General features: G+C 33.9%; 1 protein-coding gene across 1 annotated transcript; it reads left to right on the forward strand.

Annotated features, from left to right (window-relative positions):
* Positions 1-22725: 22725 nt before the first annotated feature.
* LOC131039779 (uncharacterized) lies at positions 22726-23721 on the forward strand. Its single transcript, XM_057972614.2, has one exon. The coding sequence runs from the start codon at positions 22986-22988 to the stop codon at positions 23628-23630; it is 645 nt and encodes a 214-aa protein (XP_057828597.2). The 5' UTR covers positions 22726-22985; the 3' UTR covers positions 23631-23721.
* The last annotated feature ends 48368 nt before the right edge of the window (positions 23722-72089 follow it).

The following is a 72089-nucleotide window of genomic DNA, read 5'->3' on the forward strand; positions in this document are numbered from 1 at the left end:
ATATGTTTTTATATTGAATGGATAACTGAGAATTGGGAGAACTAGGTCTAATTCTGGCTGTCCATAAATAAAAAAATTAATTGACATGTAGGATGACCGTCAAATTTATTTGATGCCAACGTTGATTTATTTATTTATTTTAAATTATAAGTGCCGCTTTAATTTTTAACTCTGCAAGTTGCGCCGTCGCATCACAAGAGTAGTACGGATTCGGGTGGGCCCACGGTTGGGATTATCAACTCCGAAAGTTTCGTGATTTTATCGGATTCGTTGAATTTTGTGTGGAAAATCGATGGGTATCAAGGCATTATATTTTATTCAATATTTAAATCGGAAGGAAATGAAAGGCATCTGACCCTCACCTTTTAATGTTTTCGATTCCCCACGTCAGAATGTCACAGCTTTTCAGTTCCACCAGCAACATATATACATTGTATATATGCCTTGTGTCGTTCCAACACACTGTATCCTGCATGGCTTTGTATATATACACATTGTATATATGCTTTATTTCGTACTGAAAAGCATTACTATTGCCAAATCCTTCCTTTGCCATTATCAGGCTGTGTATATACACATCGTATATATACCTAGTTTCGTACTGAAAAGCAATCTTATTGCGGCATTTGCCTAATCCTACCTATCTTCGCAATTTTCAGGCTTTGTATATATACCTTATTTCGTTCTGAAAATCAATCCTTTTGCCAAATCCAACCTTTGCCATTTTCTTTGCGCTTCAATTTCTTGAGAATGTTATCTCTGTTACTGGGAGGGATGCTGAAGAAGCGAGGCCGTGAAGATGAGGGTTTGGCCGATTTAGCAGGGCCGGAATCCAAAATTTTATACCGGAAAACGGAGCAGCTTTTCCATTTACTGGAAGACATGGATTCTCTGGATAAAATCCAGGATGATGAGTGTTGTGCGAGCGAGGAGTTGGTTAGCTGCGTTATGAGAAATCTGGAGGAAGAAATCGGCTTAACGGCTTGCTCCATTTTTCCCGAGGGTTCCTCCGGTGAAGATTTGGTCACATCTGACATGACCAGCTGCTCCGGCAGCGAAGAAGGAGGTTTTGATCTGTGTCATCTACTGGGAGCTTCTGATGATGAGCTTGGCATTCCTCCGAGCTCTGTTGTTAATTTAGAGGAACAGGCAGCTTTTAGCCTGCCTTTTGAATTTGGGGAAAACCAGGAGATCAATGCCTCTCAAAATGGCGTGGATTACTTCCAAAATCTTGATGTTGCCTTGGATGTCAGAGATTTTGTGATTGTTGAGCAAGATTATCCGACGGCATGGAGACTAGAAAGTACCCGTGGGGTTTATTGACTGAGATAAAAACAAAACACGTTTATGTACAATGTATTTGACCGTATTTACTTATTAATTAACTGATCAGTTGTATTAATATTTATTTCTAATTAACTGATCATTTGTCAGTTAATTACAAGTAGGGGAAACGATCTAGTAGTTGAGCGCATCCTAATGAATGTGATAGCATTTGTTAATTTAATATTCACATTTGATGATTTAATGTCAATATTTTTGACAAGAGTGCACCAATAGTTGTGACTTTAAAGTTGTTATTGTAATGATGACTGCTCATAATTGAATGAAATGTATCCCTGAGCAATAAAAAGCAACGAATCATGTGATGCCACATCAACACACAATTATCAGTGTCACTTTTGCACAAGTATCGGTTTCACTTTTATTTTGGGCCGTTGTGGACACTTTGGCAAAAAGCAAGTTGATGTGGCATCATATTTGATAATGTGACCTTGAAACCTTAGTTATAAGTAGGAGACTTACAACGTAAGTTGCTATAAAAAATTGGGAGTGATTTGAAATTTTCACGTAAGGTTTTGAGAAGCGCAAAGTTAGGGTGCCCAACTACTAGATCTTCTCCCTTGAATGTAGAAGAATAATCAAAGAAAGGTTAAGTGAGACTAGAAAAGTTAGATGAAAGAGGGTTGCTCATCGCATGTAAGTAGAGTCAAAAGAAAAGGCATCAAATAGCTTGGCATAATAGAAACATAAGGAGCAAAACTTTCCAAGCAGGAGATATAGATAAAGATATTATGGTGTCATTGATTGATAACAAATTCAAGAAATTTGAAAATTTGATAGTTTGGATGATATAAAATTGAAGAAATTGTTATGTATTTGTTCGTAATGATTTGTTTCACTTTTATATCACTATGGGTTTAGTATTCTATTTCAATTTTATGCAAGATTGAAGCTACTACTTTTAGCTATTTTGTTATGTTATGAGCTACTACATTTGATTGTTGGTACCTTATGTTGATGTTTCTATTTGTTGTCTAGTTTGGAGTTATGTATCCATTTCAAGATTCTTTTTGGTTTGTGTCTATATTCATTTATTCTTAATCTAAAATAAAATTTACAAGAAAGAAAAAAGAGATCAAGTAGTAATACTTATTCGTAGTACTTCAGTAATGATTTCTAATTTGATTTGCCTTTTTGATCTAAACAAGTTTGGTACACATACTTTTGTAGCTTTATTAGTACCCTAGTTACAACATGTAGAAAAATAGACAATAATATGTTAACCTAATTTCTCATTAGACCCATTGTACTTTGTTTAATGATGCTTATTGTGATAGGCTTGTTTTCACATGCATGTCTATAACATTAATCTTGGGTAACAGCCATCAAAAGTAATCTAGTCAAAATTAGGTAGAGTGACATAGAGTCTTGTAATTACCAAACTTCTCATCACACTCCTATATGTGTGCTTTTATTGTATACTACCTTTCTTTATAAGAAGCTAACTCAATCAATTAGTGAATTAGCTAAATTAATGTTAAAACAAGAGGATAGTTTAGGCATTCACATTAAATCTAACCTCCAAATATTGGATAGAGCTATTATAGAATACAACTTTTCATGTTATAGTTCAAATTGCAGTGCATAATTGTTCAATACTTCATCTTTTCAATCATTAACCTCTTTCATTTGAAATAGGTACATAATGGGGCATCCTTTTTTTTGTTGTGGAACATGGTTTTCATTACTACTAATTTATAGAAACTAATTGGTGGTTGCTTATTTCCTTTGGTAGACCTATATATTGAGTGTATAAGATAGATATTTCATAGGTCGTGCATGTAAAGTATTGTTATGTAGTTAGAATCTTGTTGTGCTTGAGAAAATTGAGTGTCTTGAATTAGCGTAAACTAATTCTTAAAATTAATACGAGCTCAATTTCTCTCTAGTGTAGTTTTTTGTCAAAAGAGTATCCATATTAATATGGTGTAATGTGTTATCATTAATATATGTTTCTCTATGTTCTATTTGGTGATTTGATCACATGTACTAATTATTTAATCAAATTTGAGAACTATTTAGTTATAATGACATTATATTTGATTATCATATTCTCAATTTTTGATATCAAATCTATAAATTATTTAGAGGGAGATATTTCTTATAGTGTTAGGTTGTTGTGGAAATATTTTATTTAGCGGTAGAAGCCATGGTGGTTATATCTCCTTCAAAGATAGATAAATTCAATGACTTTAGCTATGATTTGTGAAAACTTAAAATCAAGGATCTCTTGGAAGAAATGGGTCCATGGAGAGTGATGATAGAAAAGGAAAACCTATGAAACTAGCACTTGAATACTTGAGAAAGTTGAATAAAAATTAATCTCCAAAATCATATTTTTTGGGGGAAACATTCACACACAATTTGTGGAAGAAGATATGTGAAATATATTAAACCAAGATTTTGGTAAATAAACTATATTTGAAAATAAAATTATATTCCTTGAAAATGAAGGAAAGTTCAAATTTGTCGTCAAGGATCTAAATTTATTTAATCTTGTTGTGAGTTTGTTGGACTTATTAACATTAAATTTGATAAAGAATAAATGATAGTCCAAAACCCTTTTAAAACACACAAACTGAAGTGTTGAAACTAAATGCACTGAAAAATGAAAAATAAAAATAAGAACTTAAATCATATATAAATGAATTCATAGTTATCGTCTTTCATTGAAAACCTTAAGATCAAGCATGTACTATAATGAATTTCTCATGAAAGGATGTAATTACAACTCAACAACATAACATTTTGGTATTTTGATAATGTAATTTGACAAAGTAATATTGCATAAAAGACTTGATCTATAAAAATAATAATCTAAAAATAACAAATTTATAGATTATTGAGAGATTAGATGAAGGTTGAGGTTAATTGAATTGGTTGTGGATTTGACTCAAAGAGATGACTTAAGTGATGGAAAATTATCCTTTTTTTTAGCTCCTGAGAGGGTAACAATGAATTTTAATAATTCGTTAATGGCCAATGAGAAGAAAAAGTTACTAATTAGAAGAATGAGTTAACTTATGAGGAGATAATTAGAAATTTTATTAATTTATTAGAAATAGATAATTAGATCGCATTAATTAACTAATAAAATATTATTTAATTAATAGATAATGTCAATAACGATATTTGTGATAACAATGATTAATACTATATAAGGGTAATTTAAAGATGATTAATTAATGATGATAAATAGAAATCAATGTTTGGAAGACTAATTTTAGTGTCTATATATTGCCCCTCTTTGAACAATATTCAAAGTGACATTGTTTAAAGAAAATAAAAGTAACCAAGAAGAAAAAATTATAAGAGATGAAGAAAGTAATGATATGCCCCAAATGGGTGGGAGAAAGCATGGAAATTTATAGAGGTAGGATGATTGAAGATGCCTCCTTGAGAGATTGTACAAAAACTACATGAGTGAGCTCTCAAAGAATATTTGTGAAGAAAATATCAAATGGTAGATGGAAAAGGATCGAAGAAAATGATAGATGCAAGGAATATGATTATGGATGAAATGATGATGAACTTATTATGATGATATCTTTTTTTACTTTAATTTAAGCAACCTTTATTATTATAGCAATGGATGTTATGAACCAATATATATAAAACTAAGGTGACAATGTATCCAATGCATGGAGTACTCTTAAGCAAACAATAAACAAGAGAATTCCCTAGCAAGTTCACAAGATGTTTAAATCTCTTAGTAGGTTTGTGATGAGAAAAATGATAGACATAAGGAGTTCCTTACACATTACAAGGTTCTTGACCTTAGTGGGTCCAATGAGAGAATAACCATCAATCATAACACATAAAATAAAAAACCTTTCCCCAATATATACCATTCAAAGTACACCATGATATAACATGATTGAGGTAGTCTTGAATAGGCATAATATGGGTTAAAATATAAGTAAAAAAAATCAAAATATAAAAAAGATAAACCACACATATAGACAATCATCTATTATTGGAGTGTGATCCGAAATGTTTAAAAAATAAATCTCTACGCAATCTAATCCAAAAACAATTACTTTACACTCTATAGATTGTGGAAACATAATATCATTAAGCAACTATTAATTAACAAACGACAGTGTTACTTCTTACAAGGTTGGGAAAGATTAAAAGAGAGATTTGGATCATGCGTATGGTTTAGGGAAGGATACATCTCATCTAAGACAAGTGATGGATTAAAGGTAAATTTCATGATAGACAAATGATTGGATTTAACTATTTGTTATTGAGGTTGATTTATATTTTTTATTTTTTTTCGGTTAAAGTGCATGTTCAAGTGTTTCGTTTGAAGGCTTGAAAGCTCATGACTTGATGTTTGATGTTTGTGCTTACATTTATTAGTGGATTTTTTAGAAACACATGAAACTTGTTTACAAGGAATGCATCATAGTCACTAAGTGAACCAAAAGGCATAAACGAAGGTGGGAGTAGTCACCTACCCCTAGTGTATAAAAAGGCAAAGAATGCAATAAGTACTACAATTATGAAGAGAAAACCATGAATTTTAATTCCATGATTCCAAGATAATTCTTTGTAACTTATACACAGGTTTCAATCAAGCAATGTAAGAATTAATCCACTTAGATATCTCTATACCACCAAATATTTGTATTTTCTTATTTAACTAATTCACCATTAGTTAGGTATAAAAAGAATGTTCAAGGGGTTGAGCTTAGTTGGTTAACATATTGAGTTCTCATTGTGGAGACCCAAGTTAAAACCCCAAAGGGACATCTAATATGGAATTAGAAGTTGTGACTCTTGGTCTTCCATGGTTGGTTTCTAGTGTGGTTACTTGAAGGAAGCTAAATTAGTCTTGTGATTGTGCTTGCAAGAGATTGTATTGGTCTCATATTGATGCTCGTATGAATAAAATATTTATAAATATGAATTAAAACTATGAAAAATGGGTAGCCAAGATTTTTTGAATCGCCTTGCATCCTTCTCTTCAATGTATCAACCAAGTTGTTGCATCTCCAGTAAGTTGATATGATCCCCAGATCAACTTAGTCTCATTGGACAGTTTTGAAGCTCACAATACTTCTCTATTTCAATAATCCATTCTTCAACTCCATCTCCAATAGTCTTGCCATCGATTTTGGGTAGGGCGACCTTTCTCAAGTCCTTTCCCAACTCCTTCACAATCTTATCCCGATTGTTCTCATTGCCAACATTCTCTTGACTGTGTTCGACATTCATTTTCTCCTTGTTGGTTCAGGAGGTTGAGGATCTGGTCCAACCTCTCATTCTGCTCATTATTTAGCCCACTACTAGATGTACCATTCCTAGTGTTCACCATTGTTGGTTATGAAATGACATGCATCAAGATTGCATCTTAGTATAGTAGACAAAAAGGCCCTAGTGTTTAACCTAGAGCTTTGATACACAATATATCAGTTAACACTTTCTCATTATGTTATCTCAAAAATAAAATCTATCATTCATTTAGGCTCAAAATCGTAATGCATCCTTGTAAAACTTAGAAAGAAAATATAAGATAATTACACAAGTTTAATGCATCTCTCATTCCAAACATTAATTACCACTAACCAATAAATTAGTATTCTTTAAATATAAGATAAACATAACAAGTTTAGGATGAGATTCATTTTCAACATTATTAAAAAAATATTCTTAACCAGGTCGTAAACAAATAAATACAATAGATGATACCATTTTTAATCAAACACGGATCACAATAAGGTTGAAGGGGTATCACTAATGTCCTACATATCCTTTCCTCCTAAAAATTAGTATAGATTTATTTTTAATGGTAAAGCATTCACATGTCCTTACCCCTATGTGCACAATGCCATTTATTCAAGGAATCCAAAAATTAGTGTATATTCATTTTGGTGAAGCATTCACATTTAGCTCCTACATGTCCAAAAAACTAAGATCTTTATGTTAATACATCTCAAGCCAAGAGACTAATCAATGCAAGATGGGAGTTTGATCTAATACTGCTTAGAGGAAAATGAGAGGAAAATGAGAGAAATACAGGGTTAATATTAAGAATCTACATGGGTTCCAAATATTAAGAAGTTGTATTGGTTGTACACTCATTGGTGAGGAAAAGGTATTTGTCAAGAAATTTTCATTATTATTCTTTCAGTCTAAGGGATTACACATTAAGTGTGTCATTACACATGAAATCCAATTATGTCAGATTTCCATAATATTGTACTCCTAGAGTTTGGTTGAAGTAAACAAAGTGTCAGAACATCAAAATGCATTATTGGAACAAGGGATAATAAGGCCAAGTACATCTCTATATGACTCTTTTATTAATATATTACTAAAAAAAGATAGGACATGGCATATATGTATTAATTATCATGCAATAAACGAAATCATAATTAAAAATAGACTTCTTTTTGTCTAAATAAATTATTTTCTTAATCAACCTAAACATACAAAGTGGTTCACTAAATTGAACTTGTAATTAAAATATCATCAAATTTCACATTTCAAAAAAAAAAACATCCAAGATCACATTAATTAATAACAATAATACTCAATAGCCTTGATTTACTATTTGTCTTATTGCACTCTCGTGTCATCTTTGAATTATATCATAAGATAATCCTTTATTTACTTAAACAAAATCGTTCACACACCTTAAATTGTTTTTGAGGTTATCTCACCCATATTCTATAACCTAAAATGTAAGTGTAAAAAATGATAAAAAGTATCAATTATCGAATAGTTTTTTTTTAATTCAAAAATCACAAGCATACCCATCTTGTTTTACAGAATATTGTACTAATTTGTGACATGGCTTGCACGTCAAATTGGGAATCAATCGAAATCTTTATCCTTCCTTCACTTTCATGTTACGACAAAATGAAAGCCAAATTAAAACTATTCCTTTCCTGCTATTAAAATAAAAATAAAAAAATTGCCAAATCAAATCAATTATTTTTCTTCCTACTTTGCTTGACTTGAAATAAAATCTTCAATGAAAAAAAAGGTCAATTTTGCCATCAAAGAAAAATTCTTACATTTGCCTTTAAATTAATACACATTTCAATTTATTATTTGAATTAATAAATTTTGGAATTTAGAGAGATGCCATGTCAACATCATCTTTAACCAAGCTTGACCAATTGGGTGGCCATTTGATTTCAGTCAACAAACATGATCATTTACTTGGGTTAGAATTCTATGAAGATACCTCTCGGGTATTGCTTGACTAAGACAATTTCTTAGGTGATACGTTACACATTATATTTATCTAGAACAATGTATATTTCATTATTTTTAAAAATTATTATAGTTTTGTTCATAAATGTATCACTTTCACATTTAATTTGAATATAAATTGAGTGAACCGAGTCTTATCCCATTCTTTTACTTGACTTGTTTGATGTGGTTTGAATTTAATTTTGATTTGATCTTTTTTATTATTTTATTGAGAATTGTTGTTAGGATTCTCTTTCTTAGACAAAGTATTTGGCATGACTTCATTTATCAAAATCAGAGCTTGATATTAGCTAAGCAGTTCGAGAAACTCTCTTTTTGATGATGGATCATAAAGTTTGATTTGAAATGTTTAGAAAATAAATTTACACAACTGTGAAAATCATATGTCTACAATCAACACCCTTCATGGGAGGGAATTATGAATCAAAGCTAAGCAGCTAGAGAAACTCTCTTCTTGATGATGGTCGATCATGAAGTTTGATCTAAAACGTCAAGGAAATAAACTTACACAACCGATACCATAAGATGCACAACAAACATTATGGATTGTGGAAATCACATGTCTACAATCCATGCCCTTCATGAGAGAGAATTATGGATCAAAGCTAAGCAACTAGAGAAACTCTCTTCTTGATGATGGATCGTGAAGTTTGATCTGAAATGTCAAAGAAATAAACTTACACAACCGATTCCAAAAGATGCACAACAAACAATATGAATTGTGGAAATCACACGTCTACAATTAATGCCTTTCATGAGAGGGAATTATGAATCAAAGCTAAGTAGCTAGAGAAACTCTCTTCTTAATGATGGATCTTGAAGTTTGATCCGAAACATCAAGGAAATAAAGTTACATAGCTAAGTCAAAAGATGGACAACACACATTATGCACTGTGGAAACCATGTCTATAGTATCAACTTTTTTTTTATATATGATAAAAAAGAAAAAGAAAAAATTCAATTGAGTGATTTCCTTAGTGTTTTCTACTTATGATAGATATTTATCCTTTTTTAATATTCAATATCTCGTTATTAACTTACATGCTACAATATTGCTAATTGAGTGATGTCTCTAGTGTTTTCTACTTATAATAGACATGATTGGACATTACATAAAAAAGTGTATAAATTTGAGACATGAAATTTAAGATCTTATATCTTTAATAACATGATTCTTGTCAAGGGTTTTAATGATGACTACAATAACTCTATGGCTCCTCTTGATAAAAAATTACAAATCTACACAAATTGTTTTTAGCATCTTTCTCAAGCAAATAGTTTGGATGTGATTGAGGAATATGTACACATTAACAGAAAACAAATTGATGACAATTCACATGATTTTGATCACTTTGTGGGTAATATTGAAGACCAACTTAAATCAACCCCTCATTTCATGTTACTCATTAAATTTATAATGATGAAATCCCTAATAATGGATATCACACACTAATATATCTTGAAAGAAAAGTTGAAAGAAAATTTGTAAATAATTTTCTACTTGATTCTAATTTTCAATTGAACATTTAAATGATTGAGTTTTCAACCATCATTTCCAACAAGACAAATATACTTTTTCTAATGTTACACTAAAAAAAACAAAAACAAAAAAACAGCAAAACAAAACAAAACAAAACTAAAACTTGTCTAATCGCATATTACACCCATTTTAAATTGATTTTATATTACCCTCAGAGTAAACAAACTTAAACTATACTATATTTTTACACTAAGTAAAGTTATAACTATACAATAACAACATGCATATAAACGTGTTTATAATATATAACATTACTAAATATTTTCTTTTAAAATATAGATACCTTTTCTATTAACTTATTTTATACACAACTCATATCTTTATATTAATCTAAATTTTAATTTATTTATATACCACTCACTTATTATTTAATTAATATTGTATTAAAAGAAGATAGACATTTCTTCCCCTTCGCACATAAACTTTACTAATTACCTTTTATATTTGAAGCATCATAATATTAATCATTTCAATTTATTCCTTTACTTTGGTGATAAGTTTCATTTACTGTTATGAGTTTTAAATTTATTTGGAGGAAGATATGATGATATTTAAATGTGATAAATTTCACCTTCAACATGACATGTGAAGCACTAACAACAATTGTGGGCAAAGTACTTCTTAATTCAAACAATAGTTGGATGGCACCTATCATAACATGCACTAAATTCAAGAATAGTTTTTTTTTGTATAGGAGACTTATTGGCAGCCATATTCTAATACTTGCATATTTATCATTGCTTTGGAATCTTTAAATCAATCTATGTAGGAGGTGATTGAAAGGGAGTATTCCATTTTATATTATTCGTTCATCCCCCCAAACTTTTGTGTGCCAAAGCAAACAGGGACAATATGTCAGATGAACAAACCAAAAAATGTCACTTTCTAAAAATGTCAGTCAAATTGTATATCAAATTGTATATGTGAAGTGGGATACATTTTATTATATTGGCATTGCTTCCCAATATAAATAGCAATAGACATATCCAAGATGGTAAGATTTAGTCCATCTCTTTTTGGAGTGTGTATATGCCTCATGTTTATTTTTTTAATGTGAATTTGTATTATATGTGGTTATTTTATATTTTCCCTTTTTAAATATATATAATTTTAAGGGTTTATTACATTATGTCATGTTATCTCAAGTTTATTTTTGTACATAGATAAAGGAGTTTTATGGAATTCAACTATACAATAATCTACACATCATATTATCTTTGTTATTACTCATGTTTGCATACATTTATGGAATCATATGAATTCCAATTCTTTGACAATCGTATTTAACTTGATGTCCTCCTTTTTCATAAGCTTTCACAAGGATTCATGGGCACCAACTCAACAACATCCTCATCACTCCATTTTCACTCTTCTTGCTACTATTTTTCACATGAAATGAAAGTTCACATAAGTACACACAATATAAAGTGATTACAATTTTTTATGTTCATGTTTACTATCGGTACCACTAATGTTTTGTGATGCTTGTATGAGTAGGTTTAAAGATGCATCTTTACTAAGAACACACAGAAAGTGAGGGACATCATCCAAATTGTATCTATTTGAGAACATGCACTTGTTATTTTAGTTATTCTCTAATTTTAATAAATTGCATCTATGGTTCATGTAGTTCACATGTATTCTATAGTCAGGGCAACATTTAGAGGACAAAAGTGCACACTTTGCATTTTCCTCCACTCGTTTTACTAAGGATTAAAAAGGGGTTGGAACCTGCAACAGAGGAAATTTGGAGCGGCTGCCATCAACATTTAAAAATCCTTCCAAAGCTTGATTGTAGCACACCGAGTAATTTAGGGTTTGCAAACTTTTAGCAATTATAATATTTTGAAAACCCTTTCATCGGGTACACACGAAGACAATCTACAACACACAATCTGGCTGAAAAGATGAGAGATTTGGCCACCTTAGTTAGAAATTACTGAAGAAATCAGCAAATAAAGGCAACCCTACAGATTCCTTTCATGGCAAGATCGATCATTGTAATCACACTTTATAGGCACATCCAATTGTCAAACACAACAACGTAAAGTGTATTTCAGTTAGTTGCAGCGGTTATAAAAAGGAAGGTCTTTTAAATCAGGTAGAGTTTAACAACGGGCAAAGTGAACCAATTCTTCTTCACCGTCGGCTCTCTCTGCCTTCCCTTGTGCGAGCATTTAATGTCGGGCAATGGATGACTTCCTGGAGGCGCTGCAAAAACCAACACCGATACCCCATTTAAAACGAAATCCTTCAAAGATGTGGTCACTTCGTCTTCTCCTGCTGTCATCGAAGGTGCGAGGTTTGTCACGAACCCTAATGGTAGCCGCTGTGGAGAAGGTAAGGACCCTCACTTGACCCAGGAGTCTATCTCCATATCTCCTAATGAATTAGTATGTAAAGAAATCAATTTGGAAAAGGATAGACTTAGGGACACTACAATTTTCTTTGCCACTGTAGATTTGGATAAATGCCCTGCTCGTAAATTCATTGATGATTGGATTAGGAATGTGTGGAATACTAAATTAGGGTATTTGGTTTCGTTCTGTAGACTCATTCAAAAAGGATTGTTTGTTATTTTTTTTAAAGATCATAAAATGCAGAAAGAAGTGCTTAGTAAACAATACTGGTCTGTCGGGAAATGCACATTTCGTGCCCTAGAATGGACACTGGAGGCGGTTAATGAAGAAATTCTTGCACTCTCGTGCCCTAGATGGGTTTTAATTCGAGAAGTGCCTCCGCTATTATGGAAATTCTTACCCCAAATTCTGGAATCGATAGGCAAAACTATTCGGATGGACAATTCATCCTCGCTTATACCTCATTTAGATGCTAGGGTTTTGTTATCACTTAATCCTGGGCGTGACTTCCCCAAAACGATTAATATTAATCTTGAAACTGGAATTGTGGTTTGCCCTATTGAAATCCTCGGTGGGGTGAATGCGTGCTTTCTCTGCAGGAACAGGAATTGCCCGATTATTAATAAATCTAAGGGCTCAGATAAACCTCGCAGTCAATCCGATAACCCACCACCTGTTAATGAAATGATCCCGAACATGGATAAACTTAACGACACTAGCAATAAAATCAAGAACTTGTTAAAAGGGGAAAACTCTAAAACCTTGGAGGCAGGGAAAAGTCTCAACTCTGAGAGATCTGGTGTTCCTCCCACCCCCCATTCTGCAATCTCAATTGCTCTTAAACAAATGAATGAAAATCCGCAGGAGGAATTTCAGAGTGTAGGGAAAAACCCGAAGAAGAGAAGGAGGAAAAATGCTCAGCAACTAGCATTGGAAAAAATTAGGGCAAATGGTCCTAGTAATTTAACTAATAAGACTAATCTGGACTGCATGTTAACATCGCCTATGGAGGATGATGGTCTTGAGGTCCCCCCAGAGATGAAATTATCTAACCTAGTCCCTAATGGTGGTAATCCTAGTGCTCTTAACCCTAAGGATAGAGTCGAAGTGAGTAGTGTGTTGAGCTTGGGAGGGAGCTAGGTTGAGTTAGTGAATGCTACTTCTCACAAAAGCTCGGCAGACATGGATGTCTCATTTGAGGAGACTCTAACAAAGGATCCTCCTTTCACTACTGAGGCTGAACTCCCCTCTCAAACTAAACTCACTCCTGACTCGAGTTATGTCATCCCCCCTAAGAAGTTTGTAGAACTTGAAGAGTCCTATGTTATTGAGGTCATTGTTGCTGATCCTAAGGTTGGTAGATCCAATCCAATATCTAGTATTGGTGCTACTCTAGACCATTCAGATAGTTTGATGGCTTTGGCATCCTGTGCTGAGACCCCGGAGCCCCCCAATCAGGGGATCGCTAGGAAAGAGTCTGAGCTAGATGAAGAAGACCAGGGAGAGGAATGTCTAGGAGAAGAAGGAGATTGGACTTCAGATACTGAAAATCTCGAGGCAATCCCTAGAAGAAGAAGAGGTAGGCCTCTGGGATCCAAAAACAAGGGCACCATTAATAGAAAGAATAATGAGGAGAAGAAAGACCTCCCAAGATGCTTTAACAAGTTTAAAGCATCCAAAGAATAAATCAATAATCTGAACCTATATGAAGTGCATCTCTTGGAATATCAGGGGTTTGGAATCTCCAGATAGGAAGCAAATGATTAGAAGGTTTGTTAACCAACATAAGAATGCAAACTTTATTATGCTTCAAGAACTCAAGGCTGTAAAATTTACCCTGGAAGTCACCCTAGAATTCATATGGAAAGATTCTATTAAAATCTCCTCAAACCATGACAGAGGTAGAGGAGGTGTTGGGATTCTTATCAACCCCAGATGGAAAGAGTGTATTGTAAGCCAAGGATGCTCACCCTGTAATAGAGCAGTATGGGTATCCCTAGATGATAATGGATCCAGATTTGGAATTTGCTCCATTTATGCCCCTAACAATTACAGGGATAGAGCTACATTATGGGACTGGATCGCCACATTGCCAGACATCCCCTGGTTGGTGGGAGGTGATTTTAACATGATTGAAAATCAGGAGGGAAAGTATGGAGGTATACCATTGGAATGGAAAGGGATGGAGAAAATTCATTGGGAAAGATTGAAGAACCGGAAGAGACTGTTTGACCCTCTATTCTGCAAAAAGAAAGATGTCTCTGATATTTGGTACACATGGTGCAATTTCCAGAGTGGGAAACACAAGATCTTTTATAGGTTGGATAGGTTCTATGCTAATAAGGACCATTTCACCTTCAACCTAGGCGATAATGGCAGTTCTGTATCAGTTCTTCCGACCACTCTTTCATACCACCATCCTATCATATGTCAAGTTAGACTCAGGGACTTCCCAGAGAAACAAGGGACCCCAAAGGATAAATTCCTTTTGAATTCCAACCTTCTCTTAGATACAGATGTGTTGAGTGTAGTCAAGATTGTCAGAATGTTTAACAGAAGGAATAGATTATTGAACTCTTGTGTGGAAAGATGGAACCAGAATGTGGATAGCTGGCAAGTGCTGCTCCAAACCATAGGACAAAAGAAAGCAAGGGATTTTAGATGGAAAGAAAAAACTCTAGTTGAAAATTTCCACTTGTGTGAAGCTAAGATTCAAGACAACCCAAGCAGTATTGAACTTACCCATGAAGTAGCCTTGGCTAGGGATAGACTCAGAAAACATCAGCAGGCTAAGACCAGAGGGGCCATAATCAGGGCTCGAGCACATTGGATGCAAGTTGGAGACAAAGGATCCAAATTTTTCTTTAATATGCTAAAACAGAAACAGTGTAGAGAGAAGATTGGTAGGATTTGGGTAGAAAACAAAGAAGTTAAAGAATTGGAGAATATCAAAGAGGCGTTCTTCCATTTCTATAAAAGTCTCTTCGCATCTGAAGAATCTGCTACCTCCCGGGAAGCAAGAGAAAAGTGCAAAAAGATTATTCCTCCTAAAATCTCAGAGGCAGATGCTCAGACATTAAGAGGACCTATCACTATACAAGAGGTAAAGAATGCCATCAAGACCCTGAATAATGACAAAGCTCCAGGCTCGGATGGGCTAACGATAGAATTCTACAAAGCCAATGAGGATTGGGTGAGTCATGACCTACATGAACTCTACACTGAAACTTTTAACACTGGCTCTCTAGGAGAAAGAATTAACAGTGGGATTATCAAATTACTTCCCAAAGATGGGGACAAATCCCTGATAAAAAACTGGAGACCAATAACACTTCTTAATGTGTCCTACAAAATTTTGGCCAAAGCTCTAGCGATCAGACTGGAAAACATTCTCCCCAAATTCATCTATTCTACACAAACAGGCTTCATCAAAGGAAGATATATACTAGAAAATTTAATTACCAGTTGGGAGGCCATGGAATGGGTGAGGACATCGAAACAAAACGTAGCCATGTTCCTCCTAGATTTCAAAAAAGCATATGATAGGGTATAATGGGGCTTTTATCCTGACTATGTTAGAAGCTTTTGGTTTCCCAACAGAATTCTACAAATGGATTATGGTCTTGCTCAAAGACGCCTCAGCTCAGGTTGAAGTTAACGGATCCTTGACTCAAAGTATCTCTCTAGGCAGGTCCATTAGACAAGGATGCCCCTCAACCCCTACTCTCTTCGTTATTGCAGTCGATGCCCTGTTCTACATTCTTAGAGACTCTACTATCTCTCCTAAAGTTCAGGGGATCCAACTTCCAAATGGACAAGAGTTGATCAATGCACAATTTGTTGATGACACAACACTCTTTCTAGATATTAGTAAGCACAACTTGAATGCTTTAGAAGGAAAAATCAAGTTTCTAGGGGAGATTTCTGGAGCTAAAATCTCACAAAGCAAATCTATCATGCTTGGATGGGAGGAGTAGCCTCCAGGCTAGTTGCAGCAGTTTGGGATCCAATGGGGAGGACCTAAAAAGATAGTCAGGTACTTAGGAATTCCATTTGCAATATCCCCTTCTCTTAAAGATATGTGGCAATGGGTTAGAACCAAAATAGAAAATAAGCTCAATAGATGGGATAATAAATATCTTTCACTTGTCGGGAGAATGCAGGTTTGTCAGAAAATTCTTTCTTCCTACAATATTTATTACTCTTCAGTATGGATGTTCTCTAATTACCAGATCCTAGAAATATAGAAAACCATCAGGAACTTCCTGTGGTCTGATGGAAAAGGTAAAAAGAAAATGCACTCTGTTAAGTGGGAGTGGTGCCATAAGGATAAGAGCCTGGGAGGCCTAGGACTTAAGGACTTGAGACTCCAAGGAATTGCTCTTGCAGCAAAGTGGATTTTACAGGCTATAGATGGGAATGAACTGTGGAAAGTGTTGGTTAGGAATAATATTCTGAAAGTCGTACCAAAGAAGGCCAAAACTTGGAAATCCCTCCCTTTCTATGACCTTGTGGCTGGAGACTTCAAGGTCTCAGTTCAGGGGTCCAACGTCTTCAAATCTATCTGGAAGGCCTGGAGTAGTGTGAATCCCTTTATCAGCAATTATAGAGTCAGCAACAATGAGTTTATTTACGAGTCTAGATCCATTTGGTGGAACCTCCTACACTCATCCAAACCCTTGGCCCTTACTCAGGGGTGCTCTGCCAAAGCATGGGTGGCAAAAGGCATCTGTTGCTTTAAAGATATCATTGAGAATGATACGGTGCTAGATTGGGACACCCTTAGAGCTAAATTTAACCTGCTGAGTTCCCATAAGCACACATATACTTTGTTACAGAAAGCTTGTGAGAAGCTTTTGCCCAAAAAATGTAATAATGATGCAAACCGGTGTAAGGACCTTTTGTGGAATAATACCATCCCAGTGTGTAATGTTAAAACTAGCATTATTTATAAGACCCTAACTTATGATGAATCAATAATTTCCCATGCTAACAAGCTATGGTTTGCAGATTTTACAGTTAAACAGTGGTAGAAGGTGTTCAATAGGCTCTGGAGTAGTCCTGTCGCTCCTAAGGAAAAATGTTTTAAATGGCCGTTGATTTTAAACAGGTTACCAATCAGAAAAGATCATAACAGCAATGACATCTATAACATTTGCAGGGTTCCTGAATCAATTAGACATATTTTTTTTTAGTGTAGCATTGCTAAAGAAATCTAGTTATTATTTGGTATTCAATTTCCTGTTCAATTTACTGTTTTAGATGTTATAATTGGATACATTAAAGATCTAAAAAATGACACTAACCTTTTCTGGTATGTTCTTACATCTGAGATTTTATGGCACATTTGGAAATTAAGAAATGAAGATAAATTTCAGGGCTCAAGTAGGGCCCTTACTGAGTCTTTTCGTGGACTCACCCTTCATCGAATTCTCTTGCAGGTAGCAGTAACAATGAATGTGGAAAAGAACAAATTCTTCAGATTCATAAAGGATGGAAATGCAAGGATGTTCCTTCATGAGATGGAGAACGGGTATAAATGGAAAAAGACACTCAAAGGGAAGAAAGAAGTGGACCTGGCTTTAGAGACCCTGCAAGCAAAGGTAGCCAGAGTGAGAGACCCTATCAGAGACCAGATCTAGATTCTTATAGAGCTCCTTGACGGAAAACAAGTTGTTTGGATGCAGGGCCCCAGGGGTTGGACCGCATGGATGGAAGCTCCACAAGATCAAATCCTTCAAGGATAGGTGACATGGATGGATGCACCCTTTTGTACCTCATGGATGGTTGTTCCATTTTTGGCATAAATACTGTCATACTATATGTATAAACTTCTATATCTCTATTTATATTTTAGGTAAAACTGTTAAATTGGTGATGGCTGGACCTACTGTCCAGATTGAGATATACTGGTGAATCTGTAACTATTTTTTTGTAATAGTCTTATCCCCTTATATGCAATATAAAAAAGGATTAGAAAGGGGTTGACATATGCATTGCACATGCGTGGCTTGTGTATTGACAAATCACTCTTGCTCACATGGGAGAAGCCATCAGAACAAGTGTTTAAAGGACCACCCTCTTCATGAGGAAGGAGTGTCCTAAAGGCAACAATGATATCCACATGTGGTGAAGTTGTGGCATTAATTTGATCACTATATTCATGAGGAAGAATCTTTTAGTGATAAATAAGGGTGTTGATTGCGAGTATGGTGGTAGTAGTGTGCATGTGTATTCTAGTGAACCTCTAAAGAGGTGTAGTATTTGTAATCCTTATCTAATTATGTGTTGTTCACATGGATTTCGTTAAGCTCCTATCCATTTTTATCAAGGAAAGTATTCAAGTAATGATTTATTATTTCAAACAACTCTTCTAGTAGGGCCAACTTTAAGGATCATTGTCTTTGGTTTTCTACTTGTATCAAAGTATAGGATATGAGTTTTCTCTTAGAATGTATCTTGATCAAATGCTTCAAATTTTGATTGAGTAACCCTAAGATCATTTAAGATAGACTTTACCTAGTCCTCTCTATAACCATAATACATGAGCCTAATATATTAGGTGTGTGGGAGAAATAATACATAAGTAATATTTGCTTTGGTGCACGCTATTTCAAATTTTCTTATTTGACTTGTTCGATTATTTTGTTTGATATTGGTGATTATGCTGAATGTGATTTAATTGATTACTTCATTTGTATCATGTCTTGTATCATTTGCAAGGACATTCTTACTCATTTACCTCACATGAAAGTGATTAATTGCTAATTTTTGAATGATTGAATATTTATGTTTCAATATTTTCCTCTAATATCTAATTTATATTATTTTTTTGATCTAAATTCAAAGACATAATTAGGTAACAACACTTGATGTGTGAAAACTTATGATGTAAAAAATGCCCAATGTGGCAAAACTCATGAAAGGAGTTATGAACCTTCAAAATTCACCTTTATTGGGTTAAAAAATAAAATATATGCATTTGTATGACTATGAAAGGTTATGAAACAACCTCTGAAATCTAAAATGAACATTTGGATGTGAAAAAATAACTAAAAAAATTAAAACATGTATATTTTGGTACCCTAACTTGGTTGTCTAAGTCAATTAGTTCTTAGCTCAATGGTTGAAATATAGGCTTCTTATTTACATAGTTGGAAAGATCTCTAATATTATTTAAAATAATCTTACAAGAGTAGAGTGGGTTCGCCCCTAGTAGGTTGACTATAGTTAGCAACATTATTGCACATGAAGAAATCCATATTGTTAAATTCAGAGAATGAAAATATTATGATGGTCAAATTGGACATAAGCATAGCTTACAACTAATTGGATAGGCATTTCATGATGAAAGTTATGAACATGTTCAATTTTTACAATAAGTGAATTGATTGGATTTTTAGTTGTCTGTGTAGCCCCAATTATTTTATTTCAATAAATGGTATCCCCATGGATATTTAACCATCTAGAGGCTTCAAAAAAGGTGATCCATATTCTCCTTTCCTACTCATAATTATGTTAGGAGCAATGAGTTGCTCTATACAAGTAACAATTTCTACTTGTAAATGGAAAAATATTACTTTTGATAATGGTTTATAGGCTATATCCCATCAATAGAACTTCTAAATGAAACTATTCTCTTTGGCTCAAAGTGAAGAGAATCGAAAGATCACTTTGGAAGTATAGTTAAAACAATTGTGCCAAAGTATTAACACACAAAGATCAAAGATTTTTTTCTTTAGTATTGTCCTAAATTTATAGAAGAATATTGTAACATTACCATGTTATAGGGTTGTTTCCATCCTTAAGTAAATATCTAAGAGTTCCTCTCTTCAAAGGCCAATGCAAGATATCTTAAATAGGAATCGCTACTAAATAATGATATAAACAAGATGGCTTCATGGAAGTGCAAATGGCTATTATTGGTTTGAAAAATCCTTATGCTTAAGGTGGTTATTTCATCAATGCCAGTTTTCTTTGTCATGCTTAAAGATCCTTAGCGAATTGAGCAATGCTTTGGAACAAAAGATGAGAGAATTTCTATGGAAAGAAAATTTTAATATCATAAAATTCCTTTGAATGCATGAGACACTATAAGAACTCCAAAAGAGATTGGTGGTACTAGAATGAGAAAAAATACACTAGAAAATAAGGTTTTGGGTGCTAAATTGATTTGGGGGTTATATATACAAATCCTCATTTAATATAGGCTAAAATTTTACAAAGAAAATATCTTGAGAGGGTTGGGATAGCATCGAGTGGAGTTTTATAAAATTAGGGAAATACTTAATGAAGATGAGATACATTGTTAAATATTCAAGGTTAGCTAGGATTGGTTGGCCTATTCGCCTATTTTGAACACAAGAATTATCTTCCCAAAGCTAGTGCTTTTTCTTGGTCTACATTACACAAAATATCTTAATGAATGAAAAATTCAAGAATATTTTTTATTATCGGCCCTCTAGATTGTGTTGTGCAAAAGGGCTAAGGAAATGGTTAATCATTGGTTGTTTGACTGTCCATTCACCACTATGTGTTGATAACATGGATATGCATGAAATTAGGATGGTTAAGTGGACTCCTAGATGATTTGTTAGTTTTACTCACTTATTGGCCTAGGCTATTCTCCTTGGCCTTTGAGTATGTAAAAAAATTAGTTTTTTTCATTTGCAAGTTGAAGAAGATCTAATGTTGATTATCAATGCAATTCATTAAAGAGGCTCTTTTAGTTTGAAGATGAATTAGACTTTGTAAAAGTCGTGGCCTATAATGGATTCTTTGGTAATTTTCACAATATAAAATATATGCATTATGGAGATTAACATTTTTTTGGAAAATTATAGAATTGACAAGGATGACTAGAGTTTTGGAAAGTTATGGAGTTAATAAGGATGAATAGAATATCATAGATCTATCAAGTTTGAGCCTTGGGATTCTTTTGAGACCATAGTCAAACTATAATCTTACTATCAAATCATTTAATAAGGATGATAAATCAACCGAAGTGATTAACAAGTATTGTTTCCCATGTGGAATGCTTGGAAGAACATAAAATTTAATTATAATCCATGACAACTTTTAGTTCAAGCATATTACATAATAGCATCAAAGATTTAAGTAAGATAATAGTATTTAACAAGAAAACATTACCATTAGGAGGATGGGAAGTGCTATTTAAACACTCGGTTCTTTCATCACAATCATTATTTTTTCCTTTATTAATAGTATTTTTCTAGCTCTCATCTTTGAACTATGGATACTAGTGTAACACCACCCTTTAGGATGTCACAAGTGTAGTTTTGGGGCTCATCTTCGACCTCCATCTAAAGATTTCTTTTTGAACTAAGCCAATTATTATGATACATATGATTAAGCTAGTGTTAGAGGAGTTTTAGTTTGGTGGCCATAGATATAAAGTTAACTTTAATGTGGCTTCAATATTTTTAGGGGTGCTTCTTGATATAGACTTGTGTAACCATAGATATAAAGCTGCCAATTCGATTCACTTAAGTGGTGCAAATGGTTGGATTTGATATTAGATGAGGTAGTGAAAAAGTTGAAATTTGCATTGAAGGTTGAGGCTACATAGGTAAATAATGCAATAACCATACACCTAAACACCATTTACCATTTTAGTAACTAGCCTTCTTGAGGTGGCACATAGGAACAATATCAATTTCCTAAATCATGCAAAAGTGTTGTCCCCACTTGAACAAACCATCAATACATCATAGTCTTTATAGAGGTAGAGGAAGACATCATTAAGGATATAGAGGGCGAGGAAGCTTGTAGATAGTGAATAATATAATAGATATTTGATATATTCTAGATGTTGGATAGCCGTCCTAATAATAGAACCTTATTTTTTCTTTTATGCGACAGCTACCATTAATAATATTTTTTATATAAATGTATTTTGTTCAACTCCTTTATTCATGTTATCCCATGCCATGAAATTTGTACCAAGAAATTTTAAAGGCTGAGGGTCCTCCACCGCAATTGACGGTGAACAGTTGCATGTGGAAACAAGATTTGGTGTACAACAATTCAAATTATCGAGTGTGACGTGGCACCTACTTTATAATAATCTTGCATTTATCTTCCACCTGGAAACCCACTATAAACGGTCACTTCAGCTTTTCTTTCAATGCTCACCCAACCATGAGGTTAAAGCTAACCCCAGATAAACTCTACTTGCCGCTGACTGGGAAAGTTTATTTGAATGATTGGAAACGTGGGCATCAATTCAGACCGCACTTACTTACACAGCAGACACGAACAAGCCATGCCGGCTGTCTCCACCATTTTAAACTGCTTTTATTTAATATTTTTTTTGTATTTCACACCGTTTCAACATAAGCCACGGATATATATAAGCATAAGGACTTCATTTCATTTGCATCCATCTTTCTTTCTTTCATGCCTGTTTGCTCTGCAATTTATTTTCAGAGAAATAATCAGCCCTGTCAAATCCTCATTCTTTAAAGTTTTTTGTTTGAAGATCTATCAAAATGTCTGGAGTGATGAAGAAACGCAGCCGCGAGGAAGAGAGTCTGGAGAATTCTCCCAAGCGATTTCATGGCAGAACAGAGGAGCAAAATCTCCATACTTTGGAGGATTTTGAGCTTGCAGAGGATTTCCAAGAAACAGAGGAAAAATGCTCTGTGAGCGAGGAAGCGGTTAGCGAAGTTTTAAGAGGTTTGGAGGAAGAAATTGGCGTAATGTCTTCATCTACATCTGACCAAGGGTTATCAGGCTCAAGCAGGGAAGATGATTATTCTTCCCTGGCCTCTGATATGACCAGCGGCTATGGAGCCTCTGAAGGCAGCATTGATTTGTGCTATCTTGTAGGAGCTTCAGACGATGAGCTTGGCATACCGCCTACCCCGCTTTTTAGTTCTGAAGACCATGGCGGCCAAGCCGGTTTTCCTTCTGAGGAGGATGATTCTGGCTTTTCCTCGGATTTTGTCGAAAATGGAGAGCTTAAGGGCTTTCTTGAGAAATGGCATTTTGAGGACGATTTTGTGGACTGCGCACAATTTTCATTTATTGAACACGCTGCAGCCTCTGCCTGGGATGATGTCGTCAGCCAAGGTCTGTTTGTTGACGAAGATTATTCTCAGTCATGGGGCCTGGAAACTGCCGGTGACTTGTGAAGAAAGGGAAAAAGTTTAGAACTCGCAAGTGTACATTATGTATTTACAAATATGTTAAATGAAGCAATCAAATCTTTACCAAATTTGTTCATTGAAATCTCTAAATTTTTTATCGGACCTCTCCTGTAAAAGATTTAAATTTATTTATGGTGTTTCTGGTTCTCTAGAAGTTATACTCTGGTTTCTTTCTGAATATTTAAGCGTTGGACTGTGATTTTACACTTTGAGTATTTAGATTAGATTGTCGCCACAAAGCTCTACATCCGACTTCGAATTTAAACTAAATAAAAAGATTAACAGCAATGTCGACTAACCAGAGGATCTAAAAATACGGAGTAACGAAAAAATTGTCGAGCGGTGAAATTGCACTTTCCGATGAAAATACTAATTTATATTTTCAAATCAATGAAATTTACAAAAGGTAAATGTAAGTTTATATTTTGTATTCACATATGTTGAATGTAATAATCAAATCTTTACAAAATTTGTTCATTTAAATCTCTAAAAAATTTATAGGACCTCTCCTGTAAAAGATTTAAATTACTAGGGAATCATCTCTTTAAACATTTATTTATGGCGTTTCTGGTTCTCTAGACGTTATACTCTGGTTTCTTTTTGAATACTGTGATTTTACATTTTGAGCATTGAGAATGGAGTGTAGCCACAAAGCTCAACATCCTACATCGTATTAATGAGGATTTAAAACTAATTAAAAGATTTGCAGCAATGTCGAGGAACCAGTGCATCTTACAATACAGAGTATACAAAATAATCTCCGTCGACAAACAGACCTTGGCTGACGAAAAACTGAGAATAACATCTGTCGAAAACTTATCGAGCAGTAAAATTGCACCAGTAATGGCGATGGCAAGAAAAACTCTGATGAAAATATTTATTTTGATTATCAAATCAATGAAATTTACAAAAAGTAAATTGAAGTTTACTGGCAGGCTTTTTTTTTCAAGGTAAATGCACCTTTGCAGGTCTTCGCAGAAACAGAAGTGATGTTTCGTAACGTAACGACAAAAAAAGAAAAACGCGCAGTTGCCAGGACTGTTGCAGAATTCAGGATTTGTTATTTTATTAATGATATTTTATTAATAGCATTAATTTGTTATTTTATGTTTTATTGTCAACAATGGGTAGATTTAATTAGATTCAGTACTTTTTAAATGTATTTTGAAATGAAAAAATTATTTCCACTACCACTCCAAAGGAGGAAAATAAGTTTTGTCAGTATCCTATGGACGGACCATATCTAGCCTTTTATCCGAAGTGTTCTCTTTATGTTTGTTCTCTTTATGTTTCAGCAAAGAAATGATATTTTATGGATTGTGGTAATTTTAGAAGTCAATAAAGGTGTACATACCTTATCTTGTGATTTTGAACTTGTGACCTCTCTTTGAAGAGAGCAAATTCTCCATCATTAGACTAACTTAGGCTGTACAAAGAATGGAATATTATTAGTATTAATGATGCATATACTTTGTTTACTATTCTTTAAAAGAATATTATTAGTCTGAATTTGGTGATTTATAAAATTTTTTAATTCACTTCTTAATATTATGGGTTCAATCTTGAGTGAAATAATCTTGATTTTATGTGCAAATATTAACTATGTTCATTGATCTTATGTGCAAATATGAACTATGTTATATGAAAATATGATGTTTTATAAAATTTGTTTGCTTTCACCTTTTTGCAAGTTAAATGTGGGTCAAGATGGTATTTACAAACACCTTATGAGATTGTCAACTCAATATGAAATATGTTAGGTTCTTTTATCCTTTAGAACAAATTAAAATGTATTCTAATGATTTCTTATTAAACCTTATTCTCAGCTCATCTAATTAATTATACAAAATTATCTTTAAATATCAAAGCATAGTAACATGTCACACGAACATGTACCTTGTTGACTCATAATGACTATTAGAAAGGAGCAATAAAGTTAAAATTGAAACTTAAGATTCATTTAGAATGTGTCACATTATTGATCGAAAGAAACAAAAATAAACTAGGTTAAGGAATTGATAATCTCAAGATAAGGACAAGGACAAATGTATAGGTGGGTGCAAATATAGGTGCAATAATGACAAGTAAATGATGAATGCATATGAAAATGTGAAGTGGAAGTAAATAGGGATGGATAGGGATCAAACATGAATCATACATGGGATAAGAGTGTACTAGTTGTCAATATGTAGTAACAAAGATATTCCATCAAAATAAGCCTAAAGTTCAATGATAAATTAGACATGTGTATGCAAATTTCACTATTAAATTTCGCCCCCACTTTGAAGTGAATAATCAAAATGAACATATTTAATCAACATGAAACTATATTCTCTCCTTTAAAAGTTCTATTCATATGATATAAGGGATTGAACTGGTTATAATCCTTAGAACCCTTCACATTATGTTTCCTCCATTTCAACTCAATTTTTTTCTCCTTTTCATGAGAACCAAATTGATAACATCCTCGTGTCTCCTTATTCACTCCCCTTTATACAACTTTTTTACATGAAATGAAATTTTACAATTGCATGCAACGTAAAAGTGTTATGTTTTTATATTCAATGTTCAGTGCACTTGTGCTACTAATGTTCAGAACACAAACTATGTGTGGGACAAGACTCAAATTATAGTTTTTTGGGAATAAGGTAAGTGTAAGAATTGGGTTCGTTTTCAATGAAAAATTGAGAGGCAACTTCTTTCTTTTCTTTTTTTTTTGGAAAGGAGTGGATATCTATTTTAAAATAAAAAATCTATTTTTTAAAATAGAATATCTATTCCAAAAAATCATTAACTTTTATTTTCTTTCAGTCAACCTCATTTCTATAAAATGTATTATTTTTACAAACCATGATAGTTGTTAGTTATTGCTTCTAGTTTTGATTGTGTGTGATTTTTGCATCAACGTTTCGGATCACACTCTATGATCTTTCTATTTCTTGAGCATTATTTCATCATGATGATGGATCACAAAGTGTGATCCAAAATGTTGATGCAAAAAATCACACACAATCAAAACTAGAAGCAATAACTAACAACCTCATTTCGTTTTTTTCAATGTATATATTTTTTTTTTAAATGAGTATTTTGTTATGAATGTTCATTCCATAAATTTTGAAAATTTACACCTACACTTTTTCTTTGATTTTAGGCTTGGAATAGACTTAGAAATCCAACCAGGTACGTCTTGGACTATAAGTACAATGTTATGGTAACAATAAAAATAAAATTTGGTTTTGGCAATATGATTGTAGATTTTGTTTTTGAATTTTTTTAGATGGAATTAAAACTCGTTAAAAATGATAATGTCTAGTTTTCAAGTTTGTAATTTTGTTGGTGGTGAGCATATACTTCTATTTATTAATTAATTTTTAAACAAAAATCTCATAAACTTGAGATGATATATAGTATTTATTTTTATATTTTTTAACTTTTAATGTGTGACAAATCTAGACATTATTCTTGACAAATGAAAATACAAACTATATTATAAGTATTTTAGATCAAATTATGTGGGCGGCACACAATGTATTTATTACAAACAACTTAATCCTAGTAAAAAAATAATTAAAAACTAGTTACTAAAGGTACAAAAATTCTTGATCAAGGTTCAACATAGTATTCATATTTCTATAAAAAAATTAAAATATATTTTCATATACTACTTATTTTGTGGATCATACACGTGTATGTTTTGACATTTGACATATTTTTTAAAAATGTCACTTTTGTATATTATGTACAAAACCATCTTTTATCATAAAGGCAACATATTTTAAAATTAGAAAGAAAATCTTACATTTCATATATTTGCACCATGTCAATATTATATGTATAAGTGCTTCAAAAAAAAATTTCTAACTATGACAAACTCTGGTTTTTAAAGAACAAAAAATTTTTTTTGAACAAAATGTGAATTTTTTAAACCTTGCATTACTAATATGCTTTCTATTTTACTTACCACCAAATAATTTACTTGAACATGCATTATTCAAACTTTACCCAATCATTTTACACTCATTTTAGCCTTGCTATTTGATGTGTCATTTTGCTACTCAATCTAATAAATTTTAGCACATAAGCTAACCCATCTTTAATAATTTCAATATCATGGTTAAGACCCATCATAATTCTTAAATGTTTTACCATACTAGATTGATTCGCAAGTGCAATTCTATCTCCTAGACAAAATTATACAATCAATCACATCCACATTATCTAAACTTAACTTCCATTCACTTAGGGTGAACTACCTTCTAAAATGGACTATTGTCTATTAACTTATGTAGGAAAACATTCAAATTTTTACAGTTGTGATGTCATATTTAAATACTATATCGGACATCCTATAATTCCATAGATAATATATTCAAGCATCACTAAGAACACCACTCAAACATTAGATCATATAGAGAATTAATTTGTTAAAGACCAATGTATTTAGACATATGCATATTGTATGCCTTTGATAATTTTGAACTATTATGAAAAAAACAAAAAGCACTTTGCAAATTGATAGATGAACATAAGTGCACAAACAATTTTGAAAAAAATATAAGTATATAAAATATGAGATGGTGAGATGAAGAACTTGCTTACATTTCATACATGTTGAAGGTCAAACTTTGTTTTCAAATTTCAATGCCCCTCTTCTTTACCAAACAATAATTAATATTATTTTAATATTCTCCATCTAGAAATTCCCACCAAAAGATATGTCATAATCTTCAATTGATTTCAACCTAAAAATAGTTGGTAACTCCTTTATAAAAACTTGTTATCTAATATGCTAAAAATAACAAGAGTTACACAAGGTCCATGAAGAATCCCATGTCTCATTGGAAGTTGAAATGGAAAAGGAGATGATAACATATCAACAACAAAATTAGATAACTTACATACAAAAAAGTTATTTTAGGTATCCCTATATAAGGATCTTTTAATTAAAAAATGAAACTTATTTAATGCTTTAGAAAAATATCTAAAAGATACACATCTAAAAATAAAATTACAAGACTGTTGAACAAACTAAACCTTAGAAATATTCAAAAAAATTCAAAAATACAATTTATAAAAACAAAAATTACTAAACACTAAATATTGAATTTAAATAATTTCCCTATCACTTTTCCTTAACCTACAAGAAACGAGAAATAAACATTCATGAAAGAGATACCAATTTCTCATTTATTAAATACAATGACCTAAAAATTGAAATGTAAAGTGATATATTAAAAGAATAAAAGATAAATATAGGCCCCAAAACAATAAACAAAACATACAAATTTAACATGCTACTTTTAACAGTTTTTATAGTTTAAACAATATGCTAGTTTACTGCATTTAAGGCGCTTTTTGGACGAGATTGTTTTCAATCTTGGGTTATCCAATAGCGGTAGGCAGTTTTTGTTTTTGAGGACTAAAGTAGGGATTGGATGCCTGTCGTTGTGTGTATGTTGGTAGTGCTTTTTTCTTTGTCTTTGGGTCAGCCCCCTTGTTTTGGTTGCTTTATAATAAAAAACATACAAATTTAACATAATCATTTGTGAGTTACTTTTTTATTAGAAAAATACATATATTAATAATATATAAATAATACAATAGAACATTCATTCAATGCCTCTCTTCTCCACCAAACGATAATTAATATTATTTTAATATTTTCCCTCTAGAAATTCCCACCAAAAGATATGTCATAATCTTTAATTGATTTCTAGCTAAAAATAGTTGGTAACTCATTTATCAAAACTTGTCAAAAAATATAATATGCTAAATATAACAAGAGTTACACAAGGCCAATGAAGAATCCTATGTCTCATTGGAAGTTGAAATTGAAAGCTAGATGATAACATACGAACAACAAAATTAAATAAATTGTACAAAAAAAGTTATTTTAGGTACCTTAATTTAGTGATGCTTTAACTAAAAAATGAAACTTCTTTAATGTTTTAGAAAAATATCTACATCAAAAATTAAAATTACAAGATTTTTGAACAAACTGAACCTTTAAAAAGCTTCAAAAATACAATTTACAAAAACAAAAAAAATACCTAACATTAAATATTGAATTTAAATCATTTCCCTATCTCTTTTCCTTAACCTACAAGAAATATGAAATAAACATTTATGAAAGAGTTACCAATTTCTCATTTATTAAATAAAATGACCTAAAAATTGTGACATTTAAAGTGATATATTAGAATATAAACGATAAATATAGGTCCCAAAATAATATACAAAACATTAAAATTTAACATTTTTTTTAATGTCTTTACAGTGGTCCACAAGAGATTGAACTTTTATAACGGCTTCACCAATAAAATGTTTTAATCGTAACACTACACATCTCAAAAAACATAAAAATTTAACATAATCATTCACGAGTTTATTTTTTTATTAAAAAAATATATATTAATAATAAATAGATTGTACAATAGAACATTCTTTATTCTTTTAAGATAAGAAACTTAAAAGCAAAAACAACAGCAATAAAATTAATTCAATCTAAAATTATCTTACCTTTATACATAACCTTAACAACATTTCTTAAAATAAGGTAAGGAAAGAGTCTCTTCCAATATATTTATTTGAAAACGTTGAGAATTATCTTAGTCAAATATTTCAAACCAGGAAGTTTTCTTCTGGAAGTTTCATTTGAATGATTTGGAAACGTGGTCGTGAGTTCAAACCGCACCCAATTAAATATTACACCTGGAACAAGCCATGCCAGCTGTCTCCACCTTTTTAGACTCGTTTTCTTTAATTTATACTCTTCTCACACGCCTTTTCCCACTCACGCCTCTCATATATAAACACACACACTTTCTCTCATTTCTATTCATCTTTCTTTCTTGCTCTGCAATTTATACTCAGAGAAATATTCAACCCTTTCAACCCTCATTCTTTAAAGTTTTTGTTTGCCGATCTATCAAAATGTCTGGACTCCTGAATAAACGCAGCCGCGAGGAAGAGGCTCTGCAGGACTCCTCCAAACGATTTCATTGCGGAACAGAGCAACAAAATCTCTATACTTTGGAAGATTTTGAGTTTCCAGAGAATTTCCAAGAAACAGAGCCAAAATGCTGTGCGAGCGAGGAAGCGGTTTGCGCAGATTTAAGAGATTTCGAGGAAGAAATTGGCGCAATGTCGCCATCTGCATCTGAGCAGGGGTTTTCAGGCTTAAACAGGGAAGATGATTCCCTGGCCTCTGATATGACCAGCGGCTACGGAAATTCTGAAGACGGCATTGATTTGTGTTATCTTTTGGAAGCTTCAGATGATGAGCTTGGAATACCGCCTACACCTGTTTACAACTTTGAAGGAGAAGAAAATTCTGGTTTTGCCTCGGATTTTAACGAAAATGCAGATCTTAAGGACTTTCTTGAGAAATGGCATTTTGAGGACAATTTTGTGGACTGTAGAGAATTTTCATTGATTGAGGATTCTGCAGCCATTGCCTGGGATGATTTGGCGGCCAGCCAAGGTCTGTTTGTTGACGGAGATTGTTATCAGTCATGGGGACTGGAAAATGCCGGTGACCTTTAAAGAAAGGGGAAAAGTTTTAGGACCTGCAAATGTACATTGTACTTACGTTTGCTGAATGTAGCAATCAAATCTTTACAAACTCTGATCATTCTCTCATTTATTTGAAATCATCTAGAGGTTTTTGACTGAACCCCTCTTGTTAAAAAGATTTAATTTATCACAGATCTTCCCTTCTAAATTTTATTTATAGTGTTTCTGGTTTTATCCAGACTTTAGTCTATGGTTTCTTCTGATCATTCAAATTATGATATCATTAACAACTGAGTCCGTTTTTAGTATCTAGAAGGTGTCGAGTACGAATCTTTCACATATATGTATATATTGTGAGAATAAAATAAAATTCTAGATTAATCTATGAGAGGGGAGTTACAAGTTAATTGATTTGCTTAAATTTTGGTAATGGGTATAAAATAATATTTATAAGTAAATATTATATTCAAGGTAGAATATGAAAGCATTTAAAAAAATAAAAATTTAGAGCATCAAATTAATGTATTATTATTAGTAATAATATTTATTATAATACATTTTTACAAATGCTTAACACTTTTAATTTTGGACGAATTTCATCAATTTTGAAAATAAAAATCTCAATCCCTATTTAAGAATGAATTTTCAATGTCGTGGGCTCAAAGCCACGAGGAGTTATCAACATTCAATTCATAACTCTTTCCATAATATAATGTAACTCCCCAAGAGAATAACCACAATTAACATGACTAATATTAGCTAGTTAAATAGGGGAAAGGACCCAGTAGTTGTGCACCCTAACTTCGTGCTTCTCAAAATCTTACGTGAAAATTTCAAATCACTTCGATTTTTTTACAGCAGCTTACTTGGCAAGTCCCCTGCTTATAACTAAGGTTTCAGGGCCACATCATCAAATATGATGCCACATCAGCATGCTTTTTGCCAAGGTGTCCAAAACAACCCAAAAAAGTGAGACCAATAGGTGTGCAAAAGGGCCCCAATACTTGTGCAGCTGATGTGGTATCACATGATTCGTTACTTTTCACAACAAATGGTATATTTCATTCAATTATTGGTACTTATCATACAACTATTGGTGCAATGTTATACAAAGGTTGGACATTAAATCAACAAGTATTGGGGTATTAAATGAACAACTTCTATCACAAGAATTGGAACGCGCTCAACTACTAGGTCCTTTCCCCTATTCTCCACATAATCCACTAAGTAATGTCCTAAATCAACGACTCTTGCAAATGTCATAACATTAGTGGCAATTGAAATCTTCAAGATTATACCAACATGGAACACTTGTTTAAATGTTAAAAAATTAATCTAGAGCTTGCAAGTTGTACACACATCACCTTAACAATCCCCCATGTGTTCTAAGGTTCACAAGAATAATAAGGGACTCCAACAAATTGAAGTAAAAGAAGGTGATGAACCCATAACTAATTTTCACCATCTAAATTTATCTATGCTTACAAGCTTAATCAAAACATTTGCAATATTCACCAATACATCCACCTTCTTAACCACAACCCACTCATCCTTCAATATCACAAACAAAGTGATACTACACAAACTAATGTGCTTCATTCAAATTAATGAACAATGGTTTTTTTGCTAAGATGATGGTAATCTAACTTTCATGATGGATCCTAACTATATTTTATCTCAACATAATATTTAAAGCTATAGTGCTTCCTTAGATGCACAAGTAGTTGTCATATACATTATCTCAATAATAAAAACAAAAACTATAACTTATTTTTTGTTCATCCAACTGATTGCACCACCAAAAGAGGTAAACATGTATCTATTGGTAGAACCCCCACTATTGACATCTCATTTTCAATAAGAATCTACAAATCCTTAAATATCTTTTGTCATGATTCAATCTCTATTGTCATGATTCAGTATTATCTTCTTTGATAGAAAATGGAATGCTATCATGTGCCTTTGTAATGCTTGAAGACACTTTTAATTGTAATTCAATGATTCTTTCTTAGATTAGCCATAAATGGGTCAAGACTCCCACAATTTGAGAAATGTTTGGTCTAGTGTAGACCATCTCATACAAGACTACCAACTACACTAGCATAGGGGATGTGGATCATGTCCTCTATCTCATTAAGTTTCAAAGGGAATTGATTAATAGATAACTTTGTTGTCATAGGGATGAAAACTCTCACTAGTAGTTCATGACACAATAGTGTGTCCCATGTATAGGATGATGCATAAAAATGAGAATTAGAAGGTCAAAATCATTGAAAATTTTCATTAAAAAGTATAATACGTGTCACATGTAAAGAGGGCTTGATAGAAGGTTTTTCTCATTTTTTAAAATTTTGAACATTCAAAATTTGTAGAGAAAGAGACCTTTAAATGAAGGAGTTTTAATTACAATTTTGTAACAAAAGAAAAGATCATGCAAAAAATAATCCCCTCTACTTGGAAATAGTCCTTATCATCTAACCTTACATTGTACTTATCTATTTTTTCCTTTAACTGAATTTCTTCTTAAAAATCCATGTACAACCAACATGTTTCCTATCATTAGGAATCTCAACCAAGTGTCATGCATATTGTTCTTCTCAAATATTGTCATCTCTTCATTCATGTCAACTTTCAAGGAGTTACTGTCAATAAACTCTATAGCCTCTTTTACAATTATGGCCTCATCATCATTAGTAGGAAAAAGAAATTGTATCTAAAAGCTAATAAAGTACAATTATACCTTTTAAGTTCTCTCCTTTGCCAAGTGCATTGCCTCAAAATTTAGTGTTGAGGTTAATTTTCCTCTTCTAAAGTTTCAAAACTTATCTCCTCACTAGGTCTTTATTGAATCTCTAAAATTGCCTCAAGTGCATATTCATTAGCCTTTGTCTCTAGTTATACCACTATTTTATCAATTTCAAGTTGTAAAGGGGTAAAAAAGAAGATCTAACCTCTCCAGAGATCAAATTCTAATTATACATTCTCCTTTTATTTCCTAAATTTTGAAGCTTGTACCCTTTCACATTTCTAATGAAGTTGCTTGATATGTATGGAAATGAGATCCTAGGTCTATGGATGCAACTAAGATCTCAAATCTCTATTACATATCATTGGGAACATTAATAAGGTTCAATTGCAGTCTTAATAGGAGAGTTGAATGCTTTGGCCTATTGTTCCTTTTTGTTTTGGAAAGGATTTGAGATTAAGATGTGTGTAATTAAGATCTAGGTTAAATGATAGGTGAATGACAACTTCCAGTTATATGTTTAGAGAATTATAGAACATAAAACTAATATAGTAGCTTAGATTTCAAAATAAGACATAGAAAAGGAACACACAGTGGCAAGTTGAGCCTAAAAATGTAGGACTCGTGTGTTGGTGCCTTAGTCTAAGGGTGTTTGTGAATAAACAATGGAGTAGATTCTCATTTAGGAGATCTTGTAGGTCTATCTCTCTTAAATTTAGCTAAAAAGTGTCAGACTAGTGTGCTTGACACTCTAGTCTGGAGTTTACACCTGTCTGAAATCTATCAAGGAAAATGATGTGTATATTTTTTCAGATTTGATTAGAAGAAACAACATGATCAACCCTACCATTAACACCCTCAACATGCATCATATTATTATCAATCAAGTCTTGTGCACTTTATTTTTAATGCCGAGAAAATTTGTGTACCTAATTTTCATTGACTCTATGATAATGAAAAATATGCTCATTATATCCTTTACATAACCCTTTTGATAGAACCGATGGATGGATATGAGGAATGATAACCAAATTAGCATTAATTAAGCTTTAATGCATTTTATGTAATAGCTAACTCAAAATTGTGAGATTTTTCCAAGAACAAGAGCTCAATGAAATGTACAAATAGAGACAAAATATAGGACAAGAATAAACTGTATTCTCATCAATAGATAGATGATCAAAAGATCAATAGTTGTTACATACCATGAATATGAGCCTGCATATATAGGCAAGGCTATATGGATATGTGAGCACACAAACATGACACGTGTCTCAATAAGAAACAAGGGTAGGTAGGAGAAACAATAAAATATTCCACATGAGGTGGATCACCCACCAAAGGTGGAATTATCACTCCACAATAAGTGGATATGATAGAGTAGTAACAAGATCACACCATAAAAGGTGGAAATTCTCCTACACACACAATCCCAATGTGACACAAACACCCAAGTGTCTCATACCCAAACTACTATGAAATGCATTATCCTAAGTAAACTTAAGTAAGGTGTAATAATATCCATTATGAATAATTATTTACACCAACACCCCCCCTTAAGTGAAACTTAGGGGAATGTACTTAAGTCTACAATGCAACTAAGCAATGCAAGATGGGTCTCGGCTACGAGGCCATGTTAGGTACCCATGTACAAATGCAAATGCAAACCAAACCAATGCAATGAAATCTCTCACAAAGCGGGGAAAGAGAGAAAAACCCAATGGGAAAAAACCCTCCCCCAAAAGAGAGATGAAAACTATACAAGATAACTCTCATAGAAGCATGTGAAGAACAAAACCCCATGTGAGGAAAAAGTCCCCCTCATATGAGAGAAGAAGAGAAGTTAGGTAGCCCCCCCTCAATGTAGAATCTGCACCAATGATAGAAGCTCGATGATGTATGAAGAAACTGCTTCACGAACATCGAACAACATTCCTCCCCTCAGGAAGAAACAAAACCAAAAGTGTATCCATGAAGTCTCCCCAATCATGAAGGGAAGATGTATGAAAAAAGCTCATGATGAATGAAGTCTCTGAAAACTGCTCAAGTGTCCCCATGTCGATGCTAAAAGGTACCCCCTCCAAAGGTGGTAAACTACTCCACACTGCTAAAAAAGGCACTCCAAGATCTAGTGGAGATTAAAGCAGAACATGTCCCAAAGACTCACATGTCTCCTCTAAACATAAAGCGACCTCCTCCAACTGTTGTACATAAGTATCCACAATCATGTCAACCTTGAAAGAATGATCATGTAGAGAATGAACAAGAGGCTCAGAGTGTTCCCTCGCAACAATCGAAGAAGGATAGTCTTCATCAAAGAGAAGATGAATGTCATCAATGATGTCTCCCAAATCTGCAATGTAGGATTCCACAAACAAACCTGCAATGTCTGTCAAGTAGTCATCCCATGAAATTGAAGCTAGAAGACATGAGATATCCTGCTACATTGTATCACGAGAAGGCAAAACTAGCGCACTATCCGCATCATCAGGTGCAATAGGTGATGCGATATCAATAGGAGGAGATGAAACAAAAGGCTCAAGAACGGGGTCACATGTGAGAATCCCCAAATTCAAGTACCCAAAGTTCTCCTCAAAATCTGAATCATCACAAGAAGTGCGATCATCATGTGTAGAATCATCATATGTGAAATCATCATCATCAACAAAATCTGAAAAGGGAATATAATCGAGATGCATGATCAACCACCCCAGTCGCAATGATAGCTCTAGTCTCCAAGTCTCTATTGAAAACGAACTCAGGTGTGAACTCCACAATTCTCTTAGTTGCCCCATGTGTGATTTGATAGATGGAAAGGAGATTGTTTGTCAAATGGGGTACACACAACACATCATTGAAGGAGTTATCCCCAGTGGCAATAGATCCTTTCCCAATCACATCCATGTATGTATGATTGCCCATCAAAATCTGCGGCATGGTGCAAGGCTCAAATGTAGAGAACATAGACTGCGAAGATGCCATATGATGAGAAGCCCCTGAATCTAGTCATGACTTGTAGTAGCACAAAGAGATTTTCCTTTTCTTGTTCCAAAAGAGTGAGTCTTCCCACTTGTAGAAGCCATGAATGCTTGCCCTTTCCCTTTTGATTGTGAGGAAGTGGAAGTTGACGAATCCTCCTTCTTGTAGACATTAGGCAAATCAATTTTATGCTTTTTGAGGATGTGTGTGAGCTCATCAATCTTCTTAGAATGGCAATGACGCTCCTCATGACCAAACTTTTTACAATAGGCACAAGTAGGTCTCTCCCTCTTTGGTGAATTGTCCCTCTTGGAAGAGTATGAATCTCCTCGTTGTGGAGAAGATAGTGCTTTGTCCTTAGGCTTTCATTGCCATTTCTTCTTGTTTGAGTTGTCCTTTCCTTGATTTCCTTTGTTCCCTTGATTTTCCACTATTGCTTGAGACTTAGAAGTCTTAAGAATGCCCATGCTTATCAACTTAGTTTGTTCCATCATCAACTTTTCGGCGAAAGCATCAAATGTAGGCTTTGTGTAGCTTGAACCCATTGTCATCCTATGGGTTTGGAAACTAAAAATAAATGTTGCATATTCTTGTGGAAGCTTGCCCATCAAATTGAAGATCAATTGAGTATCCTTCTTATCAATGCCACAATCCTTGACTTGTGCCCTCAACTCTTTTGCCTTAGTGGCATAATCTTGTATAGTATCAAAGTTATTGGGATCTAACATGGTGAGATCACTATCAATCTGATATCCCCTAATCTCATCAACTTGACCATACAAGTCTTGAAACTTTTGCCAAGCATCCTTGATTAGAGTACATTTCTCAATATGAAAAATGAGATCTTTTGATACATACTTTCTTAAGGTACCAATTGCCATGATATTTTTAGCGAGCCAATCTAAGTGACCAACAGGATCAGCTGGAGCAACAAGAGTTCCATCAATATAATGAGTTAGACCTTTTTCCATAAGTTTACTCCATGCATCAATTTTCCAAGTAGCATAATTATGAGGAGTTAAGAGAGGAAACTTAGAAGAACCCATAGCAGCAAAAAGGAACAAAAGAGCACAAAAGCACAAGAGACACCCCCCAAATTCACTCAATCAAAGTAAACCCCCCCGCCAAAAAAATGATGATTTTGACACTTTATATGTAGTGCGTGTACAATAGGCCACTTGCAAACAATGGCAAGGTGGACTTCTGATTTTTTTTTACAACTGCCCCAATAGGCTAAGAACTACAATGCAAAAGACTAGCAAGATAGATCTATGCAATACAAATGCCAAATTGGCCAAAAAAGACCATATGTTGAAAGCACAATTTCTACCCAAAATTGCTGCAAACTGATAGCATAGTATGAGAGTAGATAAAAAATTATGCACTTTCAAAAAAAAAGGCACCTGAAAAGGAGTTCGTATGAGCCCAAATGGAGTCTCGGAAGTTGCAGAAACGAGGATTGGACAGGTATAGTCACCAAAAACTAAGATTTCTCAAAAATCTATTCATCAAAATTAAAAAATAATGCCACCACAAGAAATTACACAAAATTCTAGCCCATTTCAAAAAAAATTGCACCAAAAAAGGAGCAAAAATGAGCAAGATATGGCCATTTGAAGTTGAACTGCAAAATCAAAAAGCTCAATGGAGGGGGCCTGCCAAATTTTCAAAAAAATGATGATGTCATCAGAACACGATGTTAAATTTGACAATCGTCTAGTCATCGTGAAAACTTTACCTCCTTGCTGATTGGGCGTCCGTATAGTACAGACTGTTGACGTGTCAAAATCTGATTGGCAGAAAAAATGACTTGGCAGATTGTAGATGGTATGATCACTGATGTGGCAGGGTGACTCGTCGGATGAGGTGGCATTGACCGGGTGAGTTGGCCTAGTGACTGGGTTGAGGGTTGACTGGGCAGCTGACAGGGCTGACGGTACTACTGAGTTCGTGGCGGGCTCCATGTGGCAGGCCACATGGCGGGGACTGCGAGGTACAGGTTGTCAGTAGCAGTAGGGTCGCTGGCAACGACAATGGGCAGCGATCGCAGGTGGGTCGCTGATCGGGAGGTACACGCTGACAGTTAGGGAGAAATGCCAGCAGTCAGGGAGGAGTGGCGCTCGGAGCAAGTGAAGTCGGCGACAGAAGGTACACGCAGCAGAGCACGGAAGGCGCATGCTGCAGGTGTAACAGGGGGTTAGGGCAGCACCGGTACGACCTGCAGAATAAAGAGGATAGTATGGTGTCGGGGGGTTGAAACCCCCCGTAACAAATACAATTTCTTTGACTTTTAACAATTCGAAAAAAAGATTTTCTACAGAATGAAAAAAAATTATTTTATTTTTTTCAAAAAAAATCAGCTTTTTAAAAAAAAAAATCGAAAATCCTTACCGCCCAAATCAGGCAATTTTTTTCTCCAAGCCCCAAATTTGATTTTCACCAAAATAGGTCGAATTTATACTCAAAATTCATGGAAACGGCCACCCGAACGCAATGGCGAGGTCGGATCTGGTCTAGGACGCTTCCAAAAGATACTGCTCCTTAGATGCGCCTCTTGATGTCACAATAATGCCTCTCAAGGACGAATCAATGATGCTCTAATGGCTCTGATACCATGTGAGATTTTGCCAAGATCAAGAGCTCAATGAAATGTACAAATAGAGACAAATTATAGGACAAGAATAAACCGTATTCTCATCAATAGATAGATGATCAAAAGATCAATAGTTGTTACATATAATGTATATGTCTGCATATATAGGCAAGACTATATGGATATGTGAGCACACAAACATGACATGTGGCTCAATAAGAAACAAGGGTAGGTAGGAAATAGGTGTGGTAGGTAGGAGAAACAATAAAATATTCCACATGAGGTGGATCACCCACCGAAGGTGGAATTATCACTCCACAATAAGTGGATATGATAGAGTAGTAACAAGATCACCCCATAAAAGGAGGAAATTCTCCCACACACACAATCTCAATGTGGCACAAACACCCAAGTGTCTCATACCCAAACTACTATGAAATGTATTATCCTAAGTAAACTTAAGTAAGGTGTAATAATATCCATGATGAATAATTATTTACACCAACAAAAATTGCAAACTTTCTAGCAATTTGGGCCTTAAAGGAAAGAGTATTAGAAGCATTAACTACATGATGAGTATTAAGATTTCTCTTTCTTATTACTACCCTTTTGAAAAGTATTTTACTTTTTTTTTTTGAAAAATAGGGAGGCAAATGAGGTGCATGCCATAATCTCTATCATAATGTATTAAAATATCATAAATTTACTCCCACATTCTTACAATGAGTGTACAAGTCCATAAAGGAAGAATAGTTGTTTAGTTCTATACCATCCTTAATTGATAATAGTAATCCCTTAAAATAAGATACTCTAAAACTCATCATCAAGAAGGTAATGCTTAATTAGCACATAATTACTGAAAGTTAATTAAATTATTAATTATTTCATTAGATCCTTTTGCACACTCAAAAAAATTAGAAATGATGAAATTCAAATGGTTTTTTGCATGAAAGTGATTAAGAATTTTTTTGTCTGATTAATCAAATGAATGCATGAAACCAAGATTCAAAGAATAAAAATGTTGAATAATATATTATCTCAAGTTGTGTGGAAACCACTTACATAGTACCTTATCAACATAGGCATAGTTAAAATATGCAACATGAAAATCCTAGAAATGTGTATATTGGTGTCACCTTTTATGATTATAAAGGTAAAAATGAGGTTCAATAAACTAGCTAGTAATGCATATGCAAACATATCAAATACAAGAGAAGTGTGATATGTTAGAGTACAATTGATTATATCTTGTTCACTAGGAATAAATCCACTTTACAATCAAATCTATGTATCTTTTATAAAGGGGAAAAATGATAAGAGGTAAGGATATGAAATTGAGAGGGGAATCAACATTATAATACAAAGAGGAAGTTGTGACACTAATAGGGTGGGAAGAAGTAATGAAACTAGTGGGGTAAGAAGAAAACATGACACTAATAGAATGAGAGGAGGCAATGGTCCTAAAAATGTGGTAAAGAGATGGAACATAAGTGGGAACAACGATAGACATAACTCAAAAGGAGTAAACATGAGGAACCTCGAAGGTCGAAGGGTTGACAATAATAAGATAGGGTTGGGATGGAGAGGGGAAGACACATCATGCTAAGAACTAGAAGATCTAATTTTAATGTCAATATCTTGAATAATCTCAAAACTAAATGGTGCAACAATCAACAATTTATGAAGACATTTAGCCAATTATGTAGGAGAAGTGACATTAACAAACTCTTGGAAAATTGAATGAGAAGCAATAATAGGATTTGAATGAGTACTTCTTCTCAAAGTGAGATTAAATTAATACAATATTTTGGCAAAATATAACATATCAAGACTAAAGGATAAAAATAGATAAACCAAGGGTAAGGGGATGATGTAATATTGGAAAAATATCGACTCTTAGATCTTAAAAATAGAAATCAATAAACAAACTCAAAGAGGTGTAAGAGTAGAAGGGTTCACCAAAAATATAAATAAACAATACAAATTTGTACATATGTCCAAGGGTAAATAAATGCAACTAGTAATAATTATTAGATACCATATGATAACAAACTAAAATTGTAACTATATAGTATTAATGCATATAAAAATATAAAATTTGACTCATAAGATATAGGTTCTTATTTGGAATCTAGATGATGAAATATATAATGCCAAATTTCTATAAAAATGATGAACTAATGTACAAAAATTAGGGCTACAAGACAAATGTCTCAAACTATGAAAAATAATAATCTATCTATTCACTTCATTCTTGCAACTATGGAAATGATTTTCATGTTTGTGAACTTGAATCGTGTTCATGAGTTTGACCTTGTTTGTATATCTAAACTTCTCTAATCTTGGTTTATATGATCTATCCACCTTAATAGCTACAACACATATAATCACCAACAAGTGGTACTTAAGAACACTTTTGAGAAATTTACTAGGCGATTTTCTCTCCTTTGGTCAAATCCCTAGAGCACAACATAAATAACATTAAGAAATGAATGGAAACAAGAAGCAATCATACATAGATTCCTAGATGTTAATGCAAACAAATGATGTAGGGTAGATGCTTTAATAATGCTCCTTAATTGATGATGCAAACAAGAATGAAAGCCTCTAAATAACCTTATGGATTTAAAATAAATTAAGTTTCTTCTTCTCTACGACTCGAAAAAGTGCAAGTGTAAGATTCCACACTTCAATTCTACACAACATGGTCACTTGGGGAAGGGATGAACTTGGACTCAAATTCAAGTTTGAAATTTAAACTAGCTAGGGTAATTTTTGTAAGATTATGGATCTAAACCAAAGAAAAAGATGTATAAATTGAGGATCACAAGTGATCCCTAAAAATAACCATAGATAAAATCAAGTTCAAATTATATGCCACCATACACAAAAATCACATCTCCTATATACTGATCCTAACATAAAAATTAATTAATCAAAATAAATCCAAAATAAAGAAGAAAAAGTAAAGATATGCAATTTTCACTTACTTCTAAAAAGGAATGATATAGATGACTATTTAACATCTTCTCTTCTTTTGCCATCTATGTCCTTGATGATTGATCATGAAATATGATCTAAAACGTTGATAAGAAAAGAAAGTTTAAACAATCAAATTAATAAACATTTCAAACTATTTAACAACTCAAACACCTTCCTGAGTTCGCCTAGTGGTGGAAAACTTGTGTTCTTAAAAGAGATATCACAAGTTCGAATCCCACAGGGGGTAAGGTATGTATGCCTTGTTTGTAGCACAATTAGGTAGATTTGAATCCCACAAGGGGGTAAGGTATGTATGCCTTGTTTGTAGCACAATTAGGTAGACCCATAGTTCGAATCCCACATTGGATAAGGTAAGTACGCCTTGTTTTAGCATAGTTAGGCAGACCCATAGTTCAAATCCCATAGGGGGTAAGGTAAGTACACCTTGTTTGTAGCACAGTTAGGTAGACCCATAGTTCAAAGCCCACAAGGGGGTAAGGTAAGTATGCCTTGTTTGTAGCATAGTTAGGTAGACCCATAGTTCAAATCCCTCAGGGGTAAGGTAAGTATGCCTTGTTTGTAGCATAGTTAGGTAGACCCATAATTCAAATCCCATAGAGGATAAGGTAAGTATGCCTTGTTTTTAGCATAGTTAGGTAGACCCATAGTTCAAATCCCATAGGGGATAAGGTAAGTATGCCTTGTTAGTAGCATGGTTAGGTAGACCCATAGTTCAAATCTCACAAGGGGTAAAAGTTACGCCTTGTTTGTAGCATAGTTAGGACAAGGTAAGTATGCCTTGTTTTTAGCATAGTTAGGTAGACCCATAGTTCAAATCCCACAAGGGATAAGGTAAGTATGCCTTGTTTTTAGCATAGTTGAGTAGGCCCATAGTTCAAATCCCATAGGAGGTAAGAAGTACGCCTTGTTTGTAGCATAATTAGATAGATCCGTATATACCGACAATGTAAACTATTAAAAAATCTTTCACTTTTTTTTCCATCCAAATCCTCATATACCAACTAGTACTTTGTTGGTGAGGAATCCATTTCTATAATAGTGCTAATTGTTTTAGACCTAGTGCTCAGGGAATCAACTTAGTGCTAAATTTTTTACTTCTACTTTTCAAGTACAAACGTTGTTAATTTCATCAATAAAAAATGACCCAAAACATCGAATCAATCTAATCTAATGTTCCACTTAATTAAATCAAATAAAAGTCCCATCCAAGATCACTTTCTTTTAAAGATACAGCAAATCTAATTGAAGTCCACATCCAATAGGTGCCTGTGATTTTCGGCGTCCTCTGCACTGATAAAGTCCTTCCGTCATAATAATAATGGAGAAAAATTAAAATATGCGGGCCAGAAGAGCAGACCATTTTAAAAGCTGTGTAACAACACGATAGGTGTTATTATTTGTTTCTGAAAGTGAGCGCACTATTCGTACGGTTCGAACCTTTGATCTCTGTCTGCAGTGTTGCTTTGGAAGACACGATGGACAACTGATTTTTTTTTTTTCTTGACCGACAGAGGGCCCACATAAATTGCTATCCTGCCAGCCTGTCTATCACATGACCCCCTCTCGAGTAGATTGCAATTATTGTTTTTGTGATAAATGTTCAATTGGACCTCCATTATTGCAAGGGTGAAATTTGTAGATTTTAGGTCATATTTTTATTTTGAATAATAAATATCTTGATATGCATATATTAACAAATAGTGTAATTTTGTATGAAGTTAGATTTTTTTATTTTTATTCGTATATTTTCACGGATCTAATCTTCTCTTGTCTTTCGAGTCACACTTTATTTTTGTATTCTGATATATTCACATGTCTTCATACACCCACCCAGATATGACAATTATACAATTGAATATGATTGTTTGTCCAAAATTCGAGATATGCATATATTGACAACTAGTGTAACTTTGTACAAAGTTAGATTCTTTCATTTATTCGTAATATTTTCACGGATCTAATCTTCCCTTGTCTTCCGAGTCACACTTTATTTTTGTATCTACGATTTTGATATATTCACATGTCTTCATACACCCACCCAGATATGACAATTATACAATTGAATATGATTGTTTGTCCAAAATTCGAGATATGCATATATTGACAACTAGTGTAATTTTGTACAAAGTTAGGTTCTTTCATTTATTCATGTATCTTCACTACCTAAACCTCCCGCATCTTTCAAGTTCCACTTTATTTTTGTATGTACAACTTTGATATATTCACATGTCTTCAGTTCCACTTTATTTTTGTATGTACAACTTTGATATATTCACATGTCTTCATTTGATATGACTATTTGTACATTCACACATATATGACAATTATATAATTGAATATGACAGTTTACCCAAATAAAATCATATCTCTAGTCTCAAACTTATTCCTTGCCTTTCTAAAATTCAAATTTAGATTTTGGTTTGTTTACTTCCTTTATTTTGCCTACCCTAAATTGACTAAGTACACATTCTAAAAAAATGGGTGCTATGTGCTAGTATTTAAAGACATTCACTAGCCAATTACTTTACCATTAAATGACCTGTAATGATCTCATTGCTTTGGGTTGTTAATTCCTTGTTATAGCGTGATGGAAGATTTATAATATGTAAGAAATTGAAGAGATGGAGTTATTAGGGTGCTTCAATTTTTCCCACTTTTCCTCACAAGGACAAAATCACACCTTTCAACATGCGCATTTTCAAAATTGCCAACTAATAGTTTACAAAATGATACTTGAAGCCATAACTTTTGCATGCTTGATCGAAATGGGGTGTTATATGTATGCTAATAAACATTTCTTTAGTGAGGGGCACTAAATGAAATACACACATTGATCATGGTAGAAATTAAAAGGACCACCTTCAAATAAATATTGACCATATAATTTGCAATAAATATATGATTGCGACATGGAACTTTGTTATGCTACAATTAAACATTATTTGCGATATATGGAAAAGACTTAGACCTTACATTTATTTTATTTTCTAAAATAATCTTATCTAAATAGTCATTGGTGGGGAACAATAAGACCTTGAGTTTACATTTATTTCTATATTCATTTTAAATTTCTTTTGATGGAGATAAAAACTCTATTTAATCTTGATCTAAATAAATGCATTTTATTTATCTATTTTTTTTCCATTTTGTCATCATTGAGAGAATATGTGAATTAAGTGTTATTGTTCTGATTAATTAAAAAATAGGTTTTTAGGACCCGAAACCTTTACAACATAGATAGAGAAAAAGCACTGAGAAGAATAGTACACAAGAGACCGCAAACATAAAGACTGGCCAAAAGACCAGTGAACAAAAAGAACAACTTAACTAAAAAACAACAAAGAAACAAGGAAGGCGCTACACAGCAATATTCTTTAGCAGATCCTCCGCCTTTGTCACCAGCTCGTCATAGGTGGCCCCAACAGCTTTCAAGTCTTCCAGATCCTTGTTCGGTTTCTTTTCCTTCCTCTTGCCTCTAGTGCGGGTTCTGGGACCTTGAGCTTCCCCTGTTCCTTCAACTTCCAGTTCTAAGTCCTGGACTTCCTTTTCGTCATCCATCTTGCTGATGAGGGTGTGGGTGTTGTTGGTCGAGATCTTCAAGATACTTAGGCTCTGTTTAGCGATGTTCTTCAGGCACTCCTCAATTTTATCAACTTTGGTAACAGTGTCCGAGAGGGTTTTTTCGCTAGTGTCTGCAAGGTTTTTTCTGTCCAGCATCTCCTTTTCAATCTTCTCAAACCTAGGGTTGAAAGCATCTCTGATGTCTTCAGCTTTGGCAATAGTGTTTTTCAAGTCCTCAATATAGTCGGCCATTGTATTCCCCTCCCCAATATTAATGGTTTCCAGAATCAAGACTCTGTTACAGAGTTTCTTGTATTCATCCACAACTTTCTTGTAACTATTAATGAGCCATTCCATTGTTTCCATGAAACCATGCAAGCCGTCGGGAGGAGGGCCAGATGAGGGAGCAGCTTTTCCAGGGGTAACCTGTTCATCTTTGGGGATGTGGAGGGTGAAAATTGTGTCGGCAGCCTTGAGAGTCTCTTCCATAGTCTCCTTTTCCAGGCTGTGCTCAGCTTCCAGGGTCTTTGCTTGCTTGTCAGCTTCCGGTTCCTTACCAGTCTCCTCTTTTTTCTTGTGCTTTTTTCGGGTCTGGGTGTGGATTTTTGTTTTCTTCTTCAGCAGCCCTTTAGGGTTCTCCTGCTCAGAATCATCCGAGTCCTCCCCTTCTGAAGAGATGCTGATCAAGGGTTTGCTTTGAGGCTTATTGCCCTTAGATGAAGAGGGTCTTGTTTTTCTGTATTTCCTCTTCTTCCCGCTTTCATACTCTGAGTCATCAAAACTATCCTCTGTATCAGATGAAGAGTCACTATCAGATTCCTCCTCCTCAGAAAAGGCAGAATTAGACATCTCTTCCTCAGAATCCATAGAGGGCTGCATCCGAGCAATTTGAGTGGCCTTTAAATGGTCATAAATTAGGACCATTAGGCCTTGGTGCATAGCAGTATCACCCAAGGGATTCTCTTTGTAAGCCTTAAGGGATGCATTCATCGAACAAAGCAGGAAATAAGGGAAATTAACCTTATCATTGTGCCTAAAGTGATTTAACAGAACAAAGTGATACCCATAAACTTTCGTAAACCTACCATCTAGAGTGATATATCACATTAAGACAAAGAGAATCTCCCGCCAGGGTTTGCCAAAAGCCCTAGGCGGGTAGTAGGTTTTGCTCAACTTTACCAGTCATTTTTTCTCTTTCTCAGTTACCGGGTACCTTTCAATAGCTTCCCTGCTGACCTTCCTATCTCTGTAGAAGTTGCAACCTTCCCTGGTGAGGCCCGTAGCTTGAGCAATTAAATCTTCGTCGATTTCAACCATTTGATCGCCCATTTTTAGCATGCCCTTCTTCCAGTTCTTGCAGAAAAGACTGGTTACCATACCATCTCGGTCATGGAGTCCCTCCATGAAGTTCGAGAGACCACCTTGCTGCAGAATACCCCAAACCTCTTCCTTCTGTTTCCATTCTTTACAACTACTTGGTTCCTACCGCCTCCTATTTCCGCCCATGTTGTCTCTACTCACGACCAAATTTTGAAACTTACAGAGCTGATTAAACTGAGAGCTTTTCGGGGCTATAACAATTACCCAGAAAGCGTGAGAGTTTATGGCATTAATGTTGTTATTGTTACTGTTGTGTTAGAAAATGATACCAAAACATATTAATCATCTTATTATATGGAATGTTATGATAAATTATAAACTTATTCATGATTATTGATATATGATATTAAACCTTTTGAATGAATATATATTTTTTTAAATAATTTTCATAATTTTTATGTTTACTATTTTATTTCATGGATATGTTGTTTGATGAATTCATGATTATTTGATTCTATGTGCATATCGTAAATAAGAACAATGCATTTAGCTAATTTGTTCTATTTTGTCATCATGAGCAAATATGGGAATTAAGTGTAATTGCTACTTTTGAATTGGTAGATGATGTCGAAACATATTATTAAAGCATTTTAACTCTAATCATGCTTTTTTGCTTAATTTCACTTCGTTGTGCTTCTAGTTTGGCTAGAGATGAGCTTTTTTTAGCTTCTCATGTTTTCATTTTAGTTCTCCTAGTTTTATCTTAGGGAATCTTTGTTCTCTCTATATAAGCACATCATTATGCATTGTAGTCTTCATCCTATAATCTTTTCTTTTGAAGAATATGGCATATTTCTCTTGCTACTCTCATTTGTGGAAGGTGTTCTAGTGTGTTGTTTGATCTTGCAAAGTTATGTTGCAAAATTCTACATGGTATCAAAGCTCAATCTTTAATTCAACATGGTGTCAGAACCGTGGGGTTGAGTGATCACCTCCAACATGGTATCGAATCATGGATTCAACAAACCCCTTCTCAAGCTTTGAGAGTTTATTTTCTCATAGCAAATTGTAGGGTCACCAGGTTTGCCTTCTTGTGTGGATTTGGAAAAGGGCAGTTTTTTATCAGCTTTTGGAGCAAAACATGTTTGATTTTTTTTGGAAATTTTCCATTTTTAGAATGTTTCCTTTTTTGGAAACTTTCCATTTTCGAAATGTTTCTATTTTAAAAAAAATTCTATTTTGGATATTTAATTTTTAAAAATTACTATTTTTGGAAAAAAAAATTAAAAAATTTGAATTTTTTTATTTTCAAAAATTTGCCATTTCTGGAAACATTTCAAGCCTTCTAAGCCTTAATTGACATGCCATTGGTTTTTTGGCTGCAACTTGGTCATACAAAGTCAAAATCACACAAACGAGATATCATCAAAAAGTTGGTTTTGATGTCGATCTAGTGGTGCTTGGTTATTTTTAAAGATTCTACTCCAATTTTTCATACTAGGTCTACAAAGTCAAAATCTTAGTTTCACGCTTTTAGGAACATATCTTGTACATCTATACTCCATTTAAAAAAAAAACAAATATTGCTAGAAAGATAATTTAGTGCTCTATCCAAATACACTGCTACTTTTTCTAGATTTTTTTCCATGTATTTTTTATTCAATCTTTTGTCATTTCACTTTATGGTTGATTACCTCGTCATTTTGGCTCCTAAAAACTTTTTGTTTGCATTGTATGACTTCTCTTGGGCTGTTCTACATGTATTTCTAGCACTTTTCCCTATTTGGGCATTTTGAGCATCCTTTTCATGCACTTCTTTGTTTGTAGATGCACTAAGATAAAGTGTCACTCTTGTGTATGGTTTTTGGGAATTTTGCTCATTTTGTTGTGCCTTATTTTGTACATGCACTATATTATAAAGTGCAATGGGGGTTGCGTAGTGCCTTTTGTTTTTCCATCACACCTTTTTCTAGTTATTGTCCCTCCATAGTGACATTGAATCCTAGTGATTCTTGTCCCATGTGTGTGTGCATTGGTTGCGTACCCTTTTTCAGTTGCAAGTAATTTCTTGTGTGCATTGAAATGTTTATTCTCCTTTATGCACTTCAGGTTGACACACAATTTCAATGCACCTGTCATGCCTTTCCCTTGTCAGCATTATGGGGGGTTTGTACTATGCATGGTAATGCTTCCTTGGTTTCACTTTGGAGTGAGCTATGTATTCAATATCTGTTTCTATTTACTAGCCAAATGCAATGACTACATTTCATCTAGTTGAAGATTCTACCATATACACACTCTTACATTTTAGTTTTGTGGAGGTGACTTATTTTATGTTGATTAGTGGTTTTCATACTATTAGCACCTATATTTTTGACTAGTAGTTTACTCTTACATGATTGAGTAGTGTCGTTGGGGTCAGTCGTGAAGATTCATGTGCTACTTGTATCTTTGATTGACAAATGTTTTTCCTTTGTTTGCCATGTGTTTTGTTCAAGTAGTGGCATTAGGGGCACTCATGCAAATTCTTGTCTTCTTGATCTTGATCATCATCTTGGTTTCATAGGAGGTTCTTCATTCAACACTATAGTAGTCATCATTTGACAATTATCTACAACTTCTTTGTGCTTCAAAGATGTTCTTCATGTTCCTATTCCTTTGGGAAATTATTTTAGAGGCTTCTTAGTCCATTCTCTTTCTCCCTTCTAGAGAGGAATTTTCTCCCATTGAATTTTTCTTCTTTTCTTTGTTTGTAAGAGATTGCATTGTATTGATTTGTACATGGGTACCTAATTAGGCCTAGTTGTGAGGACCCTTTTTTGCAATTCTTGCATGTAGCTCTAGGTTTGTTTTACTTCACCTAAGTTTCACTGAAGGAGGGTTCGTTAGAGCATTTTAACTCTAATTATTCTTTTTTTCTTAAATTCACTTAGTTGTGCTTCTTGTTTGGCTAGAGTTGAGCTTCTTTTAGCTCCTGATGCTTTCACTTTAGTTCTCCTTGTAGATCAGGAAATTGAGATGCATCAAAACAATACTAATTAGGACAATCACAAAACCTAAAACTACAATGAAAACAATCCTAATCCAATCAATGAAAACATGAAGACAAGACATTCAAAATGAAATCAAAGCAAACCAAATGCAGATATCTCCTTCATGTGGCTCCATTGTTCTTCTTTCACCTTCAAATTTGATGTTGTTCTCACCTACAAAGTGCAAAATGCAAGTGGAAAGCAAGTTGTTGATGAAATTCGTAGTATAAGGTTACTCGAAAATATGATTGATTGATTCCTTCTATGATTGATGAAACTCATCCAGTTTATAAACAAATTGGAGAGAGGATAAGATTAGCCTGAAATTGATATTAGAGGCAATTGATTTCAAAAATGGCAAAATTGAGTTGAAGGAAGAAGGTTATGACACCTTCTATGTCATGAATTATGACATATTGCCAATGCAAAGGTTAGAAGACTAAAAGCCTATGACATCTTGCTATGCCAACGGTATGACGCATGAGAAATTCATGCTTCCACCAAAGCACAAAAATAGGGAGAGACTAGAGAGGAATTGATTAGGTGGAAATTGAATTTAGCAAATTAGAAAATGAGGTGAATTAATTAATAATTTTTCATTCATTAATTAATTCACAAAAAGAGGGGGAATTAATTAGCCAATTAAATAAATATTTAATTGTGACAAGAAGACTTAGGATAAATAAATAAATAATTTAACCTAGAGGGAAAAATGACAAACAAGATTAAATGAATAAATCATAAAACCCTAGAAGATGAATTAGAAATGCAAGGACGACAATTAGGTCTTGACAAAAGATAATTGATTTAGGGTTGATTTGATCATGATTCTGACTGACAAAGGACCAGTGTTGATAAATGATTGAGAGTGGTTTGACAAAAATCAATGATAAATTGACCAAGATTGACAAGGAGATCAAATTAATAAGCGCCAATTGACATGATTGAAGAGGACAAGGATCGATGACGAATCGATCGTAAAATGACAAAATTGGCAAGGACAAGGATTGATGACGAATCGATCGCAAAATGACGAGATTGACAAGGACAAGGATCGATGACGAATCGATCACAAAATGATGAGATTTGACAAGAGGACAAAACCCTAATTCTATCATCGATTAGGATTGACGATGTCCAAAATGATGATAAATGAGCACACACATTGATGCGACAGGATAAGATTGACCAAAATCATGACTGAAGATTGCTATCGACAAGACCTAATTCGAAAGCGAGAAAAATGAAGAATGTAGAAGAAGGACTCAATGCTCGCAAATGATAAAGACCAAATGCGCAACATAGAAGAAATGTTAATGCGACGCAAGAACCCTAAAATAAGGCAATGCACCAATGTTAAAGTATGACTCCGCAAGCATTGACCATTTTTAGATGTCTACATTTTGCCCCTCTTTGAGACAATGCAATTCTAAGCATTGTTTCAAAGAACAATAATGAAAATGCCCCAGACAATAACAATGACATATGCATGCCCCCTCGAGGAATTGGCCAGAAAAATCCAAAAAAGAGGCCAAGTGATCGATAAGAATGACAAAAGATGATAGGTTCGAATGGACTGCCAAGACTAATGGAAAAAATGTTAGTAAGCAGAAATTAGACAGAGGACAGTTAGAGATGAAGGAAAACTTGCTTTCACAAATGCACATAAGTAGGTGAGAACCTTTATTTAATGTAGCAAAGCGGATGCAGAGCATCATGGCATTGAAGGCTAGAGCTGGAACGCAACCCCTTTTGCAAAAGACAGACACATCACACACAAGGAATGAGTGAAGCATCCTAGGGTGCATACATCAAGGGTCGAGGTATGTGCGGCGTTCACAAAGAGACCGTACTTATCACAGACACCCAATGAAATAGTTGCCCTAGTTTGTGACAAACATTTTACAAACAACAAACACAACAAAAAACAAAAGGGACCATGAACCATCCCGGTCACTCTAAATCACTCAGTGACATCATCAAGCAACATAGGAACATGATTGAAGCCAAAGATAAATCAGTAAAAAGATAAGACACACAAATTCAACCAAGTCAAACAAACAGTTTGATCGTCATTGTCAAAAGTAGAAAGCAAGAATGATCATGCTGTCTGGTTTCAAGGAATGTGGTACCCCGTCGAAGACAGGACACAGTCTGGTTTTGAGAATACCACACCCTGTATAAGACCCATGATCATGCTGTCTGGTTTCAAGGAATGTGGTACCCCGTCGAAGACAGGACACAGTCTGGTTTTGAGAATACCACACCCTGTATAAGACCCATGATAATGTTGACAAGGACCAATGATAATGTTGATGCTATTTTGATTGATGTGACAACTATGATCAGGTTGAATACTCGCTTGGTTGAACAGTTCATCTGTTAATGCGTGATTTCATTAAAGCACAATGTTTGATTGATTGTCGTTGGATGTATGCTCAGCGATCTGTCTATGCACAAAGGGGACCATTCATTGACAAAATGAAAAAAGCCAAAAAAAAAATTGGATTTTGATGTTTTTCACTTTGTAGGAATTTCGAGTTTTTTACAATTTTTTTGTTCGTTTTTCAGGACTTTATTTGACTTTTTAGGGATTTTTTCAGGACATTATTTGATTTTTAGGGATTTTTTCAGGACATTATTTGATTTTTTAGGGATTTTTTCAGGACATTATTTGATTTTTTTTTTTTGGATTTTTACATTTTAGCTGAAAATAAACACATGATTTTTTTTTTGATGTTTTTGAATGTTTTTAGGATTTTTTTCAATTTTTTAAAAATTATTTCAGGACATTTTTCAATTTTTATGATTTTGCCCCCAGTGTCCAGCAAGGTAAGGAATATGACAGGTGAATAAATAGGCTTTCTAAAATGTTGGTGGATAGAGGGAAGACAAAGGCCTTTTATCATGGAGACAATACGAATGCAATTTTCAAGGGCTATTGCGTGATGGGTCAAGAGACTGTATATGACAATGTAAAGCAGTGACATGGCATGAGGGACATGTCAAGAGGTTTTTGAAACCATGTTTAAATTTTGCGTCCTTATGTCAGATCAAGATCAAGGAATGAAAAAGAGTGTATGGATAGTGATAAGATATGGATAGGATAAGCAAGACCAAGAATGGATAAGGGACATGGACTGAAGGTTGGGATAGGCTAAGGGATAGTGGCAGAAAGTTGCAATAAGCTAGGGAATATGGATGAAAGGTTATAATAAGCAAATGGATAAAGACCAAAAGCTATGATGGACTAAAAGATGCAAACAAGATGCATGATGCTCATAAAGATCCTCAGCCTTGTTAAGATCAAAGGTGGAAAAGGGAAACTGGACATGAGGGACAATAGGATATGAAGGGTAATGACAGGGGTTTGATAGGATAATGAAGGGCAATAGGATATGAAGGGTAATGACATGGTATGATAGGATAATGGAACAATGAAGGACAAAAGGATATGATAGGATAAAACATGTCCCCAAGTATGGTATGCAAGAAGTTCATAGATTACTCATGACGCCTGTTTGCCAGGTTTTCATCATGGTACTTGCCCAAGGCACCTGTTTGCCAGGTTTTCACCAGTGGACGAATTATTTTTGCTTTACTTTTTTTCTTTTTCTTTGTCTTTTTTTTTCACTTTTTTTTTTTTGACTTTTTCAAGAGAAGATGGACACATGATAGGGGATGGAAGAAGGACTCAAGTGTCTTTTTTTTTTGGATAGTAGCCTTGAAAAAAATGGACCATGACCTTTAAAAGTATGCTCAAAGACGTTGGTAGGATAAGGACATGGAAAATAAGATGAAACTAAGGCGAGGATTTATGCAAAGGATGGGATCAAAGGGATCGAAGGATGGAAAATATGTATTAGATAATGGATAGGGTAGTGGAAGAACTGTGCTTGAGTGGATAGAAATGTTGGCAAGATTGACATTGGCACACACCTTGAGGGGTGATGGACTGATGGAGGAAAAATGTATTTTGGATATTGAGATTTTGATGAAGGAAAGGCTATGGATTTACATAAGGGCCCAAAACGGATGAAGAAGGTGGTGGAGAAATAGACTTGGAAGGTTTGGATGGAGGAATAGCAACTTTGGATGCCAAGTTGGATGTTTCTTTAGGCTTTTGTGCTTCAAGGAGTTGCTTAGGGATCCACATGGTTTTTGATTTTTCATGCTTTTGTGGTTCATTGGAGTGCATTGCTTGCATAAGGGATTTAGGAACCCATATATATTTTGACTTTTCTTTATTTTGCTCAGTGGGCCTTTGTGGCCTTTTGGATATTTCTTTTTCTTTATAGATCATATTGTTCTTTATTTTGACATGTCGATTATATTGGACATGTTGATCCTTGAATACATGTGGATTGCTAGACTTGTGACATTTATACTTGGCATCCAAATTGCTTGGAGGGGGAAAGGAATGCATGGATGGATAGGAATGAAATGGAGTTCTTTTGGATTGATGAAATTTACTCAAGGATGTGTACCTTTGTTGACCTTGCATAGAGGACGAAGGGATATAAGGACCTAAGATGGATGGAAAGTATGATGGGGAAGGGATATGTTTTGATTTTGATGGAGGGATACCAACGTCTTGAGAGTGAGTTGTGTAGACATGACCCTCAAGATCTTCTTTAACATGGAGGGGTTCTTTCTCATGAAGGTCTACCCCTTTGCCTTTATGAATATCTTGACTTGTAGGATACTCTTTTCTTTGGGAAGAAGACGCGAGTCCATTATGAGGTGGATATGATATGAGAGAAATAATGAGATCTTGAAGTGGATCGGATTGCACCAAAGTGGAAGAACCCATTATGCATGTCGAGGGTTCATGAACATCTTGCACTGACACGTTAGAATCATGAGAGGGATTAGGATCATGAGGGGGACTAGGATTGTGTAGTGGACATGGTTCAATGACAGGCTCTTCAAGAGATGGAATGGGAGAAATAATGGGATCATCAAAAGAAATGAGATCTTGGAGTGTATATGGAGCATTAAGACAAGGAGATGGAGGAACAAAAGGATATTGTGGAGGATTTAAAGGAATAATTTGATCTTGACAAGGAGGAAGATCATTGGAATCCTCTTTAAAGGTGCTTTGCTCTTGACTTTTAATGGGATCATCAGAAAGGATGGAAGGGATATCTTGATCTTTCTTAGGAAGTGGAATGCCAATGGGATTTGAAAGGACATTTTTTTCATGAAATGGAAGGGGATCATTTGGGATTGGATGGACTAGGATATCTTGATCTTGCTTGAGGAGTGGAATGTCAATGGGATTTGAAAGGACATTGTGTTCTTGGATAGAATTGACAGGAATAAGTGAATCATTGCGAGTGTCTGGGGAAATGGGATCCTGGTCAACAATTGGATGGGATGATAAGGTTTCAGGATCTTGATCTTCATCTATTTCAAGACACATTTCTTCATGCTCTAAATTATCCTCTTGACATGGGGTTGGACTTTGGATATGCATGGGGGATTCTGACAAGGGATCAATGTTTTGGGATGAAGGAAATGCACTTTGAACATTTGTGATGGATTTTGGCAAGGAATCAATGCTTGAACATGAGGAAGAGGGACTTCGAATGGGGTCCTCTAAAATAGGTAATGGCAATAAAGTGCATGGTGGCATTGGGTCTTGTATTTCTAAAACATGACAAGGATGTGCATCATGAATTGGATTATCTTGGCAATCAATTATGGATAGCCCTTGGATAATTTCATCCTTGGGTGTATTGTTTGATGAGGACAATATGGAAGGTTCTTGTGAAACTTCTAAAGGTGTAGGGATAGATGCCACTGGAGAGTCAATTTGTTTGTGGGGAGATGAGGCATTGCTAGACATAAGTGTATTATTTTGATCTTCCTCAAAGAACTCACTTGGTAATTTTCTTAAGATCCTTGCAATAAAGCCACCTTTCTTTCGAGGTTTTGACATGGTTGTATCTGGAATTTGAACTTGTTTGGAAAGAATTTGGTCTTGGTTTGATGTCATGTTTTAATATTGGACTTGGTTCAATTGTTCTGACATGTTTGAAACTTGGGTTGGTGTGTGCTGCAACCTTTGTTTCTGATTGTTTGGTTGTAGTTGTTGACATTGATATTCCACCATTGGTTGAACCATTTGTTGACATTGTATAGTTGGTTGGACATATTGTTGAAATTGGACCATTGGTTGTATATGTTGGACCATTGGTTGTGTCTGTTGGAAATGTTCGAACTATTGAACAATTGGTTGTGATGGTTGAAAATCTGATTGATAGTAAACACCTTCTTGTTCTTGATGTGAAGACACATAATGTTGTTGTCTCTTTTCTTGAAATTGTTTCGTCATCTCTATTTGTGAGAGGAGAGCTGGTATGTCTGATCATTCGATAAGAGATCTTACATCAATTGGCTCAATATTTGGATTTCGACCTAGAAATTTTCGAAACATTTTGGACATTTGTGATCTATTCTTCTCACTATTTTTCACTTTTTGTTCCAAAATCTCCTTTTCTTGAGCTAGTTTCTCCTCTAGTTTTTGTATTTGGACATTTACATCATCATGATAAGTTTGATCCAAGTTTTGAGACATGTAGAGATTGGATTGACATGATTGATTTCTCAATTGTGATGACATGGCTTCGTAAGAAGGTTGAGACCTCATTTCAACAAACATGTCACTATGCAATGCAACTAATGGGATTGACAAATGCAACCTAAAAGGATGACAATGCAACTTAATGTTTTTGTACCTTTTGAATTTCTGGAATGACAACTAGATGCAACTAAATGCAATGAAAATGTGACCTTGCTTTGGACCTTTGAGTTTCTATGGTTTGATAATGTTATGCAACTAAGTGCAACCTATTTTTTTGTTATTATTTCAAGAATTTTTGGAAATGATATGCAATCTTAAGCAATGGTAATGCAACCTGTGTTTTTGTTGTTTTTCAAGAATTGGACAAACCTAAAGACTCAACCTTGGGAAGTTGAAATGAAGCCAAGACCTTAAAGGACAAAATGACAAAATGACAATAGGACAAATGACAATGTCTCACCTATATGCTTGGATACTAAGCTAGGTTTGACAAAAATGATATTAATGAAAGGACAAATTTTTAGACAAGGTCAAGACTCCCTAGCAACAACTTAGGGTATCATCCAAAGTTTTGATTTTTCAAGTTTGACAAACCAAAATTTTGAGACTAAATGCAAGAAGGCAATGATTATGACAATGACTTAGGATATGACATGAAAATGATCTAAGGATATGATATGACAAGATGAAGCCAAAACAAGATGACAATACAATGATAAGGATATGCGAAGACCAATGACTTGGAATATGCAAAATGCAACCTAGGCAAGACCTAATTTTAGCATGACAAGGATAATGCACAAATGTCACCTAAATGGAAATCTAGCTTGGATATGACAATGAAATGCAAACTTAGGGAAATGATTTTGAACCTAAGTGCAAAATGAGGACACTTGCAACGAAAAGAACTAAAATGAAGGGAGATGACAATATGTCCTAGGGCCTAAGCTAGACTATGCAAAACCTAGCCTAAAGTGACATGAATGTTGAGACAAAGTTTTTCAATGTGTTTGAAAGCCATGTTTTGAAAATGTTTTGAACTTTGTTGGATGAATGTTCTCTCTTTAAAACCTTGTTTGGACTTGTTTGACAAATGATGTTTTGTGACAATTGTATAATTCAACTTTTGACAATCACAAAAGACAAGATGTTTGGACTTAGACCCAAGACAATCATGCTCATTCACAACAAATCCTATGGCTGGCAAGGGCAATATCTATTGAATCCTCTAACCATAAAATACAATACTCAGCCGGATAGCTAGATGCTTGGTAGCACTGGCTCCTCCTTACAGTGCACTCACTTCTTGGGCATACCAAGCTTCGAGTTCAAGGGGCATCACTTCCCAAGAACTTTCTATCTCTAACTGAGGAGTACATGAGAGGTGTCTTTGGCATGCGCGTATCACAATGCCTGAGCCAACAAATAGAAGGATTTTGGCATCTAAACAAGAGATTCTAGTAAGGGCATCCGTTCAGGTGGGTATTGATCTGATGAATAAATCATCGCAATACCATTCCAGCACCCGTTGTCTACAACTTTCATTGCATCCACAGTTATTTAGAGTGGTTCGGAAGAGCTTGGCTTTAGCCCGTCACCACTTTGGGTCGTTCCCTCTCACCAATGCTTGTGCGAAGTGCCAGGCAAATTGGGAGGCAGGCCTAGTTCTAAGGGTTAAAACATGCAATCAAATTAAAAACAGACAAAACATGCATGGTGTTCATTAACCTTTAAGAAATGAAATGTGCAACTACTTTAAAAAATCGCAAGCAAGATGTTTTAATGTGAGTCTTTGACCGCGTCCTGCATAAGATTCGTTAGTAGTTGGATTTTTAGTCTTCGTCACACGTAACGCCAAGATGCTGCATAGAGAATTAGTACCAAAGAAACCAGAATGCAAGAAAGAGAATTATTTTTTTTATTTTTTATTTTTTTTGTTACACAAGCACAAATCTCATCAACACAGGCACAAATCTCATCAACACAGGCGCAAATCTCATCAACACAAGCGCAGAATGCCTCAACACAGGCGCAAAACCCTTCTACACAAGCGCAGAAGTACCCAGAAAGCTCTGAGTCACCCTGTTTCTTGAGTTTTCACCTGCAAACAGCTCACAAGCACTCAAAACATGGTTAAGGGGTTAGTTCACGTCGGGTTCACCAAAATGTAGATCAGGAAATTGAGATGCATCAAAACAATACTAATTAGGACAATCACAAAACCTAAAACTACAATGAAAACAATCCTAATCCAATCAATGAAAACATGAAGACAAGACATTCAAAATGAAATCAAAGCAAACCAAATGCAGATATCTCCTTCACGTGGCTCCATTGTTCTTCTTTCACCTTCAAATTTGATGTTCTCACCTACAAAGTGCAAAATGCAAGTGGAAAGCAAGTTGTTGATGAAATTCGTAGTATAAGGTTACTCGAAAATATGATTGATTGATTCCTTCTATGATTGATGAAACTCATCCAGTTTATAAACAAATTGGAGAGAGGATAAGATTAGCATGAAATTGATATTAGAGGCAATTGATTTCAAAAATGGCAAAATTGAGTCGAAGGAAGAAGGTTATGACACCTTCTATGTCATGAATTATGACATATTGCCAATGCAAAGGTTAGAAGACTAAAAGCCTATGACATCTTGCTATGCCAACGGTATGACGCATGAGAAATTCATGCTTCCACCAAAGCACAAAAATAGGGGGAGACTAGAGAGGAATTGATTAGGTGGAAATTGAATTTAGCAAATTAGAAAATGAGGTGAATTAATTAATAATTTTTCATTCATTCATTAATTAATTCACAAAAAGAGGGGGAATTAATTAGCCAATTAAATAAATATTTAATTGTGACAAGAAGACTTAGGATAAATAAATAAATAATTTAACCTAGAGGGAAAAATGACAAACAAGATTAAATGAATAAATCATAAAACCCTAGAAGATGAATTAGAAATGCAAGGATGACAATTAGGTCTTGACAAAAGATAATTGATGTAGGGTCGATTTGATCATGATTCTGACTGACAAAGGACCAGTGTTGATAAATGATTGAGATTGGTTTGACAAAAATCAATGATAAATTGACCAAGATTGACAAGGAGATCAAATTAATAAGCGCCAATTGACATGATTGAAGAGGACAAGGATTGATGACGAATCGATCGTAAAATGACAAAATTGGCAAGGACAAGGATCGATGACGAATCGATCGCAAAATGACGAGATTGACAAGGACAAGGATCGATGACGAATTGATCACAAAATGACGAGATTTGACAAGAGGACAAAACCCTAATTCTATCATCGATTAGGATTGACGATGTCCAAAATGATGATAAATGAGCGCACACATTGATGGGACAGGATAAGATTGACCAAAATCATGACTGAAGATTGCTATCAACAAGATCTAACTCGAAAGCGAGAAAAATGAAGAATGCAGAAGAAGGACTCAATGCTCGCAAACGATAAAGACCAAATGCGCAACATAGAAGAAATGTTAATGCGACGCAAGAACCCTAAAATAAGGCAATGCGCCAATGTTAAAGTATGACTCCGCAAGCATTGACCATTTTTAGATGTCTACACTCCTAATTTTATCTTAGGGAATATTTATGCTCTCTATATAAGCATATCATTATGCATTGTAATCTTCATCTTGTAATCTTTTCTTTTGAGGAATATGGCATATTTTTCTTGCTACTCTCATTTGTGGAAGGTGTTCTAGTTTGTTGTTTGATTTTGCAGGCTTGTGTTGAAAAATTCAACGAAAATTAGTGTTTTTACTCTATGGAATGGTATTAGAATTTTCAAACTTATTCATGATTAACATATTTATAAGAAATCTAAAATAACTGAGATATTAAACCATTTCAATGATATATGGTTTTTTACTTAATTTTTGTGTTGTTCTTGTATTTAAGATTTTATTTTATAAATATTCTGTTGGATGAATTAATGATCATTTGATCCAATGTGAATGTCATACATGTGTTTGGATCAAAAAAATATTAAATAAGCTATGTCCTAGGCCCATGTTGTCCTGAAAAATGTGTCATATTTATAAAAATGTAATATGAATATGTTTCCTTCTATTGTATTATTTTAAACATGTGTGGGTGTATATAATAAAATCATCTTACAACTATAATTTGTTCACAAGTGTAAGAGAGTGATTAAATTCTTTTAACCACGTAGCTTATTTATTCAATCATTAAACAATATAAGAAATTATATAACATTAGATAACATTCATTCATTCAATCATTACACAATAGACAAATTATTTAAGAAGATAACATCTAAATTTTTGTGATAATCATTTTATGATTTAAAGATCGTGTGTGTGCAAAATGGTTATCAAACATATTTTTTATTTTCTTGAGAAAAACTTAGTAGAGGCCTTAATAAAGTCTTTTTATTTTTTGAGGATTTTTTGTATGATTTTATTTTATAGAAAATTAGTTTTATGATTTTATAGCATTTGGCATCTCTAATTTGATTCAATTTTTAAAATATATTTCTCTTTATCAAATTTAGTAGTGAAGAATTCAAAATATTTAATTCCAATATTGGACTCATACATCTTGTCATCCAATTACCATATTCTCATGGATACTTAGTCCAAATCACTTCTCGCACTGCAATGTAAGGTATACACATCATTTCTACATTTTGTTATTTACAATTCTACTATTTAATTGATCATATGGTTGCATACTTCTTTGCAACTTATTAGTCTACACCATAGACAAGAAAACTATCTTGGAGAGAAGTTGTATGATAAAAAACCCTCTTCACTATGATCAAATCTGTGACTTTACCAATAAAAAAGAGTGTCTTTCTTTCTTTTTTTTCAAGGGTAAACACTTTTGACCTAGAGCTATGAATTATTGAGGATACAAATGGGGGACCTCATCCCCAACATAAAAACTCAACAATAACACCCAATGGAGCCTAAACCTTGGTGGAAAAAACAATAGCATCACATTTAAACCATAACACTACGCCAATACTAGCTCTGTTTATTCTTTCTTTACTATCTTTGCAAGAATAGGTTTTTTTATGTTTTGGTGAAAAGATTTTATTTAGGTGAAACATAATTGTGGCAACATGAGGATGATGCTTGATAGAGATGTTTCAATCTATGTATTGTTCTTAGCTTCAATCAAACTTTCATTATTGGTTTGATTATTATGCTTGATTGGATTTCCTGCCAATATTAATATTCTTTAGTTCAAAGGATCACACAAAGGACAAGATAACCATACCAATTCCTTGTGTTTCCCAATTCCAAAAGAGACAGACATTTTTCTTTAACTTTTTGGTGTTTTATCCCAACTTAATAATTACTTATTTTGGGTTCAATATTTATCAATAATTTGGTTGTTGTTATATTAATTTTATTCTTAGCTTTAGTATTCTTTGATGTTGTACTAATTTTTTTTTTTTTTTGGTAGGTAATAGGCCGAAGTCGCAGTATTTTGAATTATTATTATTATTATGTTTGATTAGATTGACCCTAGACCTTCCCCATTTTTATGGAAGGCCAAGAGTCACAACTTAGAATTCATTTTAGATGTCCCTATTGGGAATTGAACTTGGGTCTCCACAGTGAGAACCCAGTGTTTTAACCAGTTAAGCTCAACCCCTTGGACGATGTTGTACTAATTTTACTCTTACTTTAATATCAAAATATAAAATGGTATTATTTTAATTCCTTTTCTCAATTTATACATTAACATATAAGTACTATATTTTACTTAAATTTTGGGGTATTTCCTTTATTTAATGATCATATAAGTACTATACTTTGGGGTATTAAAATTTTATTTAACCATTTCATGTTATTGTGTCAATAATCATACAAACATAGTAGACTACACAACATATAGAGGTTTCATGTACAAGGTGTTCAATATCTTTATACCCTACTTAAACATTACACTTTTCAACAATCAAATACTTGATAAATTTTTTATATTTCATCCCAATCAAAAAGTGGTAATTAATCAACTCAAAATTTTCTTTTCTAAATATTGACTGAATGGGTGTTTACTAAAGGAGTTCAAATTATTGAACAACATAAAAGTGTAGGTTCAATTCGAAGAGCTTGGAGTATATAGGTCCACATTACATATAAGAGTTATTTCATTAACTTTAGGCATTTTTATAAGACTTGTTTGTTTGGTTTTGAGAAGGAACACCTTGTAGAAGACATATAAAAGGTTGCGTCTAATTTCAAGCATGAAGAATTTTGTATGACTTTTTTGTCTAGTTTTGAGAATGAACAACCTTTATAAGACATGTAAAATATAATTAAAAAAATATAGTACAAAGAGGACGATATGAAAAGCCCCAACTTAAGATGTCAACATACTTGTTGATGTCTTAAGGAAGCTAGAAACATGGATACACACCTTCAACACCAAGGAGATATATTTTAAAATAACAATGTTCATAAATCCAATATAAAGAGACACAACCCTTATAAGCAAGGACAAGATAATTGAGAAAGAGATATCTTGCAACAAGTGTAAAGGGAATCGTTTGGAGGAGAAGAGATATTTTCTCAAAAGACATCTACCTCCAAGAGGAGATATTTGAACAAAAATGACATCATTGGCCCAAAAGAAAGGAAGGAGAACAAGAATTCATACCTTCCCCCTATTGCTAGGTAAAAGGGATTATTGGTGAAGGATGACACACATTTGACCCAAAGTGAGGGGTTTGTTTATAATAGACATGTAGCGTCCTAAAATTGTACCCTTGTATAATTTGATTGCATTGGGTCCCTATCTTAGCGTTTGCGCCCCCTGGCCTGATTGGGACCTGATTATGCTCATACCCCTCATGAATTGCATCATTTTTGACATTTTGCATCAACATGGAATCTTATCCTAGCCCTAAAATGGAGTCGTACTAGGGCGCCATGCTCTAGTCCCCCCCTAATTTGGCCCACCTTGAACCCTTTGCCCTATTTAAAATTTGGGTGGGATGTTACAAGTGTGGTTGTCGTTGCACCAAAAGATCGACCTGTTAATTCCTGATACAAGCACTAGACTTATAAAATCCATAAGAGGTAGTTAATCCATGTCACAAACCCGAATGCTATGCTACACAACACAAGGAGACCAAGGGCACACACCTTGAAAAAATCCCCCCAGCGCAAGCAAGGGGTTTGAACCTGTGACCAAGCTCTGATACCACTTGTTACAAGTGTGGTTGTCATTGCACCAAAATATCGCCCCGTTAATGCCCGATACAACCACTAGATTCATAGAATCCACATGAGGCATTTAAGCCATGCCACAAACTCAAGTGTTGTGTTGCACAACATAAGGAGATCAAGGGCGCACACCTTACAACACGAGATTCCTCTTTGTGTCGGCTCATGTTGGTAAATTAGCAATTTATCCAATGGGCAAGTATAAAAGGAAGATTTCCCCTCTCATTTGAATATCCACAAGCATCCACACATGAAATCAAGCATACATGAGATAAAGCAATCAATAATTCAAGAGAAATTGAGCATTAACCAGTCTTCCTTTAAGTCTTGGAGCAACAATTGGAGCAACAATAAAGTAAATATTCTAGCATTGAAGTAGACATCTTTTATCGCATTTTTTTTAAGACTTCATCAAGCTCTAATTATGTGTGGAGACAAACAAAACTTAATAAGGAGGTATATCACTTGATTTTCAGTCATTATTCAGCATCTCCCTCAAAAGGAGAATCTTCCATTACATCAATTTCAATTATATATCTTTATCTCAATATCATGGTTAATTCCAAAACAAGGGTTTGACCTAAGGCAAGCTCTTGTTCCCAACATATTTCCCTTTCTTTTTGTGTGCAGGAAAGATATATGGAGTTGTACTCTTCAGAATACCCTCTTTGGCATGTGAAAAAGTAGGAGGACCAGGGTGACAGGCATGTCGGTCTTGACATTTTTGGAGCTTTTTTGAGGATCAGATCTGAATTTGCATATATTGCTCAGATCTGGGTGCACACAAAAATCTCGCATCTGTAGCTCATTGTTTCCGCATTTTTACTTTCATTGTTCAACACTTTATCTTAATTCAACATTTCAACTCACAAAAGAGGGTCAATTCACTCACACAATCCTAAAATCCAATTAGTATTCAGTCCTTATCATTCTTGATTTGGGATTGGATCTATTGGATTCCTCCCTCTTTTGAATGTAATGACAAATTAGTGGTTTTCAATGCGAAAAAGTAGGAGGACCAGGGTGGCAGACACACCAGTCCTGACATTTTTGGAGATTTTTTGAGGATCAGATCTAAATCTGCATATACTACTCAAATCTAGGTGCACACAAAAATCCAGCATCTGTAGCTCACTATTTCTGTATTTTTACCTTCATTATTCAACATTTTATCTTAATTCAACATTTTAACTCACAAAAGAGGGTCAATTAACTCACACAATCCTTAAATCCAATCAGTATTCAGTCAATATCATTCTTGATTTGGGATTGGATCTATTGGATTCCTCCCTCTTTTAAATGTAATGGCAAATTAGTTGTTTTCATCCCTCTAATGGCGGAAACCCTAATTTTTCACCATTACAAGACATACATTGACAAATGAAGAAGAGGTTTTAGACAAGGATACACACGATAACATCACTCAACAAAGGAAAAAGTTGATCCTTAGCAAGGATAAGAAAGATCAATGCCCCCCCAAGCATAGGGACATAGAGAAGAATTACACAACCTCCAAAGAGAGATTATGCATAGGAAGATGTAGCACTTCAAGCAAAGAAAGGTCCTAAGTAAGAAACACACATAAACTCACATGAAGGAATATTCAATGAGAGAAAAGACATCAAGATATGAAAAATACAACACAAACAAAGAGGTAATCTTCGAAAGGAGAATATTGAAAATATCATCCTTTCTCCCAAAGTGAGGAGACAAGCAAGAAACATGTTGTTTCCCCAGTATGATTGGTATTAAAAAAACATCACCACTCAGGACAAAGAGCCCCCAATAAAGGTAACTACTAGTGTCATAGGGTGATAAGCAACATGATAGGGTGAATGAAGTGCTAGGGAACTACTTCTTCACCAAGAAAAAGTGCAAGATCATGATGCAAGGTTGATCAGAATGATCTATTTATGTGTTGTCACTGATGTCAATATGCTTTGGTTGTCATTAGTGATTGATTGGTATAAGTGATGTTGAGTTCTCTAAGCAGTTGTACTAAGTGATTTGCTCCACATATCTTCTATGTTGCATATCCATCATTATTGTTTGGATGTTGTTAAGCTATGTTTGGAGATGTTATATTATGGATTTGGTGCTTTGGATTATTGTGATGAGGAATTTGTGTTTGCTAATATGATTGATTGTGTTTTCGTATGAAATGCATGCTTCACATTTCACTGTGTTATGGTTTCTGGAATTACAATTTTTTAGTTATGTTATTAATGTCCTTAGCTTCATTCTATTCAGTTGGAATGTGTTCTTGGGCTTTGAAAGCATATTTTCAAGTTCGATGGTGTTTACTCTAGGTTTGGCCAACCTCAAGTGTTTACACTTCATATTATTTCTCTGATGATTATGGATCATTGTAACATGTTTGATGATTATTTTGGCCCTAATTAAGATGTGTTGTGGTCCACTTTACAATATTTTCCACCATGGGAATGTTTAGTGCCGACCTAATTTGAAGTGTGTTCGGTTAATTTCTTAACCAACCTTGGGAGACTTTGTGTATTTGAAGATGATATATATATAGTGATTCCTGGGTGTTATGCATATGTGTGAAAGAAAGTGAAATGTGAAGAAGGTGTGTGAAAGAGGATCTATCTTCCTGACTGATTGATGGTTGATGTTCAGTTGGTGAAAAGTGTTGAATAGTGTGAGATTTCATGTGTTAGCTATCAGAAGCAGTAAACCGGAGGTATCTACAGATCTCACAGTTGCAAAAGTGCATTAGTGGTGGATTCTTTCTCTTTTAATCTACTTCTTTCTAGCAGTGAGCCCTTCGATAATGATCTTCTCTTTCTTTCTCTTAGGTAGTGAGCCCTCTAGCAGTGAGCCTTTCTTTGCAAAAATCACCTTAACTAGTGTCACCCTAATATATGTTCATATATTGAGAACCACTTCTCTATGGTTTTTCCCCTAAAAGGGTTTTCCATGTAAAATATGATGTCTCATTTTGTATGATGTGTTTTGATGTTTCATGATCATATCTTTCTGTGGATTGTGTTAAAGTTAAGTTATTGTGGATCTAATTTAAGAAATAAATTTAAGATTTTATTCAACTTATTCACCCCCCTTCTCACTTGTCTTGTGTATTAGTATATTCAACAGATCAATTGTAAGAGTCATGCAAGCTCTATTTTATTGGTCTTGAAAAAATTCTTTAAAAGCTTTACAATTTCCAAGAGAATGAGAATAGAAACGATGAAAAAGACAATGTTAATCACCCTCTTTATTCTTATTGTTATATCTAATGAAAGGAAAAAGAGCATTCTTATCATACTTGAATCTCCAAAAGATTCTTTTAGCAAACTTATCTTGATTGTCAATAGGAGTAGATATTGTCTCTTGAGATGTAGTACAAGGATTGATATAAGGAGAAGGATTATCTTCTATGATTTTGATAGTTACATTATCAATGGGGTCTTGTATTCCCTTTTGAAAATATGGACAATCATTAGCATGATGATTGTTAGTTTGATAATATGAACAAAAAGGATTATTTGAGAAAGAAGCACCTTTAGATGAATGATAGAGCTTATGTCTTGCAAAATACTCCTTAGGATTATAAACTTTAAGGATATCATCCATAGGTGAATGATGAGGATGTCCTAGACCTTATGTACTAGCTTTTGAAGGAGGGTATATAGGGACTTTAATTCCTTGTTCATATTTTCCAAGTCTGCCTTGTTTTGAGACTATATTATAATCATTCCTATAAGAATGTTTCAATTGTGAAGAAGGACTATTATCATAAATTTCTTTATAAATTTTAGTGTAATGGCACATGGAAGGAGAGAATGGAGAATTATATGAAGGAATATCCTTTATAGGGAGATTCTCCTTTCCATCATCATTATTCGTATTCTCTTTGATAGGTTGGGGAAAAGGGTCCTTATCATACAAGGCTCCATCTTTACTTAATAATATGTGAGGAGATAGATCATTAATCTAATGCATAACATCATCTTCTCTAAAAATATGTTGGTGATTAAAATAAACTCGAGAAGAATAAGGAGGATCTAGAGAGATTGATAAATCAACATTTTGATCTTGCCCCCCTTGCACTAGAGTATGCACATGAGAAGAGGATGGTGTCATGTTGATCTTAAATGCTTGCTCTCCATTGGAGAGAGCATTGGTAGGAGTAGTATTGATTCATTCCTCATTCACAATAGATACCCTAGGAGAGGTACAAGTGTTATCTTTGTCAATAACATCTCTAGGATTATTATTGTCTACAAAAGATTTTATGTGATCTATACATGTAATGCATGTTATTAAAAATGTCATCATGAAACAACATATAACATGGATAAAAGCTTTGAGATATGATTTTCAAGTAGGAAATATTGTTAAAACCCTAAAGATGCAATATGCAAGAGTACTATGAATGAAAATAAGTAATGTAAAATGAAAGAAGCCATTATTCAACACTTGATTGTGATAAATATAACTAAAAATAAATCTAATCATATGTGAAATATCAAACAAATCAAATTTAGTAAATTCCATTACGAAATAAATTAGATTTGAAAACACAGGTGAAAAATTATGCAACCCACAAGTCAATTCTATAAGAATAGATTAGGCTTATAATGAAATTAACCACTAAATTTATGTAATTTAATTGAGAATATGATTTATGAAAGTGAAATTTAATGTTTAAATGCCAACAAACAATATCTAAGATGATAAATAAAAAACAAGCATGCAAGGAGTCGGGTTCACTAAAATGTAATGGTGTAAACTTGGAATTAGGGTTTCAACAACTAAAACCATCAACTGACAAAATTAACCATACATTAAAAGAAGGGGGTAAGTCCAATAGATCTAGCCACAATTTGATTAGAAAAAGGGGTTGAGAATAATAATAAAATTTACCAATTTTTGTGGGTGCGGGTCTCCTTCTTTCTTACTTGAAAATTGGATGATAATAGTAAAATTGAGGCAAAAGTACGAGTAATTGAAGTCAGTTGTAAAAAAACAAACTGCTACAGATATGCCACAGAGCCACAAGCTGGTATTTGGGCAAAATAAGATATTTAGAACCTATTCCTAGATGTTCAACTTGATTTTTTAGGACCAGGTAGCACAGATTCGCCTTGGTCCTTTGAATTTTCCTTCATTGAAAGTTGATCCTGTTTGTCATTGTAAACTCTGCCAGAATTCCCAAGTACAACTCCTGATCCTGTTCTATACACAAAAAGAAAGGAAATAGGGTTGTGGATAGGGGTTTTCCTTAGGTCAAACCCTAGTTTTGGAATTAACCTTGAATGAAATAATGCAAATATTGAAATAAATGCTAAGGAGATATACCTCATATTTGAAATTGTTGTTGATGAAGCAATGCTCTTTGAATGTAATGGCATGACAAACACATGAACATGAAAAACCCTAATCACACACACATTATTGCATGAAGATTGATGTAACTTTGCTCCACAATTCTCGAAGCATAAAATACAACCTTGAATCTCTAAAAATGCTTGATGATGAATGCTTCACGGATGCACGAATACTGTGGATGGAGTCTTCTCAATTGCTTCTAGGTGAAAATGAATTGATATGATGTCTTTATATAGGGTTCCCTAAGTAAATTATCAATTAGGCTGACCTCTAACGATCAAGTTTTTTGATGTGGACCAAATGCCATTAGGGAGATAAAGGGCATGCTCCATTTCAAATTTGGGCCTATTTAAGGGGGACCGAAGTGTTTTGGGGTACCCTAGTCTAGACCAAGGCACTCCACACTTTGGTCCTCCAACAAATAGGACCTGCCAATCTGCAAATGAAGAATGGACCTCCAAGATGGGACCCACTCAATGGTTTTTATGACATTAGGGGTTGGAAAAGGAGCCAAAACGGACCTAAAGAGGGGATGGAGATAGGACACACTAAATTAGGAGCACAAACATGAGGTGTAAATTGGATTGGTTACAATCTACGATGCTACACTAGATAACCCATAAGAAAATAATGTTGAAGCAAATACCGTGAAAATTTTATAAGGTTGAATTTTTTTCAAACACTAATACCTATAAGAGTCATATTCCCTTTGTTATTCTCCTACACAATTTTTAATGGGGGTGTCCTAATAAGTATGTGATTTTGTATGAGAGTTGAAACTCACCAAGTAAAATTCAAAGCATGCTAAAAGTTGTGAATCCACAAAATCAAGCTCTGAATTCACAAAAAATTGTAGTGACAATTAGGAAGAAAATATGGGAATATGCAAATAATCCAAAAATTAAAATTATGTGCCTTACATAGCATTACAAACTAGTTTAATAATTGCCTAATGCTTGATTTTCTCTTGTAATTTTTGAATTTACTAATAAAGTTCTAGAAAATATACCTAGAAAAGCAGATTGGAACCAATGAAAAAATTGCAACATCTTCTTTACCTATTGTTGGTGACTTTCAAAATTAGTTTAGTTCTACAATTGCTCTAATGGCTTTGAGGGTGTTGGGAGACATGTACGACCAACCTTTGACAAACATTTTTTAGGGTTTAGAAAAATAAAGGGAGAACACACAATTTTATAGAAAATTTAGAACTATAGCAAAACAAATCTTCCACTAGAACGTACAATTTTTAACATTACATTTTATTAAACAACCGACCCTAAAAAACCTCATCCTTTATATTTAATACCACATCTCTTCATAATTTTATTTTCTAAAAACCACAAATTTACATTAAAATAAAAAATCTTCAAAATCAATTAAAATTTATATCATACCATGCTCTTCTATTGAATATATCTTTTTCTTACTTTTAACTAAACAATTTAATTTTACCCAACCGAATACATATACTCCAGTCATACAATTAAATTCAAATATTTAAATAAAGTCATAAACAATAAAGAAACTGTAGTCACATAAATCTGTCCACTTAATTAAATGAATACTTAGTATTTATTTGATTATTTAACCATCAATTAATAATTAATTAAATTAATATTTAATTAATTCATCTTAACCCTATTCTCCTATTAATTAAATAAATTATTCAATTTATTTGATTTAATTCACTTAACCAAATTCAGACCATTAATTAAATAAATAAATCATATTTATTTAATTAAATCTTCTCTCACATTTAAATAAATTAATATTTATTTAAAACCCCCAAAATCCCACCTCTCACATTTAAATAAATAAATCATTTATTTAAATCACCTTTATCCTCCACCCACTTGCATTTTCCTACAAATGCAAGTTGCACAATTATTTTAAATAAATAATTTATTTAAATCACCTTTATCCTCCACCCACTTGTATTTTCCTACAAAAGCAAGTTGCACAACTATTTTAAATAAATTATTTATTTAAAATCCTATTTATCCTCACCCACTTGAAACCTTTAATGGTTTCCCTTAAAGTAGTCAAACTTGATGGCTTTAAAGTCTTCAAACTTGATGGCTTCCTTCTATAGTCTTCTTAAGACTTTAATGGTTTTCCTTAAAGTCTTCAAGCCTTTAATGGTTTCCCTCAAAGTCTTCAAGCATTTTAATGCTTTATCTTCATTTTCTCATTTAAATAAATTAATATTTATTTAAATATTTATCCAAATTCAACTTACACCATTTAATTGAAATAAATGATTTTATTTTAATTGAAAATACCAAAATTTCTCCCACTTGCATTTTCCTACAAAATCCACTTGTATGCCTAAACCCCTTCTAGATTCTTCTAAACCCTTCCTAATTAGCCTAAATCCATCCCTTAAATATTGTCACATTCCTAAGCAAATTGGAGTCACTTCTCAAAGACTCCAAAGTCTTTGAAAAGCAATTAATGCTTTGTGTGTTCAACAAATTAACCCTCAAAGTCTTGGATAACCTTTGAAAGC

This window comes from Cryptomeria japonica, chromosome 1 (genome assembly GCF_030272615.1).
Source record: "Cryptomeria japonica chromosome 1, Sugi_1.0, whole genome shotgun sequence".
NCBI classification, from domain to species: Eukaryota; Viridiplantae; Streptophyta; class Pinopsida; order Cupressales; family Cupressaceae; genus Cryptomeria; species Cryptomeria japonica.

Excerpts from the sequence above, each read along its gene's own strand:
- LOC131039779 (XM_057972614.2), top strand. The coding sequence starts at position 22,986 with ATGTCTGGAGTGATGAAGAAACGCAGCCGCGAGGAAGAGAGTCTGGAG.